We start from the raw sequence: 71,436 nt of genomic DNA on the forward strand, positions 1-71,436 counted from the left end.
TTTATAAGTTATATTTTAAAATTTTGACTTCAAAACTCAAAATTACTTAATTTATATGTATAATTTTTGAGCTATGTTGTATTTTTTAGTTTAATATTTAAAAGGAATGAACTCAAAAATTTTATATATATAGTAAGACTCATAATATTTAAAATAAAATTCAAAAAATTTATTTTAAAACTCAAAACTTTACACAATCAGAAGTATTACGAGTATAATCTATTAACTACGGAGTTCAATATTTATATCATGCGTAGAAAGTCTACATAACATATTAATAGGATCTTCTTTCCAACTACCTTTTACAAGTTTTTATCTAGGATATTTAAACTAACACCTTATTTTTAGGAATTTATCTACTCTCCTCCTTCATTTTCTTCAAAAAAAAAAACAAACAAAAGGAAATGACAAGACTAAAAGAGATTATATTCCTTGCCTATTCACGTCAAACATCATACAATATATATCAATACAATTACCTAAGTTAGCTATTCTAAATCCCACAAATCATGGGCAATTAGCTAGAATCAGGGGAGATCAATCCCATACAATAAGCAACTAAATAAGCTAAACTAGGAATACAAATAACAGAATATTTACTAGAATATTTACAAGAATAAGTCAATATTGGAAAGATAATATTGACATATTCTAATACGCCCCCGCAGTCGAAACGGGAGGTGAACCGACATTGAGACTGGCCCGGAAATCATAAAATAGTATTTTTGGCAGTCCTTTAGTAAATACGTCGGCGTACTGATATCTTGACGGAACATGGCGAACTTGTACTTCATTTATTGCGACTTTTTCCCGGACAAAATGGATATCTAATTCAATATGCTTTGTTCTTTGATGATTAACCGGATTGCCCGATAAATAAATAGCAGACACATTATCGCAATATACAATGGTGGCGCGTTGGATAGGACACTGAAGCTCAAGGAGTAGATTTCGGAGCCAGCATGACTCAGCTACGACATTTGCAACGCCACGATACTCGGCCTCCGAACTAGACCGTGAAACAGTAGGTTGTCGTTTTGACGACCAGGAAATTAAATTATGGCCAAGGTAGACACAATAACCGGAGGTTGAACGGCGGGAATCGGGACACCCTCCCCAATCAGCGTCCGTGTAAGCAACAAGGGAATCGGTGTTCGACCGACTAATATGTAAACCATAATGGAGCGTACCCTGGAGATATCGAATGATACGTTTAAGGGCTCCGTAATGCTCGTCACGCGGGTCATGCATAAATAGACAGATTTGTTGCACCGCGTAAGAGATGTCGGGACGAGTGAATGTTAAGTATTGTAATGCCCCAGCAAGGCTCCGGTACAAAGATGGGTCGGAAAAGGGTTGGCTGCCTGTAGCACTAAGTTTCGAATTAGTATCGACGGGTGTGAGTGCGGGTTTGCAGGAGGACATATTGGCTTTGGCAATTATCTCCTTAGCATATTTAGATTGATGCAAAAACAATCCCTTGGCGTGTCGTACAGCAGCAATGCCTAAGAAAAAGTTGAGAGGACCCAAGTCGGTCATGGAGAATTCGGACTGGAGCAGAGACATAATAGTAACCCGGAGAGAATCAGACGATGTGGCAAGAATTATGTCATCAACGTACAAAAGGAGATAGGCTAGCTGACCATCTTTATTGTATATGAATAGAGAGTTGTCTGATTTGCTATGAAGAAACCCAATTGTAGAGACATAACTTGCAAAACGTTGATACCACGCCCGTGGTGCCTGCTTAAGACCGTATAAAGATTTTTTTAAAAAACATACATGATCGGGTCGTGATTTATCTCGAAAACCGGGTGGCTGATGCATATAAACCGTCTCAGCAAGGTGGCCATGGAGGAAGGCATTTTTAACATCAAGTTGATGGATGGACCAATTCTTTGACACGGCCAGGCTAAGTACGGTCCGTATAGTAGCGGGTTTGACCACCGGACTAAAAGTCTCTTCACAATCAACTCCGACCTGCTGTGACCTGCCATTAACCACAAGACGAGCTTTGTATCGCTCCAAATCACCATTAGCCTTAAACTTATGTTTAAACAACCAAAGACAACGAGTAATATTGACATTCGAAGGTCGAGGCACAAGAACCCAAGTCTCATTCTTAATGAGGGCATCGAATTCGTCTTTCATGGCACGATTCCAATTCGGGTCTTGGAGGGCAGTGATGGGACATTTCGGTATGGGTGAAAGGGTCGTAGCACATAAATCGATGATAGTTTTGGGTTTAAATATGCCATGTTGAGCTCGAGTTGTCATTTGGGGTGATGGGGCTGGTGGTGTAGGTGGAGTCGGTGGGGAGGCGTGCGGTGGGGATGAGGCAGGAGACGCCATCGGAGAAGGAGCAGGTGACGTTACAGGGGTAGAGGCAGGGGAATTCCTAGGGGAATTTGGAGGAGTTGTATGTGGTACAGTGGGCTCGGGGTGATGAGGAAGGGAAGTTGAGTTTTGTAAGTGGTGGGCCACATATGGGGAAATATCATCAGTAAGAAAATTGTAGGAGGTAAGGTCCGTGGGTTTTGGGCTAGCAAAGGGAAAGACCGTCTCGTCAAAAGTCACATGTCGGGCAATAATAATTTTTCGAGTCTTAAGATCATAGCATTTGTAACCGCGATGAGAAGACGGGTAGCCTAAGAAGACGCACGGGGTCGCTCGAGGGGCGAGTTTATGGATGGTGGTAGATGGGATATGTGGAAAACAGAGACATCCAAAAGTGCGTAGATGGCTATAAGACGGGTTGCGAAGGTAAAGACTCGATGTAGGTGATTTGAACTTGTTGGCTTTGCTAGGGAGTATGTTATGGAGATAAGTGGCCATGGCAAGGGCATGGTGCCACATGGAAGGGGGTAAGTGAGCATGTATGAGAAGAGTCCGAACCATATTGTTAATAGTTCGTATTTTTCTCTCGGCCTTACCATTTTGTGAAGAAGTGTGTGGGCAAGAGAAGCGAAATAACATCCCGTGAGACTTGCAGAAATTATGAAACAAGGAGTTGTCGTACTCGCGACCATTGTCGCATTGTAGTGTCTTAATGGGGGTTTGAAATTGGGTTTTTACCATGTTATGAAAAGTTGTAAAAATAGCATATACCTGAGATTTTTGAGCAATAGGAAACGTCCACAAAAAATTCGTGTAATCATCAATAAATAAAATATAATAACGATGGTGAGTCGAACTGACGACCGGAGAGGTCCACAAGTCCGTGTGGACAATATCAAAAGGCTGCAAAGTTTCAGATAATGACGTACTAAAGGGGAGTCTAACATGTTTACCCAATTGGCATGAATAACAAAGAGACAAAGACCTACGAGGACGACATGTGATGTCGGATTTATTACAGACAGAATTTAAAATACTAGGGCCTGGATGACCTAAACGTCCGTGCCAAACATCGGACGAAACAGCGGTAAGGGCTTGAGTTGGTGCAGTAGCGGTGTGGTGTGTGGGAAGAAGAGGATAGAGATCCCCCGTGCTATTACTTCTCAGAAGCGGCGTCCCCGTCTTGAGATCCTTCACGGTAAAACCAAACGGGTCAAATTCCACAGAAACACAATTATCAACCGTAAATTTGCGGACTGAAACCAAATTCTTAATAAGACGAGGCACATGTAGCACGTTATTCAATTTAAGGGAATTATGAGGGAAAGGTAAGACAGTGTGACCAATGCCACGAATTGGAATCAAGTTACCATTACCGACGACAATAGCACGATTACCACTCAAAGGAGAATAAGAAACGAGATTACCGTTGTTTGAGTTCATGTGAGACGACGCCCCGGTGTCCATATAATAATTGTCGTCGGACTGTTGCAGGTTGAGAGATTGCATTACAGCGGCCAAGTCCGTGGGAACCAGTGCTCCTGGTGGCATGCCAAGGACGCCAGGTTGAGCGAGGAAGGCCTGTTGAGGGCGTGGGCCGAGAATGCCTGGCCCATTGTTGGCGGCTGGTGGTGTCCAACCGGAGGTTGGGTAAGGACATGGCGGCGCAGTCCATCCCTGTTGAGAGGAGGCAGGCCACTGCGCAAGTGGGACCCACGCCCAGTTAGAAGCAGGGGTCGTGGATGATGTCTGTTGTCGGCCTGTTTGTTTAGAGGAGCCACCAGAATTATTGCCATAATTACCACCTCCGTGATTCTTACCCCGATAATTATTTTTGTGATGACGATTCCCCTTTCCCTTGTAATTATTATTCGAGTGGGAGGAATGGCCACCATCTTTGGAAGTGTTTGGGGGCTTGGAATCAGACGAGGCAGCCATGAGTGCATTGTCAGAGGACATACCAGAGTTTTTAGCTTTCCGAGCTTCTTCCATGGTGAGCATTGAGCGAGCTTTGTAAAACGACGGGAGCGGATCACTTTGTTGAATGATAGTGGCCACGCTATCATAACCCTCAGACAAGTGGGTCACGAGTTGGAGCACCAATCGAGTCTCGGACACCGGAGAACCGACATTAGATAACTGATCAGCGAGCATTTTCAAAGCCTGACAGTAAGCAGAAACATTAGGGTAGTTATCCATGTGTATGTTGCTGAACTGTTGCTCCAAAGTGACGGCACGAGAGTTTTGATTGTCGTTAAATATATCCTTGAGACGGTCCCAAGTTTTCTGGGCCGATGCACCAGGTTCAAGGATAGTATGCAATAGGTCGATAGAGATGGTGCTAAAAATCCATTGTTTAACAATGGCATCAAGACGATCCCAGCCGTCATCCTTCTTGAGAACCGCACCTGTGGGAGGAGCGATATGGTCAAGAACGTCAAAAGCACGAGCAGTGTTCAGAAAAAGCTCGGCCCATGACGCGTAGTGCACATTCTCGATTTCAAGTGTGATGGGGACAAAATTCTTAATGTTTGAAACTGAGTATGCAGGGGAGAAGGATGGCTTGGATGGTTGAGCGTCGTTAGTCATGGTGAGAGAAGAAGGAGAAGAAATTTTTGTGAAGGAATTATTGGAGCGGAAGCAGAGAGATCGAGATAGGATGATACCATAAAAGAGATTATATTCCTTGCCTATTCACGTCAAACATCATACAATATATATCAATACAATTACCTAAGTTAGCTATTCTAAATCCCACAAATCATGGGCAATTAGCTAGAATCAGGGGAGATCAATCCCATACAATAAGCAACTAAATAAGCTAAACTAGGAATACAAATAACAGAATATTTACTAGAATATTTACAAGAATAAGTCAATATTGGAAAGATAATATTGACATATTCTAATAAAGACCACAATTCGTATTGTTTGGATCGTCGATCGTACAGCTTAGCTTCGGTAATGGAGGTTGGGGTGCTAATCTTACTGATCTTTATGCTCGCAAGGTTACTTTTTCTTATTATTTCTCTTTCTTTTGCATTTACGGCTTCATACTTTGTCAGTCTGTCCTTCATTTTTCGTTCAAAAACTTCTTTTGTAAGATTGTTTTACGATTAACTTATTGTAAAACCGCCATTTGTTTATCCAAATAGGTACTTAAAACAATCTTTACGAGGATAACTAAAAAGACGGTTTTACAATAAAGTGATCGTCAATATGTGGTTTGTTGAGATATGTGTCGATATGTTAAGATATCGACATATCATAATTTGGGAATACGGTATATTGAAATATATCGCAAAGAATGATATCGTGATTTTCAAGAATAAATAAAAGAGGTTTTACAATCGGGTTTTTTCTAACGGGCACACGTTAAGAAACCATAAAAGGAAATATTCTCAGGATAATTTCATGATAAATTTAGAGATGAACTCATTGTTGCTATTTTTAATGAAATTATCCTGAGAATCTTTCTTTTTATGGCTTCTTAATGTTAGAAAAACCCTTTACAATAAACGGATCGTCAATATGTGGTTTGTTGAGATATGTGTCGATATGTTAAGATATATACATATCATAATTTGGTAATACAATATATTGAAATATATCATAGATTCAAAGGGAAAGATATTGTGATTTTCAAGAATAAGATATATTTAGTAACCGATATGGCGATATATATACACCGTAATTGTAATACGAGTAGTTAGAGATACGAACAATTATAAATAATACGACGATTCTCTTTATGAATTACTCCTCTCTCAAATTCTAATATGGTTTTTAAGCATTTTATGTTTTTTCTTAATTCCTAAAACAGCTACATAATACTCCGTATATATTTTAACTATTAAATATCTCTCTTATAGGTTATGTTTGTATTCATTTTGATAGTAGTTCATATATAAAAACAATTTTATTTAATTTATTAAATATATAAATAGTTATTGAAAAAAGGAAATTATATTAGGTACTTTTTTGAACAAAATTGATGGTAATCTATAGTAATAAACAACACCTCTTTTGAACGAGTAGTTGTATGTAATTTTCAATATTCTTTTATTGTCAAGTGTGACATTAGTTGAAAGTTGTTACAAAATGTGTAGTTATTTGGACTTATTTCATTGGAGTTATTATTATGAAGGCTTCTGGTTTTTCTACTTGTGTCTAAATATTAGACATGCATATTATCTGGCTGGTTTACATTTGCAGTGTGTTTAGCTGAAAATGTCTCGTTTTTTATTCGATTATCGTGTACATGCAATTTGCAAATAGGTACCTCATAATCCATTCACCTTTTTCTGTTGCTTGGCATATATTCTTCTATATTGTCTTGTTACAGAATAAAATTGATCTTGGGACTCAGCTTAAACTTTTGATTTTGGTTGAGATGAAATAATCTTGATATGTCTATCTCTATTTTTCATTACTGTTTAGTTTTCATATATATATATATATATATATATATATATAGAGAGAGAGAGAGAGAGAGAAGAGATCATGTAAGGCCATGATATATATTGAGTCCATAAGGTCTTTTGTGAGCCATTGGATGGAGGGAGATGGAGGGATGAGATGAACCCACCAAAAGTCATTATACAAGCAAATTAACACACTTTACTAATCCACCCTAATTAACCACTAATTTACTATATATTTGTTTTCTACCCACCCATTTCTCTCTCATCTCACACATTTCACTCTTCTCTTCTCTCAAAACCTCAAAAAAAAAAACCCAAAAAATCCAAATAAATAAAAAACCCAAAAAATCCAAATAAATAAAAAAAAACCCAAAAAATCCAAATAAATAAAAAAACCCAAAAAATCCAAATAAATCAAAAAATCCAAATAAATCAAAAAACCAAATAAATCATTCATTTCTCTCTTCCTCATTCACCACCACCCACCACTATCCCAACCGCCACCACCCACCGCCCACATCCACCGCCACCTCCACCACCGCCGTCGGTAATTATATAAACTCTTTTTTTTTTTTTTTTTTTTTTTCCATTTTGCGTCTCGGTTTATTTCGTCACTTTTTTTTTTTTTTTTTTTTTTCGATTTTGTGTTAAATTAGTTGTTTGGGGTCGGTTTATTCTATTTCTTAATTTTTGTTAGTTTTTGTTGTTATTTATTCTTTTCAAATCTATTCTTATTATACGTTTTTTAAATAAAAATTTCGGGTTTTAAATATCGTTTTTTTTGGTGATGTACTTTTTTTCAACTAAGATCTACTAAAATATTGACTAAAGTTATACAAATAAGGACTAAAGTTATACAAAAATTGACTAAAGTTATACAAAAATGAACCAAAGTTATACAAAAATAGACCAAAGTTATACAAAAAAAGACTAAAGTTATACAAAAATTGGACTAAAGTTATACAAAAAATTGGACTAAAGTTATACAAAAAATGAACCAAAGTGATACAACAATGGACCAAAGTTATACAAAAATGGACCAGAGTTATACATAAATGTACCAGAGTTATACAAAAATGCACCAGAGTTATACAAAAATGCACCAAAGTTATACAAAAATGGACTAAAGTTATACAAAAATGAACCAAAGTTATACAAAAATGAACCAAAGTTATACAAAAATGAACCAAAGTTATACAAAAATAGACCAAAGTTATACAAAAAAAGATTAAAGTTATACAAAAAATTGGACTAAAGTTATACAAAAAATGAACCAAAGTTATACAAAAATGAACCAAAGTTATACAAAAATGAACCAAAGTTATACAAAAAATGAACCAAAGTTATACAAAAATCGACCAGAGTTATAAAAAAATGCACCAAAGTTATACAAAAAATGGACTAAAGTTATACAAAAATGAACCAAAGTTATACAAAAATGAACCAGAGTTATACAAAAATGAACCAAAGTTATACAAAAATGGACTAAAGTTATACAAAAATGGACTAACTTTTGTATAACTCTGGTGCATTTTTGTATAACTCTGGTCCATTTTTGTATAACTGTGGTTCATTTTTGTATAACTTTGATTCATTTTTTGTATAACTTTAGTCCAATTTTTTGTATAACTCTGGTGCATTTTTGTATAACTCTGGTGCATTTTTGTATAACTTTGGTTCATTTTTGTATAACTTTGATTCATTTTTGTATAACTTTAGTCCAATTTTTTGTATAACTTTAGTCCATTGTTGTATGACTTTAGTCCAATTTTTGTATACCTTTGGTGCATTTTTGTATAACTCTGGTCGATTTTTGAATAACTTTGGTTCATTTTTGTATAACTTTGGTTCATTTTTTGTATAACTTTAGTCCATATTTGTATAACTTTAGTCCATTTTTGTATAACTTTGGTCCATTTTTGTATAACTTTGGTTCATTTTTGTATAACTCTGGTTCATTTTTGTATAACTTTAGTCCAATTTTTTGTATAACTTTAGTCCATTTTTTCTATAACTTTAGTCTTTTTTTGTATAACTTTGGTCATAAAATGTATAACTTTAGTCATAAAATGTATAACTTTAGTCATAAAATGTATAACTTTAGTCGTAAATAGTAAAAAAATCAAACAATAAATATGAAAAATATGAAAAAAAATAATAATAACAAAAACCAAAAAAACTCATAATAACAAAAACAAAAAACCAAATAACAATAATAAAACCAAAAAACCAACAACCCAACCAAACCCGAAATCTAAAATAAACCAAATAACAATAAAAAAAACCAAATTTAAATATCGTGTGTATAACTCTAATGCACGCAGTGTATAACTTTAATAGACAAGATTTATAACTTTAGTCATAAAATGTATAACTTTAGTCATAAAATGTATAACTTTAATGTTTTAAGTGTATAACTTTAATCGTAAATAGTATAACTTTTATAAAAACCAAATAAATATGAAAAATCGTAATTAATCAACAAATATTAAATCTGAAAAAAAATTAAATAACAACCATCAATAACCAACAAAAAATTAATAACCAACAAAAATTTAAAAACCAAATAACAATAACCAACAAAAAATTAAAAATCAAATAACAAAATACAAAACACAAAAAACAAAGAACAAAAGAGAAACAGGCTAATAATTGTAAAGTTCAAAACAAAACAAAAACAAAGAACAAAAGAGAAAAAAAACGGAAGTGGTGGGTGTTTTGGCAACAAACTAACAGCACACACACAACAAACAAAAAATCAAATAAAAAAATCAAATAACAAAACCAAAACAGCCTAATAATTGTAGATCTGGGAAAAAAAAAATATAACAAAACCAAAACCAACACAAACTCAAAAATCAGAAAAAAAAAACCATCGAAAACAACGCAAAAACCAATCGAAAACGAAAAATCCCGAGGGTGGTGGTGGAGACCGCCGAGGGGAGAGGATGAGGGAGGTTGCAGAGGGTGTTGTGGAAACCACCGAGGGTAGTGGTGGAGGTTATGGGTGGTGGTGGCCAGATTTGGCGAAGGGGGTTAGTGGTGGCGTTGGGTGTGGTTGTCGGGGTAGTGGGTTGTCGGTTAAAGGACAGGGGTAGTGGGTTGTCGGGGTGTGGTTGTCGGCGGTGGTGGGGCTGGAAGTTGGCGGTGTGAGGAGGTGGAGGCAGTGATAGGAGGGTGGTGGGGTCGGGTAGTGGTGGGGTGGTGGTGGGTCGGGTGTGGTGGAGTGATTTTTGTGGTTTTTTTTTTTTGTTTTATTTTAGTTTGGGTTTTTTTTTATCAACTTGGTTTTTTTTTTTTTTTAGAGAGGGTGGGAGAAAATGAGAGAGAAAGAGTGAATGTGAGAAATGAGAGGGGATGAGTGAATGAGGAAGTGAGTTGGGAGATTAGAATGGTGGTAGAGTTATACACAATTAGGTAGAGTTATACACAATTAGGGAAGGAGATTAGGGAGGGAGAATTGTGACCCTTTAATGAGATGTAATCTCATCCCTCCATCCCTTCCATCCAAGGGCTCTTATAAGGACTTAGGGCCTTATATGGTATGAAGGCCTTATAAGAACCCTTCTCTCTCTCTCTCTCTCTCTCTCTCTCTCTCTCTCTCTCTCTCTATATATATATATATATATATATATATATATATATATATATATATATATATATATATATATATATATATATATATATATATATATATATAGAGTGAGCATCCCATGAGTCTAGCATCTTAGATGAGTCTAGCATATCAATAAGGACCATTGGATCAACAAGATCCAATGACCCTCGTTCAACCACGTCACCCCTAAACATTCAGCCAAATTATAAAACCTAAACATTGTTTATCGCAGTCTTATTATTTTCTTAAATTTTCTCTCTCTTCAGATATTTTCTCTGTTTCTCTCTCTCTAGTAACTGCAACCATCTCTCGTTGCCAAAAAATATTCCACAATCAAGTAAAATTATCACCACAATCAATCGAAGATCTTCAAAAAAGTATAGTCAAGATTCCGTTGCATCCGTTTCTCACATATTGGAGAGGTATAAATCGCGCTCTTTCCACAATTTTTTTTTAAAATTTTTGTTGTGATTGATCTTATCGAATGTTGTTCTTGATTGATATGAAGAATTTGTCAACTGATTTCTGTTCAATTTTGATTTTCGTTTTCAACAAAAAAAATTAGGGTTAGTGTTGTGCTTAAAGTGATTAATTGATTTTTAGTCCTAATTTGTATGTGTTCATATTGTTGTTGTCGATTGTTCATACTATTAACTTTGATTGTATTGTTCATAGTGTTTGTGCAAAAATTAGGGTTATGACCTGATGAAATTGTGCGTAGTTTTAATTTGTGGTTTTTAATTTACGGTTGAATTATGTATTAATGTGTGATTTTGTGGATTGTTAAATAGTTTTATAATATCATTTTTATATTCTTCATTTGTCGATTCTATGTATTCATAGTATTTGTCAAAAAGCTAGGGTTACGACATTATGAAATTCATAACTGGATTTATTTTCATGAAATTGAGCGGAAACTGTCGCGATTAAATTAGCTTTTGTAAAATTTTCAACACATGTTACTGTAATATTGTTACTGTAATATTGTTATTCTCAGAATAATATTATCTTTGCATCACATTATTGTATGGTGATTTTGCAAAAGTATAACTGGACTTGATTTCAAGAAAATTGGGGTAAATTTGAGGATTAAATTTTCATAAGATATTTGACGCATGTTACAGTATCATTGTTACTGTAACATTGTTACAGTAACATTGACACTGTAACATTGTTACTGTAACATTGATACTGTAACATTATTACTACACAAGATAATGCAGTTATTATTGAGCAAAGGTCAATATTTTTTTAATCGAACTTGCAATATTATTATAACTATATATATTGGATGTTGTAACATCATAAAATAATATTGTGTGCTTTTGTCCAATTAAATTTAATGGTATAGCATTGTTATAAACTCAAAAGAGTGATGTTGAACACTAATAATGCTCAAATGCTGTTTTAAATTTCAGGAAATTCGAAGAAGAAAGTTTGATTAAGCAACACAAAAATTCGAGTTGCGCAAAAAGATGGCACATACAAACAAAGAGTAAGACATCGACATGAAGATATACGTGAAGATGACAACGTTATTGAAGTTGAAATGCTAGTATAGACTTTTAACATTGTTGTGAGATTTTGGCGTGGGATTATGATGTAAACTTTAACATTGGTGTTTTGTGGTATTATGTAACAAAGTTAACCTTGCCTTTTGTCATTGAAATGAATTCAAGTTGAAACTTAAATATTGTTACAAATATTACTTTCATGAATCAATTATGTTACAATAATGAAATATTGTAGTAGCGTCACCGTAATGATGTTACAAAATACTAATACAATAATAATTAAAGACTAATCTCTACCTTCACATTTTTAAATTAATCTATACACTCTGTTATATAGTAAATGAACAAGATAATTATTACTCTATCGTTGTTCTCGTGTTATTCTTGTAATGATTTCTTACGATGAATCGTGTTCTTCGTAACATTGATCTCCCTTTGATGAAGTAAATTAAAAGATGTTACAGTAACATTATCACTTTAAAGTAGCATGATCAGGATTAGTTGTATAAGTGTTAATGTACCGAACTAAATAATATTTCTCTTAATATTGTCCAATGTTACCTTGATAAATAAATTATGCAACAACAAAAATGTTACGATAATAGTAATCAGCCTTGCTTATGAAAAATAAATACATGAATGAAAGTCGTTATTGTATTACAAACAAAACATTAAAAGCTCATAAACTCCATTATGTTGAACCTCTTTGTAGCGTCGATGTAAACTTTTGAATGGTCCGCAAAAATCTGCTTATGAAAAGAAGAAAAGATCACTCGAAAGTGTTCGGAGGTCTTGATCATTAACAGAGGATGACCGATGATTATGAGCCTCATCGAATTCACTAATATTACAGCCCCTTCTTCAAAGATAAATATGATATAGCAATCAATCCTTGGTAAATTGATTCACCTCTGAGCATGAAAAACATTGACAACGATTAATATAAGACTATATTGCTATTATTATGAAAGACTCAGACATAAAGAATAATGTTATTGTTATCAAATATTGAAAACAAGTTATGTTTTACTTGTTATGGAGACCTAGTATTACCGTAATAATGTAACAATAAAATATCAACATCGTATGACATTGATGAAATAAAAAGAAAATCACCAAACCAAAAAAAAAAAACTCAGATGCAAAGGAGTAACAAAATTATCTGTACACATATTCTTACGATCCATACAACTAATGAACATAAAATCCGATGAAAAAAAAAAACGAATCGTAAAAAATATAAGTTGAACATCAATTACGAAAATTAAAAATTCAATAACCAAATCGAGTTGCTGTAATTGAATAAAAATTTAAAAGCAACTATAAAGGTGTAGATCTAGAAAAAAAACCTAAAAATCAGGGGCTACTCTTTTTTATATGGCATAGATGCAAGCACTGAAACAACAAATCACTTTTCTAATGTTTATCGATAATAAATGATAACATTATAATGAAACAACTTCATCAGAAGAAGGTGCTAAATATAACATTATACAATTATAAAGATATTAGAACACAATTTCACTGTTACTGTAACACACTCACACAATAACACTGTATTACAATTATTTCAAGTTCAACTTTGTTTGTTCAATTTTAATGTTATAGTAACGTTTATTCTGATAACATGCGTCGATTATTTTACGAAACCTAATATAATTCCTACAGTTATCACAATTTTCATGAAAACAAATCCAGTTATAAATTTTACTATGTCATAATCCTAATTTTTTGACAAACATTAAAAACACATATAGTAGACCGTAAACAATGTGAAGATGGTGTTATAACACGAAACATCAATTAAAAGTCAACAAAAATGGAATTAGAATCATGCTCTAGTTAACCACGAGATCTAGAAAATTAAATATTCAATTTAATCAACCACAAAAATTCTATTATCAATCTTAAATTTCTTTTTTCGTTTGCATTCTAATTAAAGATCCAACACACATCAATTAAAAGTCAACAAATCTGGAATTAAAATCGAATCATAATAGTGGCGTAAAATACTATGTTCATGAACTCTAAAACACACGAAAATTAGGTTTTAACATCCAGGTGTTTACTTGAGATGAAAAATCGTTGAGAAAATAAAAAATACATAGGAAAATCAAGAGGAAACTAAACATGAAGAAATAGTGAAGATGATTCACCTGAAGGATAAGCTAAATGTTTGAGATCCGAAAATCAATTGATGAATGAAATCGAAATTAATGTCGTTGCTTGAATTAAATTAGTGATAATCGAAAATTTAAATAGGAGGAAAAAATCATCGTTAAAAATCGTAAATCGACATCAATTTAATCGAAAGATAAAGGATCAATGAAATTACTGCGCGCATGTTGATGTCTCGAGAATCGCATCTATAGTAGCAACGATAAATCGAAAAACACATGGAAAAAAGGAATCGAATAAGCGGAGGAAATTGGAAATCAAATTGAAAATCAAAATTAAGTTGAATAAATTGAATCGTATGACAGGAGTTGATTGAATTCTTGAATTAATTGATTCCAGAATTGAAAATTAAAATTAGGTTTGTATATTTGGGATATTTGTTTTACAGGAGAACGAAGATAGGGAAAAGAGGGGAATTCGTAGAGAGAGAATAAATAAAGAGAGAGAAAGTGATATTGAATTATGAGGATAGAAGCGTGAAACTGAGGTTTATGTAGGTTAGTTTTAATTTCTGAGATTTAATCTCAGCCGTTGATTAGGAGTAGATCTAATGGATGAGATTAAAATGCTAGACTCACCTAAGATACCTAGACTCACTTGATGCAATTTCTATATATATATATATATATATATATATATATTAGATTTAATGCCCGTGCGATGCACGGGCTACTTGTTAGAACCTTTTGTTATGGTTTTATTTATACTTTGAACGTTATTTGATTATCTAATTTATGAGATTGATTTATCCGTGCGACGTGCAATGGTAAGATCGTCCGTAGTAACCATACTTGCACTTTAACCGAAAAAAGTGAAAATTCACATAACTTTTTCCTAATAACTATGTGCGTGGAGAAATATAAAGAAAGGATACATACTTCGTCATGTATAATACATTATTATTGTAACTAAATTAAACTTAGAACTTGAACTAAACTAATAGAAGCTTAACTTTTCTGAACATAATTTATAGAAGCTGAATTGAACTAATAGAAGCTTAACTTTTCTATATTACACTTATAAAAGCTGAACTTAACTTAAAAAAGGGTGACTTTAAGTTTAAAACAACATAACCTAAGTAACTAAGCCAAATGACATTATTATAATATCAATATATAAACCCAATAAATTAAAATGATAAATTATTTTATTTTCTTAATAATTCGGAAGAGTGAAGTGTGCGTGCTCATGACCAATGCTAGATGAGAAGCATAAACTATCTGCTTTTGTTTTTTCTTTTTAATATATACATAAACTATCTCACACTTCTAATTAATTAAGCCTCTACATAGAAACAGATAATATTTTGATTAGGCTTCATTAGCTCCACAGTCCACACCATTAGTATTGTATTTGCATATGAATACAATGAGATAAAATATTATCTTACTCAATATACAATAAGTTTTACATATTCTTTTGTTATCTCTAAAAATATATTCCCATTAAAATTTCTTGTTTAAGACAATATTCTAATTAATTAAGCCTACACATAAAAATATACTGGAGTTAACCCCAAGACAAGGACCTGAACTTTGTTTTTTTTTTCCATTTAAGGATCTCTACTTTAAAATTTTCCAGTTAAGGACTTCATGTCCCACTTCCGTTATTTGCCATTTAAAACTAGAATCAAAAAAATAAAAGGCTTAATCTCCTCTTTCCTTCCTATCCAGACCTAGAGAATTCCAGAGAAAGCATAGCTAGCCATCTCTTTAATTTAACAATTAGTCTTGCTTCCCTCCCTCCTCTATTTGGGTCATTTGTGAGAGAAAATGGTATCCGTCACTTCAAAGTGACGGATACGTGCCGTCACAAATGAGATTTTGTGTTAATTTAATCGTCTAATAATTCTGCCACCATTATTTTCCAAGCAAGATTATCCCCAGATCAAAGATTTGGTATGTTAAAAGTAGATGAGAATTATGGATTGAAATTTGAAGCCCACAAATTGTACTATGGAGATACAATTTTACTGCTCGCACATCAAGTGTTCGGCGAATAGCACAAACTCATTCGGAGCTTTCATTCAAATCAATTAGCAATAAATTTAAGATCATACTTCGTAAAGAAATTTCAAAAACTATGTGAATTCCGTCATCGGATTTGTATACAAGTTCGGTCAATATTTCAATTTACTTATGTACATATTCAAATAAGAGTCAACTTCAAACACACTCTTGCCTTGAGAAATAGGAACATACATCGGATGTACTACCTCAGACCTCATTAGTTTTTGAGCTTATGTGTATTTTTTCTGAGCTTTTTAAAGTTTATAAGTTACATTTTAATTTTTTGCCATCAAAACTCAAATTTAACTGAGTTTATATGTAATGTTTTTGAGTTATATTGTAATTTTTTGAGCTTAATGTTTAATTGAATGAACTCGGAAACTTTATAGTAAAACTCAAAAATTTTAAAACAAAGCTCGAAAACTTTATTGTAATGCTCAAAAACTAAGCAATTGGTGGTAATACATCGGATGTATAATCCACTTACTGCTCTTGCCTTCCACCATTGATGAGCCCATTTTGTGCTTCATAATCCACCTGAGCATTGCTAGAGTAGTAGACGGTAAAGGAGATAATGAGATGGAGAGAAAGATGGGGAAGAAATGTGTATTTTGATTTTAGTATTTTACCTACCACAAACATTCGAACAAATTGGTTCAAAAATGTATATTCCAGCTTTTACGGTATTTGATTTTTTTGCTCAATGTTTAACGTTAACGGAAAATGTAACGGTGTATGTGCTGGAGTCCCTTATCTGTAAAATTTTAAAGTTCAGGTCTTTATCTGGAAAAAAACTGATAGTATAGGTCCTTGTCTTTGGGTTAACTCAAAATATACTCCCTCCTATTTACTATATTCTTCCCCTTTCCTTTTTGCATAAGAAATAAGAAAGTTATTTTGAACCACACAAAACACACTAGCCCACGTGTAATTTAATTTGGACCACACAAATCAACCCAAAAAAGGAAATAGGGAAGAAAACCCGAATAATCCGAATATGGAAATAGGGAAGAAAATGGTGAATAGGAGGGAGTAATATTTTGATTAGGCTTCTTTAGCTCTAATGGTTAGTATTGTATTTGCATATGACTGCGATGAGATACAATATTATCTTACTCAATATAAAATAAATATTATAATATCCATCTTAAACTTAAAATAGGTAAAGTATGGTAGATGACAAAAAAAAAAAGACATAGCCGAAGACTAATAAAAAATTTGTCCCACTCATTTACATCTCAAAACGAAGACTACCAATCTAAAAAAGGTTAACTATGGTACACAAAAACTTACAAATAGTGATTGTTCGTATTCGTATTTACTATGTACTGTATTTCATATGTACGTTGTACAACATAAACTTAAGCCTTTATATACGGACTATCTCGCATTAAATTATGAAATGTTCAACAAAAAGGGGGAGGATAGGTACAATATCGGCAATTACATTGGGGCACACATCAACTCGAATTCTAATCGTGTAGTTAGAGCCTAGAGGTACATAATGTGCCATACGGTGACCCGCTACTTCTCCATTCTAATTTACAAAATTGTAACTTATTCATTCGAAATTCGCTCCTAACTCAAGAATTTCCTTCACAAAATTCCTCATGTAATATCTCGGGGTATTTTGTGCTTTAAGGCTTTAAGCATTTAGATCAATTGTTTGGAGTCGGATTTTAGAATTACTGAACGATCCTTCATCCGCCTTGCTACTATCAACCCCCACAACGCCGCTTTCGCCTTCGTAACATGAACGCCCCATTAGTGTCTAACCTGCTTGACCAATGCGCGTCCCACGTATCCCAAATGATCTCGCACCACTACCTCTTTAATTATCGAGCCATTACATATTAATAATATTTTTTTTTTGATGTTGACCAGAAGTATCCCCTACCGACAGTTGGGCAATCTCCTTCGGGGTACTGAAGGCAATTTAATGGGTTGACCCCTCCCAAGTTTGGCTTTTTTCATTCGCAAGAGTCAGGAATCGAACCCCTGACCACTTGTTTAAGAGATGAAAGCCCTTACCACTCACACCAGCCAACTTTGGTACATATTAATAATATTGGTAAGCATTAAGGAATAGCCGTGCAATAAACATCACGTATAACTTTTAATAAAGATAAAACGACAATCTTCTAACTTTGGCATGTCGTTAGTTGATACCTTACGACGTGAACGTAAATGTGCGGCAAAAAAAAATAAGAAAATAAAGTGATCATGACCAATGTAATACTATGAGCAAACTTAAAAATACGTGGAAAACTAATTGAAAGAAATTGGATGGTGACAATGAATATGTATGTATCTATATATATATATATCTATATATATCTATATATATATATATATATATATATATCGGTATTACTCTTTCACATACGGCTTTTACTCTTTCATTTACATTTTTCCCATAATATTTCCAATCACTACCCTTCTCTCAACTAAAAAACCTTGATTTTATTCTCTCTTACTCCTAAAATCTAATCAAATTTCACTCAAATTCTTCAAATTATAGATCTTAATTATTGTATCGAACAAGTAGTCATCTCGATTGATTAAACAATTACATTAATTTGTTATTTATTACACGCAATTGCATTTTGCGTGAAAAATGAATTTGTCGAAGCTTTAGTGCGGCAATACACAAGTTGAATTTGTCGAAGCTTAGCAATACATCACGTTTCATTGTACATATTTCTTGTCAATATTATATATCAATCAAATTGTCATTTGTCATTCAAGACTTGATTGTCTTTTCCTTTATTTTTTTTCCAATTAATTATGAATTATTTCATTCATAGCCTCATAGGAGAACATGGATTGACTGGGGCTCACGGCTATAGTCGTTGGTTGGGGGGAAAACGGCTAAAGTATGTGGTCGGCCTCTGGTAGATGGGTCGCTGGTGGGTAGGTCGTTGGTGATAAGGGTGGTTGGCGGTGGTCAGGTTGGGGAATGAAGGTGGTGACAGTGGCGGAGAAGGGGCGATTGTTTTTTTTATTTATTACTCCGTATTATTGATGGATAGTATGGGAGACGATGGATGAGAGAAAATTGAAAATAAAAAGGGTAAAAGGGTAATTTCTTTATGTGAAAGAGTAAAATGCGTATGTGAAAGAGCAATAGAATTCTTTAACAAACTAAATATCCTACCATCAATTTTGCACATCTGTTACAAACTCTATCTTTGAATTTTGTTTAAAAAAAATTTATCTATTTTTGTACGGATACAAACTACAAACCTACGGTGATATGGCTTGTAAGTGTTTGCAAATTGTTGGACTCTGTATAATCGCTCGAAAAAAGCTTCATTTATTAATATAGATAGATAGATAAATAGATTCGTATAAAATAAAGATGGAAGATTATGATGGGAATTGGTTAGACTTAGAGGGAATAATTAACAACCACCATGAGGTCACAATTAAAGATGCAATCCGGATAGTTGTATACATGATCATAGGTTACATGTAGCATCGTATAAACATTGTAAATAACGATACGAAGATTTTGATCTTATTTGTTCGGTACTCAGTAGTATTTGCATCCATGTGCAAAACAAGTGTATGTATTAACAAGCATTGATATTCGCTCCGTCTTAGTCGATTATCTACGTACTCCCTCCGTTTTTTTTATACAAGTAGTTTTTACAGCATTTCTCTAGTATTAACTATTAACACTGTTTTGTATAAGCAATAGAAGCTTGCAGTTTTCCACTTATTGTGTGATTTTCTCGTCGAGCTTTGTCAGTAGAAAAAAAAACTGAAAGAAGTATCCCTTATGGTAACGCCTGGTTCACATTCAATTTATTGTACTTTCCTAGTTTTCTCTGCAACTGTAATTGTTATCAACATGCGCTGTATAGTTTTTAAATGTGTCGTGTAGAGTTTGCTCTCGTCATCCTGCGTGCTCTTATTCTATTTATTACCAGGAAATATGCTTTTCTGGCGCTGCTGTTCAATGACATCTCGCCTTCTGATATGCTCAGGCCGACATTGTTTTACGAGGATATAGTGGCTGGACCTCTCGCTGTGCATTGCAGGTCCTTGACAAAGTGTTTCCAAAGGTATGATAATGGTAACGTAGTTTATAAGTTAGAATGACCTAACATAAATTATCAAGGCACTTATCGATCTTAAAGTATCTTCTATTACAATGCATTACCCGATTTCAAATTGTTTTGTTGGTCCGAACTTGAGATGTGCTCTTTACGGAGTACATCCTTACAATAACGTAGAACCCCATTTCCTAATTAGTGTTCTGTTGGTTTTGTCTTCATTTTAGGATGCTGGAGTTCAGCCATCATTAGTCATAACATACTTTGGAGGGAACGATTCGATAGGGCCTCACCCTTCTGGCCTCAGCCCACATGTACCTCTTTCCGAATATGTGGACAACATGAGGAAGATTGCTACTCATCTCAAGGTGCTTTTTCATTATCTTCATTCTGCCACATGAACCTCGGGTTTGGGGAACATAAAGGAAGATTAAATCTCGTTAAACAAAAATAACTTGGATAAGCACATGCGAGTAGTCCAACCCGATATCCCTATAATCCATTGACTAAATGCAGAAGAATCGTTGTTAAGCTAGGTCCTATACCCCCCAGAATTTAATTTCAGTGAAAATCCTAACATAAACCTCCTAAATTTAGGGTCTTTCGGAAACTACACGGCTCATTTTCCTTGGCGCTCCTCCCGTAAATGAGACCCTTATTCAAGAATCAAAAAGGTTTTCTCCTTTAAACCCTTTTTCACTTCTTTTTTTATTTTCAGGAAAATCAAAATGCTAATTCTGCAATGTGTTTTTTTGCCAGATTGACATCTTGTACGTTTCTTAAGGACTTAGTTCGAACCAATGAACTGTGTGGCAAATACTCTAGAGCTCTTATTGAGCTATGCAGGGAAATGGATGTCAAAGTTATTGATCTTTGGACTGCGATCCAGAAGAAGAACGACTGGTTGACAACTTGTTTTACGTAAGTTTACTTGATTATTGAGTAGCTTCGAACTTTATTAATGATGGCTTTTATTTTCTTGTATAATCAATCATATGCAACTTATTTTTTGTATAACACACCCTTATCCGTCTCAATCATTTGTTTATATTGAAAGGCAAACATATAACATTAGTGCCTCAACGGGTTCTCCACATGGTAGGAAAAGGGGTTGGATGTAGGAAAGCCGCTACCTAACAATTTGTTATCAATGTAGAAAAAGTTGTTTTCAGATTACAAATAGTGAAAATTAAGTCGACATCAAATGACAGCTAGTTTTTTTAATGAAAGAATCATACTGATATGTTAGAAGTTACTTGTGGGCACTCAATGTAAAATGTTAAATTTAAGCTGAATTCTCAGGGACGGCATCCATTTAACCGCTGAAGGAAGCAATATAGTGACAGAAGAGATTCTAAAGGTGCTTAAAGAAGCAAACTGGGAGCCGAGTTTACACTGGGAATCCATGGAGGCCGAATTTTCAGAGATTAACCCTTTTGGCCCCGTCAATTCCGATGGTATTCTCGCACTTAATCCGTCTGAATGGGATTTCCATCGGAATGTGCAGTGGAAATGAGTGACTCGGAGATTTCTTAGGTTCCTTGCAGCTTGCAGTTGCAGGGGTGACCTGGTAGGTTGAATACTATTGAAGTACTGGTAGGCTTCTTCAAAATAAATTGGTTACTTGCTTCTGAAATGCTGTACACAATGTCGCCATCTGCTAGTTTGAGCTTGAGTTATTCAAGTTCCGTATCATTGTAAGACCAACTCAAATCCTTATGTATTCCTTGTTTAGTAACCGTGTTAATGGGCTATGAGCCTATGATCGATCACCTGTAAGTGGCATCCTATCTATCTATATATATATATATATAAAAGAGAGTTTTTTCGAGCGATTTGAGAGCGTCCACATCATCAAAAATAAATTTAGGAAAGTATAATTTTTGATGTAAAAATAAAGTGGAGAATCTTTTAATTATTATAATATGTATATTTCCTAAATAATATTCAAGTGATATTTCCAATTTTTATATCAAACTTTTACATTTCATTTGTCAAAAAAATATCGTTAAAAAAATTATGAAAATAATATAATTAGTTTTGTGGTAAAAAAAATGCTATCATTAGAGTATAAATTTCATATTATTTGAACATATTAAAGATGGTGTAGTTCTTAATATGTAAAATTGTGTACTTTTTAGTATGTTTTGTCCCACATTGGAAAATAAGTATGCGTGGTGAATATACTACATATAAATAGTAGAATTGTCCCACATCGAAAGATTAGTATAAGGTGAGTTATTCTATAATTATAAATAGGAGGCATACTTGGAACTTAGGCATCAACCCAAAATCTTTTGAGTCTCTTAAGTATTGTCTTGGAGAGCTCTTAAAAGTTTATATCATTATATTTTCTACCTATAGATTTTATATGTCCCACATTGAAAAATAATGTAGGTGTGGTAAATATACTACGTTTAAATAATATAATTAGAATTGTGTTAAAAAAAATTTATCATTAGAGTATAGGTTCATATCATTTGCACATATTTTAATTATGATAAAAAAAATAAAAAACAAACGTATGAATATTAATAGATAATATAATATTTACTTATTATTAAATCAGGTTGGATGTCGAATTAGGTTCAAAAAATATGGTGTACTTTTAAATATGTTATTCGTCTCACATTGAAAAATAATGTAGATGTGATAAATATACACGATGTATAAATAGTTGAATTGTCCCACATCATAAGATTATCATAAGGTGGGGTGATCTCATGATTATAAATAGGATTTATCCTTGGAACTTAGGTATCACCCCAAATATATTGAATCTCTCAAATGTTAAATTTTTAAAGTTGTAACATTTTTTTAGGTGTGAGAAAGATCGATAAAATGGTCAATATTATAACGAAAATTTTATATCATTATAATTTCTACCTATAGATTTTATATGTCCCACATTGAAAAATAATGTAGGTTGGTAAATATACTACGTTTAAATAATATAATTAGAATTGTATTAAAAAAATTCTATCATTAGAGTATAGGTTCATATCATTTGCACATATTTTAATTATGATAAAAAAAAAAAAAACGTATGAATATTAATAGATAATATAGTATTTGCTTATTATTAAATCGGGTTGGATGTCGAATTAGGTTCAAAAAATATGGTGTACTTTTAAATATGTTATTCGTCTTACATTGAAAAATAATGTAGATGTGATAAATATACACTATGTATAAATAGTTGAATTGTCCCACATCATAAGATTATCATAAGGTGGGGTGATCTCATGATTATAAATAGGATTTATCCTTGGAACTTAGGTATCACCCCAAATATATTGAATCTCTCAAAGCATACTTATTATATAAGAGACTTTAAACATAATCTTGAATTAAATGTTAAATTTTTAAAGTTGTAACATTTTTTTAGGTGTGAGAAAGATCGATAAAATGGTCAATATTATAACGAAAATTTTTCATGGTACCCTCGAATTTTGTTAGATTACACATAATACCCCTAATTTTATGTTTGTACATATAATACCCTTGTGTTCACTTTTTTCATAACGCTGTTACTCCTATGAGTAATTGAGCATGCCATGCTATTTGTGTTTTGTTATTTATGTATTAAATGTTAGTTTATTAAATAAAATATGGATTTAAGAATCGATGATGAAGTGTTTGTGTAATAGATAAAAAAAGAAAAAGACGTCAAAAGTCATAGGAGTAATGACGTTATGACGGAAGTTGTCAAATGGTATTCTGGAAAAAAAAAAAGGTGAACACAAGGGTACTATTTGTAGAAACTTAAAATTAGGGGTACCATGTGTAATCTATCAAAGTTCAAGGTTACCATGAGAAATTTCTAATATTATAATGATATAGTTAATTAAATTTTCATTTAGAAGAGAGAGATATCGGTACCAATAAAACAATAAAGGGGGTATTATTTTTTAATTGTTATTTTATTGTCACGCCATCAAACTTGGCGTCAATTTAACAGCCTTTACATTAGGGGGTATCGTGGGCAAAAAAATGGAACCTCAAAGATACCATAAGCAGATTCTTAAAAGTAGGGGTAACAAGGAAACTCTGACAAAATTAAGGGGTACCACGGGAAATTTCCGTATCTCAACTATGATAAAAAAAAATGAAGAAAAACGACAAATATTAATGGAGAGTACTTGATCATATTATTAAATTTAAATATAACTATTAGATATAATGAGTAGCAATTGTCCGTATTCGGTATTCGGGATCTGGTTGAATGTCGAACTAAGTGCAAAAAAGATGGTGTAATTCTGTGTATGTTATTTGTCCCACATTGAAAAACAAAGCAGGTTTGATGATATACTACGTATAAATAGTAGAATTGTCCCACATCAGAAAAATAACCCAAGTTTGGTGAATATATTACTTATAAATAGTAGAATTGTCCCACATAGAATTGTCCCACATCGAAAGATTAGTATAAGGTGGGTTGATTATATGATTATAAATAAGAGTTAACCCACGTATATATTAATCTTGGATTTTTTTAAAGAGATATTTTAATAATATGTAAACAAATCATTAGACATAGAATGTAAACATTAAACCCTTATAACATTTTTTTGCATTATAAATAAGTTAATTACCCCGTTGCAACGCACGGGCATTCAAACTAGTATATATATATATAACTGGGTTGAAACGCTGTGGATACGCCACGTGTCAACCCAGCATTAAATACAATATTAATTACAGCTAAACATTAAATATAAACATAATAAATGTTGTATAAATCTCAGCAAAATATTAATTATAGTTTAATAAATTTTATTATAAAATTACATTAGATAATTACGATAATTTGATACTAAATTTATTAAAAAATTATTTTGATAAAAATTCAAAAATGTGAATATTATGTTCATTGCGAAAAATGCTTTAAATTAAGTATAATTTTCAGTATATTTATTGAAATATTTTGATTTGTAGAGATGATTAAAGTGAGTGTCTCATAATATTTTATGTTTACATAAAAAGACATTTTGAGAAAGTTATAAAACTTAGACCATTAAATCCTAATAAAAATATATTTGGAAGAGTCATTGTATTTCTTAAAAACATAACTTAAAGAAACTACTAAGAGATAAGTTTTTATGTGGGAATGAAAAAAAATATATTGCGAAAAATTGAATACATGTGAGATTTTGATAGGTTTAAAATTTGAATAGTGTGATAACGAGTATGTGTACGAGTATGTATGTACGCAGTGATCGCGAGTGCATTTGAATAATCAAAATAAATGTAATGATTATTAAATAAAATAGTATTATAAACGAAATGAAAAAGTAGAAAAAACGTTACATTTTTCTTTAATATCTTCAATTAAAATATGTATACGTCAAATATAAATATTGATTATGACTAGCTAAATATTACTTTTAGTTAAATATTTTATATGTTATCTTTTAAATACTATGAAGTTAAACCTCAAAAAATATTATTCGAGAAAATTTAACCTATTTTATTTACAGGTAAACTCTTAAACATGATTTATATATAGTTGTTTAAAAATACAAAAGGTGCAATTCTTATAGATATGTTTGACACATAACACATCTAAGACAAAATCAAAACATTTGAATAAGTTGGGTTTAACTCTATATGTTTCATACATAAATATCGTACGGTACATAAAAAATTAAAAATTACATAAAATTATATTCACATCATTTTGAACAAATATTAATTGATTTGGAACATAACATATCGTGAAATGCTATAATTTGAGAACTTAATGTTGATTGTTGCATTATTTGAATAAATTTTAATTTAATTAATATGATATTTGATCGGTCACAAAATAATTTATAAAACGTTGATCATGCATAATTAATTATCACTTATTAGTTTTAATTAAAATTGTATGTATTTTATTATAAAACATTGAAGTTAAACCTACAAAAATTAAATTTGAGAAAAATTAATTTATTTTTATTTATAAGTAAGAATATTAAAGGTCATATATAAATTATGTTATTTTTATTCAATTTATAAAAATAAAATTTTAAAACAGGCCGCGCGAAGCGCGGGATACTACCTAGGTATGCTTCGCGCGGTCATAATAGGTAGTATCTGAATAATAATTATGTTATAACAAAAATTTTCTTCAATTATGTCACAATAGGAACTCTCGCGGCACAATAGGTAGTATCCGAATAATAATTACTACTTATTATAAATTGAAGAAAACTGGGTTGAAACGCTGTAGATGCGCCACGTGTCCTATACAACATTAATGACAAGTATTAATTACAGCTAATCATTTAATATGAGTATAATAAATGTTGTATAAATCTCAGCAAAATATTAATTATAGTTAAATAAATTTATTATAAAATTACATACAAAAATTACGGTAATTTGATTCTAAATTTAGTAAAAAATTATTTTGATAAAAATTCTAAAATGTAAATAATTACGTTCATTATGAAAAATGCTTTTAATTGAGTATAATTTTGATTATATTTATTAAAATATTTTGATATGTAGAGATGATTAAAGTAAGTGTCTCACAATATTTTACATTTACGTAAAAAAATATTTTGAGAAAGTTATAAAACCTAGACCATTAAATCTGGTAAGAAAAATATATTTGGGAGAGTCATTGTATTTTTTAAAAATGGAACTTAAGGAAAACTACTAAGAGATAAGTTTTTATAGTGTGAATGAAAAAAATTATATTGCGAGAAATTGAATACATATTAGATTTTGATAGGTTTAAATAGTGTGATAAGGAGTATGTGTACACAGTAACACATTGATCGCGAGTGCATTTAAATAATCAAACCTAATATACTATTACAAACGACATGAAAAAGTAGAAAACACGTTAAATTTTTCTTTAATATCTTCAATTAAATATGTATGCGTCAAATATAAAAGATTGATTATGACTAACTAAATATTACATTTAGTTAAATATTTTATATTTATCTTTAAAATACTTTGAAGTTAAACATCAAAAAACAATATTAGAGAAAGTTCAACCTGTTTTATTTACAGATAATCTATTAAACATCATTGTAGAAAAATAATATAATTGATAGTTGTTTAAAAAAACAAAAGGTGGAAATTTCTTATAGATATGTTTGACACATAGCACTTGCAACACACAATCAAAACAATTGAAAAAGTTGAGTTTGGACGCTATATATTTGATACATAAATATCAGAAGTTATACATAAAAAATATAAATTACATAAAATTATATTCACATCATTTTGAACAAATATTAACTAATTCGGGACATAATGTATCGTTAAAATAATATAGTTTGAGAACTCAATGTTGATCGTTGCGTTATTCGAATAAATTTTATTTTAATTAATATGATATTTGATAAGTCACAAATTTATTTATAAAACGTTGATCATGCTTAATTAATTATCATTTATTAGTTTAATAATTAAAAGGGTTATTTCATCCATCCTATTGGTTCGTTATTAGTAGGTATGGTATTTAGGTTGGATTTAATTGGTATTATTGATAGGATTGAGTGATTATTGTAGATCACCAATAGGATGGATTATTGTTATGAAATAACCCTAATTAAAATTGTACATACTTTATTTTAAAACATTGAAGTTAAACCTAAAAAAAATTAAATTTGAGAAAAATTAATTTATTTTTATTTATAAGTAAAAATGTTAAAAATCATATATGAATTTTATTATTTTTCTTCAATTATAATAATAAAATTTAAAAACAGGCTGCGCGAAGCGCGGGATACTACCTAGTTTGAGTTATTTCTGATCTCTTAAGAGTAATGTACTTAATTTGCTCATTATTGGCAGTACACATCAAATTGCTAGAAAATCCGAAAACATGATCATCAACTTTAGCAAACCGTAAAACTAGCTCAACTGAGAATATACAAATACCGTTTTCCAGGCAGAAAACGAGAAAGGAAAACAAATTCAGCACACAACTAAAACGATCAGCTAGGGGCAAAGCCAGAATTTTTTGTGGGAAACGACCGCGGGAAGGGGAGAGTATCCTTCCAAGTGTTCCACTAGCAAATTATGAAGCTCCTAAGAGCCGTTGCAAAGCAGCCAAAGAGCCAACGGCTCTTGCCTATCATCTCGATGCCCCTCTCATTTCAACCCTCTCAAATTCATTCAATTCCTCTCATCTCTTTATTCATCTTCTCCAACTCCCTCTTCCTTCTTTCCTCCAACCACCAATGCCTACCACCGCACCCACCACAACCAACGTCGCCACATCCGCCATACTCATTAGCCACCCTCGCCACGGTCGGTATAGCATCTATAAAATCTTATTAAAAGGCGTACCTAAAAAATGTGACATGGCAAGTTTAATTGTGACGTGACAACTTTTAATGTGAGATGGCAAAAAAAAAGTGACATGGATTACAAATTTAAGAAAATTAAAAAATATAAGTTAAAAAAAATTAAAAAAAAATTAAGGCATCAACACAAAAAAGAAAGAAAAAAATATTGTAAACTATTGATCTCCTCTCATAATTTTTGTTATTTATTTACCTTATTTATTTAACCATTATTTCCTTTATTTAATTAAATGACCTTTTAACTTTTCTTTCATCATTACTATATATACTCAGTAGTTATGTACCGTATTTTTTATTTTCCTTTCATTCTTAAAATTTGAGAGAATTAGTAATAGACTAGTTTGGATGCCCGTGCGTTGCAACAGGATAATTAACTTAGTAACAAAAAAATGGTTATAAGGTCTTAATATTTACATCTTATGTCTAATAATCATTTATTTAGATATAATCAAAAGTGATTCACCAAAAAAATATAATCAAAAGTCAAAACATCTTATTTAAGAGACGCAAAAAATATTGGGTTGATACCCAAGTTCAAAGGATGCCCCATATTTATAATCATAAGACCACCACATCTTATGTTAATCTTTCGATGTGGGACAATTCTATTATTTTTATATAATCCTACATTATTTTTCAATGTGAGACATGTAACATACTAAGAAGTACACAATTTTATATATGTACAAATTATATGAAATATATACGCTAATGATAGCATTTTTACCACGAATCAAATTATGTTATTTTCATAATTTTCTTAATGATATTTTTTTGCCAAATGAGATGTAAAAGTTTTTATATAAATATTAGAAACATCAATTGAATATAATATAGAAAATAAATATTATAATAATTAAAAGATTATCCACTTTATTTTTTACATCAAAAAATATTATTTATGATACTTTCCTAAATTAATTTTTAGGATCACCCCACCTTATGATAATTTTCTGATGTGGGACAATTCAACTATTTATATGTAGTATATTTACCACACCTACATTATTTTTCAATGTGGGACAAACAATATACTTAGAAATACACCATTTTTTTCGCACCTAATTCAACATCTAACCCAGTTTAATAATAATAAGCAAATACTATACTATTTATTAATATTCGTATAGTACATTTTTTTTTAACTTCTTATCATAATTAAAATATGTGCAATAATATGATACTATATTTTAATGCTAGCATTTATTTACCACGAATCTAATTATATAATTTTTCCAAAAAAAAATTATGTTACTTTTTTGCTAAATGAGATGTTTAAGTTTTTATATACAAATTATTAACATCACTTGGACATAATATAAAAAATATATATATCATACAGTGGAGATAATGATAGAAGCTCTTAAAAGCTATCCAAGACAATGCTTAAGAGACTCAGAAGGTTTTGGGTTGATATTTAGGTTCTAAGGATGCCTTCTATTTATAATCATATGATCACCCCACCTTATGCTAAACTTTCGATGTGGGACAATTCTATTATTAATACGTAATATATTCACCACACCAACATATTTTTCAATGTGGGACAAATAACATACTTAGAAATACACCATCTTTTTCTCACATAATTCGACATCTAACCCGGGTTAATAATAATGAGCAAATACTATACTCCCTCGATTCAAGACCAAATACAACATTCCTTTTTTTACACTATTCATGAACGAATAGAATCTTTACGATTCTTTGCAATATGTAAGACAAAATATGGTCATGTAAGATCTTATTTGATTACCCTATAAAGTACAATGAGAATATCAAATTTTTAAATTTTTTATAATGTAAACTTAAATATATTTACGTTGTAATTTGTGTCTTGGCAAGTGTGTAAATGAAAATATTGTATTTGGTCTTGAATGAAGGGAGTACTATTTATTAATATTCGTACGTTTGTTTTTAATTTTTTATCATAATTAAAAATATATGTAAATAATATGATACTGTATTCTAATGCTAGCATTTCTTTTACCAATAATCTATTATAATATAATTTTCATAATTTTTTTTATAATACTTTTTTGCAAATGAGATGTATAAGTTTTTATATAAATATTATAAACATCACTTGAATATAATACATAATATAGAAATATAGAAAATATATATATCATACTGTGAAGATAATGATATAAACTCTTAAGAGCTCTCCAAAACAATACTTAAGAAACTCAAAAGGTTTTTGATTGGTATATAGGTTCCAATGATAACTCTTATTTATAATCATATGATCATCCACCTTATGTTAATCTTTCGATGTGGGACAATTTTATAATTTATACGTATTATAATCACCACACTAACATTGTTTTTCAATGTGGGACATATAACATATTAAGAAGTACACCATCTTTAATATGTGCAAATTATATGAAATCTATACTATAATGATAGCATTTCTTACCACGAATATAATTATATTATTTTCATAATTTTTTTACCGACATTATTTTGCCAAATGAAATGTAAAAGTTTTTATATAAAATTAGAAACATCACTTGACTATAAAATAGGAAATATATATTATTATAGTAATTAAAAGATTTACCACTTTATTTTTTACATCAAAAATATTATTTATAAAACTTTCCTAAATTAATTTGTGATGATGTGGACAGCCTAGAATCGCTCGAAAAAACTCTTATATATATATATATACTAGATTTAATGCCCGTGCGATGCACGGGCCACCTAGTAAAGTCTTTTAAATAATATACACTTAGTAAGTTATATATTAAAGAATAAGGAACTTAAAGAAACACAAATGAACTTAAACGAATTTAAGTAATTGACTTTATTAAACTTAAATTTAACTTTTAAATTAATTGATTTAAATTTACTTCATTTTAGTAACTGGGCTATGTTGGTGTTAACTAAATTGAACTGAACTCAGTGAACCTGAATCAAACTTAACTTAATTTAACTCAGGTTAATGAAGTTAATTGGAGTAAACTGAACTCAAGAGTTGGATTGAACCTGATAGGACTATACTCAATTTAACTCAGTAGAGCTGAATTGAATTTAACTAAAAAGAACTGAACTAAATTTTATGAAGTTAAACAAAGTGATCATTTTTCTTTAATAAGAAACTAAGCGACTCACACTCTCCACTAAATCCTCGTCTTGAAATCTCAATAAAACCCAGTTACTAAAGCTCATGTTTTCTCTGATTTCTATTCTATGTCTATAAGATAACTTTTCTTATAATGTGTGTCTAAAAAACAAATATATATTAATATTAATCGTTTGACATATCGATTCATATGAATCTTCAATTTCTCTTTGTCAACGTTGAATTATTGTTTAATTTCTCTCTATTTTGCTTTTTATTCTTTCTAAATTTGATGTAAGTATCTTATCTAGACTACCACACTTATAAATGATCAAGTACATTTCAAAAACCAATTTATCGCTCTAATTTATTAAAAAATCATAACAAAAGAAAATAATCCAATTAAATTTGTGTAAGACGGTTAGACCTAATACGAATATAAAAGGATCCAAGCATCTACATATAATTGTTAAGTGCGTTTAAACAACCAATTCGCCGCTCCGATTTAATAAAAAATCATAACAAAAGAAAATAGTCCAATTAAGTTTGTGTAAGACGGTTATACCTAAAACTAATATAAACGGATTCAAGGGTAACCATATTAGTGTAAAAGATACATATTAAAACCTGTTTATAATAAATTTATGTAACATTTTGCACAATTATTTATGATATAAGGACACAATTAAAATAAAGAGAGTTCATAAATATTCTCAATTTCTCATCCATCCAAAATCAAACTATATGGATGAGACTGGTGTTTGCATTGCATGATACTGTATTAAGAGAGTATTGACTATTGAGTGAGTTAAAAGTCTTATCAATGCATGTAAAAAGCATTAATCGTTAAACAAACACCAATTACTTGCCTTTGTAAATCTATGAAAAACGACTAATAGAGGCGGCAAATTTATCAACCAAAATAAAGAATAATTGAGGTACACCAAATTAGAAAAGTTTGGACTTTATATAATAAAAATAAGGAGGCATCATCGATTATATAGGGTCTTTTACATAATTTTACTAATATATTTAACGGTTAATATGTCAATTACATACGCTTTTAATTTAAGTTAAAATAACTAAACTTGAATTAGCTGGAATGAATTCTAATTTTTATTATCAATAACAATATCTTATCGGGTATGCGAGTTTTAAACATCGACATAGTCGAACTTGTCAGTTAGTTAGCTGAATTTTTTAGGAATCGTATTCGTAACTAAAAACATATGTATTATACATCATAATTTCTACCGTCATTTATTTTCTGAAAAACTAACTAAAAACACATTAAGTACAAACACAAATTAATAATTACGGCATACATCCTCCAACCAACACCACCATAATCACAAAATTCAGAAGGACACCATAACCACAAATATCAGAAGGATGTTTGAATCAAAATACGAATAAAATCAAAGAATACTCACTTTTATTGTACTTTGTAGATATGATAATTGAAGCAATACTTTTCGAACAATAACGTAATTTTATTAAGTTGGTTACATTGATATCAATGAATAGACTATACCACCAGTTATATGATGTAGAAATTCGAGTTTTCTTTTAAAGAATCCGAGTCATACTTGTAAAATATCTGAATTCATCCACTTAAACATAAAAAAAATATAATAATGCTTATTATACCATTGGAGGTATAGTAGTATTTACCCATTGATATGGGGGGACACGTTCCATATTTGCAATTCATAGTTCTTAGCATCTCCATCCTGTCAACATAACAAAAAAAAATCCATTAGTAAAAGCATCTTAATTAATCACCATTAGTCCATTATATAAATTGTCATAAATAAAGTTAAATGAAAAGAAACAAATTTCACAATAAATAAAAAGGAATTCAAGCATAAATATACACACATAAAAACAACACAAAGGCTTTACTACGACAATGATTCTATAAACCATATGAACCATCTTATTATATAGTACGGAGTAGTAAGGATAGAGAGTTGACTTGGTGTAGCATTAGGATACCAATAGACATCGTCTCCTGCTAATCTTCTTGTGGAGTTTTCATGCTGTCACCAAATTCTTTTTGGATCAACTTTTAGAAAACTGTGATAATAATCAGATGGGAGGAATATGCGCAGATGCTTAAGAAAAGTGCAGATTACCAAGGTGCAAATTAAAGAAGGGTTTCCGTATTTTTTTCATTGTTAATTCAACGTCCTTATATCCTGCAATCAAATCAATAAGTTCTTTCCCGCCTTTCGTCATGATCTTCGCCGCGGATCGAAATTCACTTCTATGATTGTAAATAAAACCATAAAACTTTTTAAATAGATCATAATGATTCAATTCTTGCACACTTTCAACAAAAGTATATAGAAATAGAATATATAAAAAACAATTAACAAATATGATGCAATGGATGATAAAAACAAAAGTTTCAAAGCATCAAACCTGTAAGACTACTGCAAGAGATAAATCCGAAAATCAATGGGGAAATAAAGTCATATCATCGGCCTGCAAAACCAAATCAAAGGGGACGCAATTAATTAGAGGACAAAAAAATAAGAATAAGAATAGAATGAACAACAAACGTATAAAGTGTAGAGTAATTATGTTTTGGTAAACGATAAGGTAATAAGATTCATGTTTGGTAAACGATGCGACAATAATAGGGATTATATATTCACTACATTTAGGTAATTGGGTTTACCTAGTGTTGTTATTCTCATACAATTGTAGTTTGCAAACAAATCTAATCTAATATAATATATGTAATTGAGTAGTAATCAACTTAATGTCATACGTGATATTTTTTGATATGGTTATTATTATTTAACATTATCTATTTTGTTGAGGTATTTTGCTAATGTTGGAGACTCTGTAATCGCTCGAAAAAAGCTTCCTTTAATAATATAGATGTAACACCCCCATTTACTCGGGAGCCTTTAGCTAGACATTCCCAAATAAATAGGACCGTTACCATCTCGGTTTCCCGAGGTAGTAGATAACAAAGTCCAACTCACCAAAGTACTTTAATTAAAACTTTAATGATTACATAAGTTTTACAATTTTAATCAACTAAAACTTAATATAAAAATAAATACAACTCGCAGCGGAAAATAAATAAGTGATATAACTATATATGTGATCTAGACTTCATCTATGGTTCCAAGTTTGGCTCTCATCCCGATGCTCCCAAGTCAGCTAATCTTTGGTACCTGTCAAATCTGCTCCCCATAAAACGGTTCACCGCAGGTGTTCACGAATACACAGTCAACCGCGAGGTTGAGTAGGAATAAACTAAACAACATAATTAACGGCATGATAGAGCCCACAGTGCTAACACAATATTAATAAATCCACCCCGTCAATATAATCACAGGTTATGGTAACACCCATAACATTCAAATAAATCCACAATATACTCCAATCACCCCCACTCCTCTAAACTCCATCTTAACGCTTCCTCAGCTCCGAATGTGCACATCTCCCTAGTAGTGAGCCTACTAGAGAAGAGACTCGAGGGGCGGCCAGTGATCAACTGACGCCACAAGGACTAGCGGTTGCTCAGACCGGTCCCTTCAAAATAATAACCAAGGACTAGCGGTATATCGGTCCCTTCAACAAATAACTCACAAGGACTAGCGGTATATCGGTCCCTTCAAAATAATATCACCATCACCCACTCCTCAGCATCCAAATTCTCATCATACTCGTTACAACTCCATCATAATCTCACCTCCATATAATCGAAACCACAATTTTCCAAGAACAATATATTCACAAACAATTACAATTGCACAATTAAATAGTTGAGTAGGATAATCCCTACCTGGCAAGCAAGCACTCCAATTACGCAATCCAAATAAATAAAGCAAATCCAACCCGACTATAATTCTTCACAATTTCCGTCACCTATATAATAATAACAATCACAACAATCATAATTACTAACTTTATTTATTTACTCCTTTTATTTAATTATTCAAATTAATTATTAAGATTTACGATAACTAAAACACGATTTCAATTATAACCCGAATCTCCCAAAAAAATAATTAATTAAAACCCGTCACCAAAAACAACACACATCACCCCCATACACGGTTTATAAACCGTGACCAACACCCCTCCTAAAAACCACCAAACCCGACACCACACGCCGCCACAGCCACCACCCAGCCTCGACACCCCTAGCCTGCAACCCCACGCATCCAACTCACCCTTAACCACCAGCTAAACCACCACCAACAACCTATAACCCACGCCCTTAAACCACCCGACACCAACCAAACCCCTCTGACACACCCACAAAACCCGTCCCAAAACACCCCCTAACACCACTTATGCCGCCACCTACAACCACTACCCAACTCACCAGACCACCCTCGACAAAGGCCACCAGACACAACCCCAATCCAGACCTCCCACAACCACCAAAACGCCCCCGAAAACCTCCTGCCCAGAACACGGGTTATCCCCTGTTTTCCGTCACCACCGCACAAACCACCATCCATGACCACCCCAACACCACCAGTACAACCGCCCCCTGCCGCCAACATCAACCACCCAAACCCTAGGTCAAGCCGTGTCCAATTAGTGGGTCAAATAACCATCCCAATCACACGAAATCTAACCCAAAATCCCTTCTGCCCAGCCGTCTTTCAACCGCCCCAAAAGCCACCGTAACAAGGTCAACGACGGTCAATTATGGTCAAGTCAGAAACTTTGCAGTGCAAGGTTGCTCTAGGTCCAAATCTCGAGTCCTATGGTGGTCTATACAAGTCACACGGTTGTCTTAAAGATGCTCACATGAAAAGAATATAAATCGATTTAGGATGAATAATTACCTCGAGTTGATTAATTGGTTTATGTTAATTCCTTCTTCTTCCGTCTCTTAAAGCTCTTCTTTTAATTTGTGAATTATTTCTCAGATTTGAGGTGGTATTTATAGTGTAAGATTTAGAGAATACGAGGCCAATTAGGAAACTATATAACTTTCCTTATTCTAATTAGTATAGAAATTGTCATTATAATTATATCATTATTATTTATCATATACTATTAATCCTACCATAACTATGGTTTACTCATATAATATTTACTAATTTATTATTGCCATAACTTTATTATTATTATTATAACTATAATTACCTTTATATAATATTATTTCCTTGTTATATTATTATTAATTCCCGATATAAATCCCGATTATACTAACACCAATTTAATAATTTCGGCCCATATAATAACAACACACGGTCCAACACTCGATCACCAACTAAGCCCAAAGCACAAATATTAGCCAAACCCAATTCCCGACTTGAATTATTAATTTATTATTTAATTAACGTCTCACTTGTATTTATTATTAGAAATGTCATTTAATTACCCCTTAAATTACATAAATTATTCTTATAAATTATTATTAAAAGACGGAGTATTACAATATATATATATATATATATATATATATATATATATATATATATATATATATATATATATATATATATATATATATATATATATATATATATATATACTAGTTTGAATGCCCGTGCGTTGCAACGGGGTAATTAACTTATTTATAATGCAAAAAAAAAATGTTATAAGGGTTTAATGTTTACATTCTATGTCTAATAATTTGTTTACATATTATTAAAATATCTCTTTTAAAAAAAAATAAAAGACTAATATATACGTGGGTTAACTCTTATTTATAATCATATAATCACCCCACCTTATACTAATCTTTCGATGTGGGACAATTCTACTATTTATACGTAGTATATATTCATCAAACCTGCATTGTTTTTCAATGTGGGACAAATAACATACTCAGAATTACACCAACTTTTTTGCACTTTGTTCGACATCCAACCAGATCCCGAGTACCGAATACGGACAATTGCTACTCATTATATCTAATAATTATATTTAAATTTAATAATATGATCAAGTACTCTCCATTAATATTTGTACGTTGTTTTTCTTCAATTTTTTTATCATAATTGAGATACGGAAATTTCCCGTGGTACCCCTTAATTTTGTCAGATTTTTCATTTAACCCCTACTTTTAAGAATCTGCCTATGGTACCCTTGAGGTTCCATTTTTTTGCCCATGGTAACCCCTAATGTAAAGGCTGTTAAATGGACGTTAAGTTTGATGGCGTGACAATAAAATAACAACTAAAAAATAATACCCTCTTTATTGTTTTATTGGTACGGATATCTCTCTCTTTTAAATGAAAATTTAATTAACTATATCATTGTAATATTGTAAATTTCTCATGGTAACCTTGAACTTTGATAGATTACACATGGTACTCCTAATTTTAAGTTTCTACAAATGGTACCCCTATGTTCACCTTTTTCTTTCCCAGAATACCATATGACAACTTCCGTCATAACGCCATTACTCCTATTACATGACACCCCTAATTTTAATTTGTTTTCTATTTTTTTATCATAATTAAAATATGTGCAAATGATATGAACCTATACTCTAATGATAGAATTTTTTTAAACACAATTCTAATTATACTATTTAAATGTGGTATATTTACCACACCTACATTATTTTTCAATGTAGGACATATAAAATCTATAGGTAGAAAATATAATGATATAAACTTTCAAGAGCTCTCCAATACAATACTTAATTAAGAGACTCAAAAGATTTTGTGTTGATGCCTAAGTTCCAAGGATGCCTCCTATTTATAATCATAGAATCACCCATCTTATGCTAAATTTCGATGTGAGAAAATTCTATTTTTATATGTAGTATATTTGTCACACCTATATTATTTTTCAATGTTGAACATATAACATACTATGAAATACACTATCTTTAATATGTGCAAATTATATGAAATCTATATATACTCTAATGATAGCATTTCTTACCATGTATCTAATAATATTATTTTCATAATTTTTTTACCGACATTATTTTGCCAAATGAAATGTAAAAGTTTTTATATAAAAATTAGAAACATCACTTGAATATAAAATAAGAAATACAGAGTATATATTATAATAACTAAAAGATTTTCCAAAGATTAACTTAGGTTAGAAATCATTATTGTAGAGACAGTAATACAAACTCTTTTAAGAGCTCTCTCTGACAATACTTAAGAGAATCAAAAGATTTTGGATTATGACTTCTATTTATAATCATAAGATCACCCTGCCTTATGGTAATCTTCCGATGTGGGACAATTCTAATATTTATACATAGCATATTCACCACACTTACATTACTTTTCAATGTAGGACAAATAACATACTAAGTACACCATTTTTTTTCGCAACTACTTTGACATCAACCCGATTTAATAATAAGAAAATACAATACAACCTACACTCTAATGATAGCATTTTTTTGTCACAATCTAATTATATAATTTTCATACGATACTTTTTTGTCAAATGAAATATAAAGTTTTTATATCAAAATTATAAACATCACTTTAATATAATATAGAAAATGTATATATATGGGACAGTTCTATTATTTATACATAATATATTCACCACACCTACATTATTTTTCAATGTGGGACATATAACATACTAAAAAGTACATATTTTTTATATCAAAAATTTTGGGTAATACCTAAGTTTCAAGGATGCCCCCTATTTATATTTATAGAATCACCATACCGTATACTATTCTTTCGATGTGAGATACATAATTTAATTATTTAGTCGTAGAATCATCATGCCTACATTATTTTTCAATGTGAAAGATATAACATACCAAGAAGTACATGTCTCTTCTTAAAATAACCACTATTGTATACATATTATTTTTCTTTGAAGATAAAACCACTTAATCTCGATCATTAGATATGGATCTCTAAATCGTACATATAACGACTCATTAACGCTCTACTACTGCATTCAGAAGAAAACCATTAGTAAAATCTTTAGTTTTGTATTGTGTCAGGAGACTACCATTAGTAAAACCTTTAGTTTTGTATTTTTTTATTTTATTGTTCATGTTCTTAACTCTTTCCCGGATAGTTCCCAACGATTTCCACTTTATTTTTTATATCATATCGTAGATAATGATAGAAAATCTTAAGAGCTCTTTAAAACAATATTTATGAGACTCAAAAAATATTGGGTGGATACATAAGTTCCAAATATGCCTCCTATTTATAATCATAGGATCACATCACCTTATACTAATATTTCGATGTGGGACAATTCTACTATTTATATGTAGTATATTCACCACACCTACGTTATTTTCCAATTAATGTGGGACAAAACATACTAAAAATTACGCAATTTTACATACTAAGAAGTTTTAATATGTGCAAATAATATGAAATTTATACTCTAATGATAGCATTTTTTTACCACGAATCTAATTATATTATTTTAATATTTTTTTTAACGATATTTTTTTGCCAAAATGAAATGTAAAAGTTTGATATAAAAATTGGAAATATCACTTGAATATTGATCCGGTCGAGGTCGTCACTCATCCAATCAAACACATTTATAATACTCAACAAACTACTAGTTAGCGGTAAGTCGAGGTCGATCCATGGGACGGTGTGCTTTGGGTTCTAAGTCTTTCTATCTCAATTTATGCTGGTGTCACGATTGATTGGGTTTGTAGTTGTGTCTAGATTAATGCAAGCAATAAAGTAAAACAAGCAATAAAAAGGGGGAATGTAAATAAATGATTAAAAGTGCTAGGATGTCATGGGGTCATAGGGGATTCATGGTGTTGATCATACAAACATGTTTACAAAGTTGCAAGCAATTAATGTTGTGGAGAAACCGAGTTGGGTTATATCTTACGGTTCATAGGAAGGGTTGGGTCCCGGAGCCGAATCGATTAGATTGTACAACACCTACAAGTCGACTTACTTTCCTCCTATTCAACTTCTATGCATGGTCTAACAAGACTCGAGTTGGGTTATATCTTACAAGTCAAGTTGAGTAGATAAGAGATGGTTGTAAATGCAAGGATTCATAGGCTTAGCATTTCATCAAACATAACATGTGCATAAAGTTGACATCACAACAAGCAAGCAATTTAATCATGTGAACATATTAGATTAAGCATGAATCAATCCCATGTTGGTTTCCCCTAATTACCCACTAATCCTAGCTAAAGAAACTACTCACTCATTATCATGGGAAACATGTCATTAATGGTGTCAATCATCACAACAAGTATAAACATGATAATAGAATGAGGAAATAAACAATAAAGAGTAAAGAGTAAAGGATTTATACCAAACTTGAGATGATCCAAATAATAAAGCAAAGAATAATAGAAGAAACTTGATGATTGATGGAAGGTTGTCAATCTCCCAATAATAACCCAATAATCTTCAATTACCCAATAATAAACTTGAATGATAAACTTGAACAACAATTAAGAAGAGATTAATGTGTAATTTGTGGAATGATTAAAGAGTAATCTATTCTAATCTACTCCTAATCTAATCTAAAGAAGGATTTTTCTAGCTAAAAAGATGTGTCAAAGGATTATTACAAATGGGGTATTTATAGTGGATGCATTAGGGTTAACTAAGGGCTAAACTAGTAATTACACTTTTGAGATTTGAGCAGGGAGACTCCGGTATTTTTCGAAGGAAGGGCGTCTTTCTTTGAGGCTTGAAGAAGACGAAAATGCGCTGGGCTGGAATCCGGGGCGGATTAAGGTGAATCCGGCGGATTAAAAATGCAATCCGGGCGGATTTGGGAGAAGACGGGCGGATTCGGGAGATGCAATCCGGGCGGATTTGGGAGAAGACGCTCGGATTGTGGTTCACGTAGCAAGGAAAGTTTCTGTCCAAGAATACGCCCGTCCCGAGCGAAATATGGGCGTCCTGGGCTTCAACCCGAGCGGGTTGAGCTGTATCTTGAGCTCGGATTGTAAAACGGACGTCATTTTCTCATCCGGACTCCTATTGGAGTGATTCAAAAGCCTAGATCACTTGTTTTTTCGACGCCGTTCCATCTAGCATATTTTCAGAGCCAAAGGAGCAGCCCTTGGTTCTGTTTTCGAGCGATTTCTTCTTGTAATGTCTTCCCTCTCGTCATTCTTACTTTTAACCCTTTGATCCTTCTATATACACTTTATTCCTACGTCTTTGGTCATCATTCTTGCCTCCTCTTCATACTAGTCCATCTAATATCATCAAAAAGCTTCCAAATATGCACGAAAGACGGGAATTTCCGCCTTATTATCTCCTTTTCTACAAAACATATGAAATGCGATAGAAAAGCAAATAGGAAGGTTTTGACGGATAAAATGGCCATGAAATGTTATAATAGTATGCAAAATAGGCTCAATTAGGGGACTAAATGTGCGCAAATAATGTTCACATCAAATATCCCCAAACCGAACCTTTACTCGTCCCGAGTAAAGAGGTGACAAAAACTAGACCTTTATTTAAACTAACCTAATAACATAGCCGATATGAGACAATTAGCGGGTCTCACTCCGCCCCTTCAACTCACAACAAGACAAACATGAGGTAGGATGCCTTCTTGCAAGGCAAGGTGGGGCTTGCCAAAATGGCGATACATCCAAACATTAAAGCACACAAAACAAGTAATGGATGCATCTACAAAAGAATAGCCACTTTCCTCATCTAAGTGGCGGAAATTATCTACAAGGGAAGCAATTCAAGAGTACACACTCCTTCATAGATGCAATTTGTTCAAACTACTAAGCCTAGAAGGATACTAATAAATCACCTCCAAAATGTGTCAAGCTAGGGTACCTTTGTCCTCAATCGTTAAATGCTTTTGTCAAGAGTAGACTCCCTATGGTGTTAGAAACACTGGAGGATCGCGGAATTCCCCCTCTTGCCTAGACAAGAAGAAGGGTCGTCCCCTCTCTACCATGCACAAAAATGGATACGGTGGATAAAGGGACCGATAGAATTTGAGTTTCATTTGGGAGTTTGCTTTTGTTTTTGTTCTTTTTCCCCCCCAATTTCTTGTGGCATATAACATTTGAGAACACTTTCTTTGCCATTTCTTTTTGATTTTTGGCAATTTCAACACTTGACAACTTTCAACTTTTCTTTTGAACATTTTCAAAGTCACCCCATATGTAGTGAGGGTGGCTTATATTTGAAGCTTTAGGAGTTCTATTTTTGCTCCTCTTTTCATTTGATGCATTTTTTTTTTTTTTTTTTGCAAACTTTCTTTCACTTTTCATTTCATTGAACTCAAATTGATTTCTTTTTGTGCCCATTCCCTTTGATGACAAAAATGTGGTAGAACATGGATGATGGATGGATGGATGCATGGTTTCAAGGGTCACCTTGGAATAAACGGTAGCCAAGGAGTTATCACACCACAAGGTACTCTTGACTAGGCCTTAATCCATGGGTCAAGGGATACTAGCATGACACATCCTAGGGTGTTTTACAAGTATTCTAACAAGCAAAGTCTTAAGAAGAAAAAGTATCTACTAGGGCCTATATACACTAGTCAAGCTTCCCAAGTAGACGGTTTCGCAAAATTTTTTCTATCATGCAAACTACATGCCATGATGCAACTAGCATATAAACATCCTAATGCAAATGATTCTACCAACTAATATGACATATAAACTAAATGCAAGTCCTAAGTTCACATTGTTATACCGCATCAATCAAAATAAAGCCACATAGTCATTAACATAAAGAGGAAAAAGGAGATTGGAAAGATCATACCATGCGGTCTTCAATATCCTCATGCCTCGGATGTGGCGTAGTCAATCAATGTGAATAAGGATGAATAAACACAATATATACAAAGCAATATATACAAGTCTACACTACAAAGGAAATGAACTTGTTTTTGGATTTTTCAATTTTTCAAATTTTTTATGGTTTTGTTTTTATGAAATTAAAAGACATATTTTTGTGATTTTTCGAAATTTTTCAATTTTTATGCATTTTTGGAATATAAATTCCCATCCCCCACTTTATTTTGGACATTGTCCTCAATGTACATGTAGGAGTAGGAATGAAAAAGAAATACATGTTTTTGGATTTTTGATTTTTTGAAATAAAGTGCAAATGCAATGATATGATATGAATGAATGCATGCTCTAACTAAATGCAATTCTATATGACATATATAACAAATGAATGCAATCTAAACTATATTATATGATGCATGATTTAAATTATGGTCACTTATGATCAAACCTCCCCAAACCGATTTAAACATTATTTCTAGTGTAGAAATGAATAGGTTTGGCCATTAGTGACTATGCATGAATTCTAGTCTATATGCAACTATCTACATGAATCATGTGAGATATATTACAATGCGACTATACTATATGAACTAACTAATGTAAATGCAATATGAAATATAATACAAATGCAAGCTAAATGTATATGTAAATAACTAAATGCAAGTGTAAATGTAATGCAAAGATAAAGGATAGGATATCTTACAAATGGTGGTTTGAGGGAGGACTCCACCAAACTCATTCCTTGTTGCCATTATTATTGATGTTGTCCATGTTGCTTAATGCTCTCAACAACCGGTCAAAGGCTTTTGAATGGGCTTCATGTAGGCATAAATAGGAGATTGGTGATGTCAAAACGTAGTTTACCCATCTTTGCTTGGAATAGAACTTGCCAAACACTCTCCCATTTGTTTTGCCCTTGGCACTTGGCTTCTTCCAATGCTTCAAACCAACAAGCCCATGATTCTTGTCAATACAAGGTATGAAATATTGCCCATATTCATCCGGAGGCTTCCACTCTTTACCATCTCTTTCAAATTCTATGATGATAGAGCATTGATTCATCAATCCTTCAATAGTAGAAGGAGAGTTCTCATTTCTTTGATGAGGGGATAGTTGAAGAATAAGATGTGGAGGAGTCAACTTCTCACCATTGAGGTCATTCATGCTTTCATTGTCTTCACTTTCTTCTTGACCCTCCTTAGAACTTGAACCATTTCCAAAGAAAAGAGCTTCAATTTCTTCCAAACTATGATCAAAGATGCCAACATCATAGTTTTCCTCTTGGCCTCTCAATTCTCCAAAGATAGCAAGTTCAAATTCATCAACCTCTTCTTTCCAAGTTTTACCTTCACTCCCATAAGTGCCAAGGGAGCACACTTCCTCTACATGGGTCATAGAGGGAAATTGTGGTGGGAGGTCTTCCTCATCATCATCATCATAGGTATCCCAAATTGGAGAAGCAAGGCTAGTGTGTGAGCTAGATTCATTAGACAATTTAGACAAAGTGCTTGTCTCATAATTGGCCTTCAACTCACATTCATCATTGCTCTCCACCCCAACTTCATCATGCTTCAATTCATCATCCACTCTTGGTCTATAATCAATCAAGCACTCCCCTTCCTCAAAAGTAACATCTTCATATTCACATCTATCATGAATGTTTGTAAAGTTGGGTACAAGTTGGAATATGGGGTGTTCAATACTTATGAATTTAGGAGGTGGTGGGGGATTCACAAGAGTAGCTTCATAATGCCATCCAAATTCTTCTTCACCCTCATTATTTTCCCCTTCTTCTTCATTTAGCATTTGGGTGGCTTCCATTTGGGCAATTTGATTTGCCAACTTCTCACCATTAGTAACAATGTTTTTGAGAACATTGTCCATAGCTTGGCTCTCTTCTAGTATTTTCATGAAGAGATTTTGTTGGTCCCTTAGCATTTGGAGAACCACACTTTGCATGTCAAGATTATGCTCATTCTCTTGTTGTGGGTACATGGGAATTTGGTGGTATGGGTGTTCATTGTAGGATGACATTTGGCATTGATTGTAAAGTGGGTTTTGGGAGGGTGGTTGTTGTGGATGTTGGATGTGGGGGCTTTGGTAAGAAAAGTTGGGGTAGTGGTTAGGACTTTCATTGTATGAGTTGTAAGGTAGGTTTGTTTCAACTTGCTCCAAAAACTCCCCATACCCATGGTAGTCATACTCAAAAGATTCACCACATACTCCATGTGCCAAGCCTTCGGTCATCATCATAACTAGGACAAAGATATAACTACAAACAAGGAAACTACAAGAAAACGGTAAAAACAATCCTTGAGGAACAATTTCCTCAAGGTAAAAGCACAATCAAAATAGACAAACAAGTAAGAACTTAATCACATAACACCATCCCCGGCAACGGCGCCATTTTGATGGGTGATGTCGTCGGGTCACATCCAATCAAACACATTTATAATACTCAACAAACTACTAGTTAGCGGTAAGTCGAGGTCGATCCATGGGACGGTGTGCTTTGGGTTCTAAGTCTTTCTATCTCAATTTATGCTGGTGTCACGATTGATGGGGTTTGTAGTTGTGTCTAGATTAATGCAAGCAATAAAGTAAAACAAGCAATAAAAAGGGGGAATGTAAATAAATGATTAAAAGTGCTAGGATGTCATGGGGTCATAGGGGATTCATGGTGTTGATCATACAAATATGTTTACAAAGTTGCAAGCAATTAATGTTGTGGAGAAACCGAGTTGGGTTATATCTTACGGTTCATAGGAAGGGTTGGGTCCCGGAGCCGAATCGATTAGATTGTACAACACCTACAAGTCGACTTACTTTCCTCCTATTCAACTTCTATGCATGGTCTAACAAGACTCGAGTTGGGTTATATCTTACAAGTCAAGTTGAGTAGATAAGAGATGGTTGTAAATGCAAGGATTCATAGGCTTAGCATTTCATCAAACATAACATGTGCATAAAGTTGACATCACAACAAGCAAGCAATTTAATCATGTGAACATATTAGATTAAGCATGAATCAATCCCATGTTGGTTTCCCCTAATTACCCACTAATCCTAGCTAAAGAAACTACTCACTCATTATCATGGGAAACATGTCATTAATGGTGTCAATCATCACAACAAGTATAAACATGATAATAGAATGAGGAAATAAACAATAAAGAGTAAAGAGTAAAGGATTTATACCAAACTTGAGATGATCCAAATAATAAAGCAAAAAATAATAGAAGAAACTTGATGATTGATGGAAGGTTGTCAATCTCCCAATAATAACCCAATAATCTTCAATTACCCAATAATAAACTTGAATGATAAACTTGAACAACAATTAAGAAGAGATTAATGTGTAATTTGTGGAATGATTAAAGAGTAATCTATTCTAATCTACTCCTAATCTAATCTAAAGAAGGATTTTTCTAGCTAAAAAGATGTGTCAAAGGATTATTACAAATGGGGTATTTATAGTGGATGCATTAGGGTTAACTAAGGGCTAAACTAGTAATTACACTTTTGAGATTTGAGCAGGGAGACTCCGGTATTTTTCGAAGGAAGGGCGTCTTTCTTTGAGGCTTGAAGAAGACGAAAATGCGTTGGCCGGAATCCGGGCGGATTAAGGTGAATCCGGGCGGATTACAAAATGCAATCCGGGCGGATTTGGGAGAAGACGGGCGGATTCGGGAGATGCAATCCGGGCGGATTTGGGAGAAGACGCTCGGATTGTGGTTCACGTAGCAAGGGAAAGTTTCCTGTCCAAGAATACGCCCGTCCCGAGCGAAATATGGGCGTCCTGGGCTTCAACCCGAGCGGGTTGAGCTGTATCTTGAGCTCGGATTGTAAAACGGACGTCATTTTCTCATCCGGACTCCTATTGGAGTGATTCAAAAGCCTAGATCACTTGTTTTTTCGACGCCGTTCCATCTAGCATACTTTCAGAGCCAAAGGAGCAGCCCTTGGTACTGTTTTCGAGCGATTTCTTCTTGTAATGCCTTCCCTCTCGTCATTCTTACTTTTAACCCTTTGATCCTTCTATATACACTTTATTCCTACGTCTTTGGTCATCATTCTTGCCTCCTCTTCATACTAGTCCATCTAATATCATCAAAAAGCTTCCAAATATGCACGAAAGACGGGAATTTCCGCCTTATTATCTCCTTTTCTACAAAACATATGAAATGCGATAGAAAAGCAAATAGGAAGGTTTTGACGGATAAAATGGCCATGAAATGTTATAATAGTATGCAAAATAGGCTCAATTAGGGGACTAAATGTGCGCAAATAATGTTCACATCAAATATAATTTAGGAAATATATATATTATAATAATTAAAAGATTCTCCACTTTATTTTTTACATCAAAAATTATTATTTATGATAATTTCCTAAATTAATTTTTGATGATGTGGACGCTCTCAGATCGCTCGAAAAAACTCTCTTATATATATATATATATATATATATATATATATATATATATATATATATATATATATATATATATATATATATATATATATATATATAGATAGAGAGAGAGAGAGAGAGAGAGAGAGAGAGTTGAGATCCGGTGAGAACGATCACTCGGTGAGAACGGTGAGAACATACTAAATTAATATCCCTTATTAACATGGATAACACCCCAGCTACTCCTCTTTTTCGTACAGTCGTACCCATCCACTACCCCTCCTCTGTACTTTGTTTTCTAATTTCCCATTCGCACACATTAAATGACGCCGGCGCCGGAGCTTCCGCCATCATCGCCGTCAGCAGCAAACTACTAATTTGCGATCGCCGGAGTTGTGGTGACCCATCAAAAATTTGCCACCATAAATCTTCATAAACCAACCAACAACATCTCCGTTAACCATCTCGGAAGCGCTTCTCGTCACTCGACCCCAGTTTTGCACCTAGCATAACCATCAGCGTTAATTTATTCAATCGGCGGCCTACGAAGCAACGCCGTAACCGAGCATGCTCCACCACACGCACCACCACCATTATTTTCTCTTGGTTCAATATCAAGAAGCAATCTCTACAAAATTCACTACAAATTCAACTTGAGCTATACGAAATTGATGTATCTGATTACTGTACTGATGTATCTTAAACCAATTTTAATGTACCTAGTGATTAATTTTGAGTATCTATGGTAAGATACATTAAATTAGTGATTAGATACATCAGAAATTAGTGTAGGTACATTAAAATTGACAGAAAACCAACGAAGGGGATGATTTGAGTTAGTTGTCGCCGGCGACTTGTCATCAGCTATGCACCAGTTCGAACAAAGGCTCCCATTAACAACCATTAGTGGTGGATCAAACGGAGCTCCGGTGTCGGTAACAGAGCGCCTATTTCTCATGATTTGCCGGCCCCATCTGAATTGTCGGCGAAATAGGAGCACCATCGACGGAGAGCACTTAAAGTAGCCCGTGGTTGGCTTGCGTTATCTCGATTGTCGGCAGAGATGGAGCATTATTGCTGGCAGATGGTTGGTGAATATTGGATATGGATATTGATGGAAAGCCCTTAATTATAGGTGTTTGACTTTTGGATAATGTTTTGGGCCATTAATTAAGGGTATCAAGTAATAAGACCCTCCAGCCCAGCGAACTATCTAGTCTGATATTAAGCTCAAGGTAGACTATACAAGCGTTCTCACCGAGTGATCGTTCTCACCGGATCCTAACTCTATATATATATATATATATATATATATATATATATATAATCAGGATCCCGTACGAACTGAATTAAGTTACGAACCGTACGAACCAAATAAAAACCCTCATATCAAAGGTATCACCTACCCCACGTGACACCTTTGTCTCTCACAAACCCCAAATAAAATACAAACTCCCTGTCAATTCCAACATTAACACAAATAAACAAATTGCCTGTCATTTACATCATCAACCTGACGCCATCACCTTCGCCGGCGACGGTGGCTTATGTTCGGCCACCACATACCGCCACCTCCATTATCGCTCTCGCGTTGGTTCCACGAGCATTTCACCGGCGTATCGTCTGTTCTCCTTTGGCACCTTCGCCGGCGACGAAAAACGTTTCAAATAGCATTTTCCGGCTGCAAATATACACCGATGAAGTCACTGTCTTTATTAATTTCTGAAATTTGGTCAAATTTTTGTAATTCTTCTTCATTTTTTTATAGATCTATGAATTAGAGCACACCATTCTTCTCCCATTTCCGTCCATACTTCCTCTTCTTTTTTTCCTCACCCTTGCGCATGACCGGAGCTCAGGCCTTGGATTTCAAAAAAATAATCAGATTCACGTTCGATTTGGAATATAGAGTCATTAAATGGGTTAATTGTGCTAAATCGTGATTTTTAGCCGCCCTTTCATCTTGTTGGAGTTGATCGGGTGAAATTTACTGTTTGCTACATTTTATGTTGCACTTCAGAACGTAAGAATTACTGCTGAATTGAGCGTTAATGAGTCTGGGACAGAAAGTTCTCTGCTTTGTAGTGGATTTTATTGATTCCAAATCCCTGGTTGTTTAGTTATGCACCAAAGGTTATCTGTTAGTACTCCCTCAATCCAATTTATTGTCACTATTTGATTTTGGTGGTCAAAGCATGTCGACTACAACCTTTATTTTCTCCCAAATATTCAAGAGTTACAACTTTTCTAAAATGATGAAATTGAGTGAGTCAATTGGATCTGATGTGGTATTGGAGGATAAACTCAGGCGGTGGCTTGGTGGTGGTGATTAGATCGAATTGATTGTTAGGTGTATTGAGTCAATTGGATCTGATGTGGTTTTACGGGATTGACGGGTTTGAGGTAGCTGGCTGTAAAAGGGAATTTGATTTTGGGTGGTACGGGTAAGTAAACACCGAGCATCGAATGTGTTGAGTGTGGTGGTCATGGATGCGTCAGGTCTCCAGCGACGGGATTGCGTTTGCGGCACCAACAGGGAGAGTATGGGAGGCCGGTGATTTTGCCGACGTGGGTAGTGCGGGTTAGTGCAGGTGTGCTGCCGTTGATGTGAGGGTCATCGGGGTTATAGGCGCGGTGGGGTGTAGTGATAGCGATGACGGTGGTGGTGGTGGCGGTGGCGGTGTGGTTGTGGCGGCGGTAGGGTAGTAGTGGTGGCAGTCGGTGGTGTTGGTGGTTGGTGGTGGTGGTGGGAAGTAGTGTTTGGGGGTGGATACGTGTATGAATACTGCTAGATACGTATATGAATACTACTGGATACACATATAATATGTGTATCTGAAAGTATGGATACACATACAATATGTGTATCTAGAAGTATTGACATGTGTATCTGGCAATATTGTTATGCGTATCTGGGATTATTGACATGTGTATCTGGGAGTATTGACATGTGTATCTGGGAGTATTGACATGTGTATCTGACAAAATTGATATGTGTATCCGCAAATAGTATAAAATGTATCTCGGAATTAATCTTAAAACTCCCAAAAAAATTAGTATAAAAAAAGTGTAAAAGTGCATCTAGAATTTTAGTGTGGAAAAAGTGTATGTGTTAAAAGCTCTTAGATACATTTTATACAATTTACACAAAGTGTATCTGAAAAAAAAAAAAAAAAAATAAAAAAAATAAAGCTAGTTCGTACGGTTCGCCTCGTAACTCAGTTCGTACTGAACCCGCCCCTATATATATATATATATATATATATATATATATATATATATATATATATATATATATATATATATATATATATATATATATTCACTTTAATTTTCAATTTTATTCAAACAAATAGCACCTAAAGTTTACATAGAAAAGTAAATTAATTATTTCGATTTTTATTTTTCTTATGTTTTGTATTAATTTGTTATTATTTTTTGTGTTTGTATTAATATTGCAGAAGAATGAATTTCCAACTTTATTAAAAAATTAAGGTATAAACACAAAAAAAAAAAAAAAAAAAAAAAAATTGTAAACTATTGATCTCCTCTCATAATTTTTGTATTTATTTACCTTATTTATTTACCCATTATTTCCTTTATTTAGTAAAATGACCTTTTAACTTTCCTTTCATCATTACTATATATACTCAGTAGTTATGTACCATATTTTTTATTTTCCTTTCATTCATAAAATTTGAGAGAATTAGTAATAGAATTTTTCATATATATAACTATTATATTCACCCTAATTTTCAATTTTATTCAAAAAAATTGCACATAAAGTATACATAGAAAAGTAAATTAATTATTTCATTTTTTATTATTCTTGTGTTTTGTATTAATTTGTTATTATTTTTTGTATTTGTATTAATATTACTGGAGAATGAATTTCCAACTTTATTCAAAAAATTGGCAGGTAAGGTATAGTTAAAGAACTAAATTAATTATTTCGCTTTTTATTTTTATTATGTTTTGAATTAATTAGAATCTTACTAGTTTTTTAACCCGTGCGTTGCACGGATATTAAAATAATGTGTGATAAATTTTACAATAAAATGGAATATATAGACATATAGTACATCATTCATGTCTAAGATTTTATATATGTCGCATGACCAACAAATAATTCCCGTTAACATAATATTGACATAAGAATAAAAGAGTGTTTGATTAATAAAATACTTTTTTTTAGAAAAATAAAACCAATATGAAGTTTATATATATGATATTTGGACTGATAGTTTTTAGAATTTGTTCATTAATACCTGTTTGTTTTTCAATTGGTCAAGGAAAACAATAATATCTACTCTACATAATCAACTTAATGATGCAACAAATCTCCTTCTTTCGAATAACAACCATAATTTAATCATTGCTGGATCAAATTGTAATTATGTAAAAACATTTAGAGGTAATTAGAATGTTATATCTCCCGGTCAAACTATAGAAGTACGTTTGAATGCGAACCAAATTCCGACGCAATACTACATGGCTAGGGCTGCTTATGAGTTATGACCCCCCCCCCCCCTTCTATAGAAATAGTCTTGGCCCCCATCTTCTCATTTGAAACAAAATCTTTTACGCAGACCACTATTTTTCTTCCCTATTCACACACCTGATCTAAAATAATCTCATCCCTTGAAAGATCGATCCTTGTCTCCGAAACTTATCTCAATTTTATCCAACCAAGTGAAAAACTAAACCCCTACTTTTAGAAAAATCCGCCATCCAATGGAAACTCACTCTTGCTCTCGACAATGTTGTTTTTTTAGGAAAATAAAACCAATGTTGTTTTTATATTTTGTTCATTAATACCTGTTTGTTTTTTCAATTGGTCAAGGAAAACAATAATATCTACTTTGCATAATCAACTCAATGAAGGAACAAATCTTCTTCTTTAGAATAACAACCATAATTTAATCATTGTTGGGTCAAATGGTAGTTACAAAAAAACATTTACAGGTAGCTAAATGTTATATATCCCGATCAAACTATTGACGTACCTTTGAATATGAACCAAATTCCAACGCAATACTACATGGCTGGGGCTGCTTATGACACCCTCTATAACAATAGTCTTGCCCCCCATCTTCTCATTTGAAACAAAATCTTTCACGCAGACTCCTATTTTTCTTCTCTATTCACATACATGAGCTAAAACAATCTCATCCCTTGAAAGATCGATCCTTGTTTTCGAAACTTCTCTCAAATCCCCACTTCTAGAAAAATCCACAATCCAATGGAAACTAACCCTTGCTCTCGGCAATGTTGTTAGAATTAAGATTTTACTTTAATTTGAATTGATGGGGTTAAGATCAAGTTTATCAGTATGATCTTATGAGGTTTCTTGTTATTATTCATGTTACCTATATGTTTTAATGCAAGCGATATTTTGCTGATAAATAACCTTATTTATTATCACTATCCTCGTTAAACTCACCACCCTCCAAAAATGCACCCTCCCTCCACCCCACTAATTTAACCGCAAAATAAAACATTAGTCACTATGATTAGTTCTTACTACGTGAAACAACCTCCAATCCATTACCACTATCACTACTTTTCTGCCACGTTTTTCATCTAAGAAGTCATAAATCACATTCACCTCCATGAAACACCAATCTTTACTCTAGATGATATGGATTCTCGTCTCCCTTATCGAAGACAATTTATTTCTCCTTCAACAAAGAAAAGTTTAAGAAGCAATCTTCCCTCTTATCTCTCTCCCTTTCCCTTTCTAGTCTTTTTCTCGTCCCCTCCCCTACCTCCATTCCAGATACTCAAACAAAGTGTTTGGGTACTATGTTTGTAAACTGAATAAGTTTGAATATTATATATATACACGAACTTTGCTATTTATTTCATTTTGCATAAATAAATCTTACTACCGACCTCCATCTCATTTTTATTGTCCTTTTTTCTTCATATTTTATTATCTCATAATTATTATCCCCTTTCTAGATCTAGTAAAGAAAAACTTTAGTCAACCAACTCGCCGCAATCAACCTCATTCCCACTCGAAACAACCTTTAGTCCACTATTCAATCCCTTCGGTTCACACATAAAACGGTCTAAAATGCAAAGCTTTCATCTCTCTCTTGAAAAGTTCATCTAACTAACAGAAAACTAACCGCTACTTTCTGAACTTCATCATTTTTACATCCCATAAAGATTAAGTTGAACATGACAAAAAAAATGCAGAAACTTAGGGTTTGTTTGATAATGACATATTGAACATTTTTTTTTTAGCATTTTGAGAGTTTTAACACTATTTAAATAAAAAATGTGCTATTTTGAGTGTTGATCATCGACATATTAAAATAGTAGATTGTGGTGTAATTTCTTGTTTTACATTATGACCTTTAATTAGTATATTATAAGAAAATAAAAATTGAGTTTTTTTTTATCTCTGAGAAAATTAAAGATCAAACTTTATCTTTATCATATTTATAATTAATGTTCTTCACTTAAAATATATAAATTTAAGCAAGTTCAAATAAGTTAACTAAAAGTTATAAATCACAAATTGAACGAAGCAGTATAATCATTTTTTTCATTAATATGAAATAAATGTCATAAACTTCATGAGAATATTAATGCGGTAGAGAACTATATAAGAGTTGGCAAGTACGTGACCCCCTTTTAGGTTTAAATTTTTTTCATTTATTTTTATATTTTTGCCTAAAGGTGGATAAAACATCGTATTATGCATGACGAATATGTCTCACCCTTCCCCAATTCGTATCTCTCCCTAAATTATAGTGATGATGTGCTCAATTTACACAAAAAGAAATATATATAGCATCAACAATAATTAGTTTTCTCCACATAATTGAATAGTACCGTTTTTTATGCATGTAAATTTGTCAGAAGAAAAGCTTGAGAGAGACGGACTTCACTATGTTAGGGAAAGACTACTCTTACCCTTTTATGTGTTTTTCATGACTTTTTTTTTAATGTTGATCGTTGCTTGAATTGAATATTAACCTTATGCATATTTCTATAATAAGTGTATCTGATTTATCTTTAAGCCTCATTCAAATCTATTTTATTACTCGTGTTACCATTTTTACTTTAAATTGTAAAACAATCGCACAATAAAGTTTTTCAAAACATTTACTCATTTGTCATAATATGATATTTCGATTCGCATATTATCAACTTTCTTTACCTTTTAATACTCCTTGAAAAATAGATATCAAATTTTGTACTTATCAATAATTTGTGAATATCTTATTTAAATTTTGATTAATATACTTTTATATAATGACCAATGAATGTAAATAATATATAATAAATTATCAATAGAAGTTGAAGTGTATTATGAGGGAAATAACTTTAAAATTGGTAGGAGAAATACATATGATATTTGAAAGATAAACTTCGTATTATGTATAATTAAATATGACATTAGTAATAACAAAAGACATAGGGGCATATTTCAGCGTTCATTTTACTCTTTACATGAGTAAATTCCATGTAGTACGTATTATGCATGCACATTTGCCACAACCTAGTTCGGCTCAGGGCCTTTTAGCCTCATAATACCTCATTTTTTTAATCGAAAGTTGTTATAAAACTGGATATTATAAATATATCAAAGGTTTTTTCCCTTATAATTTAATAAAAAGTGAACAAATACTAATGAATATTTTTTTAATATTAATAAATTGTAGATAATTAATTTATTTTCTGTTTCTAATAATAAAATTGTAAATTAATTAATTAATTCTCATTTCTAATAGGAAAATTATATTCCTAATTATAATAGAAAAATTTAAATAATTATTATCTCCTAATTCTAATAGTATAATTAGGAAAAAAATGTCTTAATAAATTGTTAATTTATTTCCTATTTCTAATAGAAAAATTGTAAAATAATTAATTAATTCTCATTTCTAATAGGAAATTTATATTCCTAATTATAATAAAAAAAATTGTAAATAATTAATTATCTACTAATTCTAATGCTAATAGTATATTTCCTATTTCTAATAGAAAAATTGTAAAATAATTAATTAATTCTCATTTCTAATAGGAAAATTATATTCCTAATTATAATATAAAAAAATTGTAAATAATTAATTATCTCCTAATTCTAATGCTAATAGTATAATTACAACAAAAAAAAGCCTCCTTTAGTTATATTTATTGATTAGTTATTTTTTTGTGTTTATATTAATATTGCAGGAGAATGAATTTTCAACTTTATTCAAGAAATTGGTAGGTAAAGTATACATAGAGAACTAAATTAATTGTTTCACTTTTTATTTTTATTATATTTTGAATTAATTAGAATTTTATTAGTTATTTTTTTTTTGTGTTTTTGTATTAATATTATAGGAGGATGACATATTCACATATCAATAACAATGCACGAGATTGGAAATAATGGTTATGGATCTTCTTTATATATTTTTTCTTTGTTTCGATGACTCTTTCACTTTTGTCGGTTTTTCTTTTTTCTATAATGGTGTATTTGAAATATCGAATGGTAACTAAAATCTTTAATAAGTTGTTGACATGTTGTTACATTATTGTCCTTCACTCTTTCCTACACTTTAGTCTCCTTTGTAACACTTATGTTCTATTTTTGTTTTGTCAAACAGGTTACAAATCAAATTGCTTAGCCAAACTGTTAAAGTACGATGCACATACGTCAATTTGATCTTATCATAGTGTTATAATATGCATAATAATTATTATGCATAATTAGTAATTAGTTAGAAACCGATTCTTATTCTCCAATTCATTGTTCCAATTCCAATGCTTCCAAGCCTTTAAATCATTTTTTTTTTTTGTTTTCCACCAAATATACTATTCTGTAACTCACAATATTTTTTGGATAAATATATTTTTTGAATGACTTGTTTATATTTTATTTTCTCATGAATTAGGAAAGGCTAATATTTCGTATGAAGTATAATAGTATTGTTTTTATTATAATTTTTGATGAATGATCGAATATGAAGAAGCTATGTTTGGAATCGTATATGCATAAATCTCTATTTATTGCGTGATTCCGAGAAATGTGTAATTAGTTTTGCTCATATTATACTAATAATAATAATTATTAGAGTTCACCTATAATGTTTTGATCCTTACTTTACTCTCTTAATTTTTGTCCCAAATCTAATCTTATATATACTACGGAGTATATTATTAGAACACAAAATGTGATATTTTAAATATATGTAGCCTTTCCTTGAAATTATTCGGAATAGTTGTTAAAGTTGCTCACACATAAAAGTTCACGACCGTTTCTTTGCAAGATAAACATAGGGCCAAGTACTTAAAATGCATCAAAACGACGATAAAAATAAAATTTCCATTCAAGCAATAAAGAGGCAAATTGCAATGTTTGTTGGTAAAGAAAACCATTCATATTCTATAATCTTTAAGCCGATCAAAGCAATGTTCAAATAATAAAGAGACAATTGAAGAATCATTAATTAAAGAGGCAATTGAAGAATCATTAGCAATTCAAACGAGAAAATTGAGAGTCATTGATTTTCTTTCTATAAAATCTCATCCAAATACCAATTCATATTGTCTTATTTGATACCGGGTTGTCCAAACCAACATTACCCGTCCTTACAAAAGTCAGTTTTTTTGTTCTCTCTGTAATTTAGAGTATTTTATTGGAATTTTATGTCTCCTTTTTCCTTTTTTTGTTCATGTATTTATATTTAATAGTCTTAATTGGAGGTGTCAATTCAATTAATTAAATTGATAATTTAATTAATGATGTTATTGTAGGAGGTATGTATATGTTAATGCAATCCTAACATGGATGTGCTTTCAACTTCGCGTAATTATTTTGCATACCCAATAAGAAATATTTTTTACGAGACTAGCATAATTATCCATATTGTACGAGTTTTAGGATTTTGACGGGAGTATTTATTTAAATTAGATATCTGTATGTGTACTTATTACTATAAGTGAAGTAATAAGAAGGTTATATTTTTGAAGAGAAAAAAAGGATAATGAATGAAAAGTAATCACGCTATATATTTCGAAGTTATGAGGTTTTTAACCGCATATAGAGTAGAAAATAAATTTCAATGCAATTTGTTCATATATGGAAGGGTGACTTCTTTTAATGTTTTGTTTTATTGGTAGCAACTTGTACTCGTATTTTTAAATCCTTTGAAAATAAGGTGACAACAATGGAGCGCAAATTCATGTTTCAATACTTCTATGGCGTCAAGATTGTCCATAAGACCACAAGTACCCCGAAAGTTCAATTTGACGGACTGTGTCCTCGCTTCAAAACAATGAAGCTATTCACATTTTGGTTTGCCTATTATCCCGAATAAAAAAATTTGAGTGTATTAAACTTTGGTTTTAAAATACCGCTCCCTTAGTCGTGTTCGTTTATTTACATTTTTTTAAAATTATTTGTGAGTGGTTTTTTAATTAAAATTAAACAAATGATTGAGAGAGAGGGACTACACCATATAAGTTATTCACAAATTAAACACTTAAACACAGTCAATTATTAACGATCCCGTGATTTTCACGGGCTGCAAAACTAGTCAAAATATTTTAAAAGAAAAATAAGAGCTTCGGTTAAATAAACTGTACTGCATAAACAATTTTGGGGAAAAAAAAAAAGAACATCAAAATGATAAGATCGAACACAACAAACAGATAGCGAATGGTAAGAAAAGTAAACATCAAAATAAAAGTCGATGATTGTAAGCTATGTCATCATCTTATTTCCTAATTGAATGCATAGTAACACGATGAAAGTTGATGATTGTAATTAAGCTATGTCCTCCACGATATTGAATGAAAGAATCCATGGCATAGTGCGGCAATATACCACAAAAATGACAATAAAAAAAGATTAACTTGGTGGCAAATAAGCCCCATACGTTTGACACTATGTGCAAATTAGCCTCATAACTTTTAACAGGTGCAAATTCACCCCATACGTTATACAAGATGTGCAATTAAGCCCACTTTTAGAAATTCAGGCCATTTACTCACCGGAAAATATTGACATGGCATCGGAATGATGACTAGGACTATGACTAAAACTGAATTACCCTCTACTTCTTCGTTTTTTGGCTGCAACTCCAATGAAGTCTAATCACTGTTCTGAATTAGCAATAAACTAATCCTCAATTAAATAGCAAAGCTTCTCTATAATCACCATTTCATCAATCATCATTATACATTTCGTCCAATTCACCATAATCATAGCTCCACCTTCACTCAAACGAACCCGACTTGGCTGCAAAAACAAATCGATCGAGCTCCATAAATTCAAACCAGGCCACCACTCGACTACCTGGCTCCGCTACTCAATTCGAGCACCCGGCCCCAGAAACGAGCCCAAGTCCAGATTGGCGCACCAACCCAAATGGCATCACTTGAACTACTTCATCTCAGCGTGAAACCCGATCCCGAATCAAGAAGAGTTTGAGCCACCATAGATGGAGTTCTTCGAGGCCGCTGAATTTCAATAACAAAAGCTTGAATGATACCAGTATATGAGAACGATGTTTTTAGACTAAGCAAAAAAACTGGATGTGAAAAATGGAGCAAATGGATGGATTTGAGGGAGGAGCTTAAATGTGAGAGGAAGAGAGATAAGAAGTGGCGACGTGAGTAACAAGAAGTCAGTATTAGGCAAATTAGGTAGTGGTGAAGTGAGTTTTTCTTTTTCTTTTTTTTTTTAATTATATAATTTAGTCTTAGTCATAGTCCTAGTCATCATTCCGATGCCATGTCAATATTTTCCGGTGAGCAAATGGCCTGAATTTCTAAAAGTGGGCTTAATTGCACATCTTGTATAACGTATGGGGTGAATTTGCACGTGTTGAAAGTTGTGGGGCTAATTTGCACATAGTGTCAAACGTATGGGGCTTATTTGCCACTTCCCCGGATCCATAAATGATAATTTATAAATTAAATAAATATACTCCAAATACATTATGATCTATAATTCAAGAAGTTTGATGTTTTTTTGATAGATTTGAGAGGTTACCGAGTTCTATTTTGAGAGAATTAGGTTTTTTGTTGTCAAACCCAAGGGTATGCAAATGAAAATTATTGCGTAAAATGTACTGGATTTGATAAGTAGCATTTTAGTCGTATTTTCTCCCGCATTTATACCTTATTTCGACTCGATTTTGTGTGCTTAAATGTCTAAAAAGCTAATTTAATTACTAATTTATAATAATTAGTCGTATTAGTTTATAATTAATAATTAATTGTATTTATGTATAATATTAGTATTATTATTATTATATTAATTTAATGTGCAGGCAAGACGGGAAAGTGAGGCGGAAGAGCAAGACGGGATTATGAGAAGAAATGGCGGAGGTGAAAATAGGCTAAATCATGGAAAAATAAACTAAGGAGCAGCGGCTAATTTCAGACGGTCTTTGCTGAGCTTTTACTACCACCTCCGGCCACCGTGGCAGCCACCACTCACCACCACTCACCACCCTCCATTTCCAACATCACATCCCAACCATCCAGGACCACCACAACAGCCACCACGAACCCTTCTTCCACCCCTAGCCACAAACATACAATTACAACCATTTCATGCGACCATCTTTCAACCACCACCAAAGCCACCTCCAGCCACCGTGGGAGCCACCCATCAACACCAATAACATCCTCCAACTTCCAAATTTACAACCCAACCTCCCATCACCATCATTGACCACCATAAAAGCCACCACGATCTCCCCTATACCCCCTGTCCATCGACATCAACAAACAACAACCATAATTTAACCCATCTTCAACTCCACCTTCTAACCACCTCCGGCCACCGTGGATCTCACCTACGACCACCACATCAGCCCATAATCACGACAGCCCAGAACTCCGCCACCTCCGACCACCACAGCAGCGGCCAAAGCCATCACGACCTCCCCTTCATCTGTCCGCAAACAATCAACAAACAACCCTTTGTACTCCATGCCGGTTCACCGGCATCCGACTACCCCTACCGGCAGCCACACACCATATTTTGCTCCTTTTTTTCAATGTCTCGCTACCGGTGCCATCACCGACAGCCGGCACACCGGCACGCACCACCACATCTTAATCTCGCATGTCACTTTTGCTACTCTATGCCGGTTGCCCTTCTGCCGGTGAACCGGCTCCCACACACGCCTCCTTTAATTCTCCCTTTGCTCCATGGTCTCGCTACCGGTGACCTCGACGGCGGCCGGCGTACCGGCAGGGCCCCCCTGCTTCCTCAATTGCCCTGTTTCAATCGTTGATATTGTGGTTTTTGTTTTTCACGTTAACCTTGGGTGATTAGCATTAGGATTAGTTTTTTTTTTTTTTTGAAATCAGCATTAGGATTAGTTATTAGGAGTATTAGTTACTAGTTTGGATGCCCGTGCGTTGCAACGGGTTAATTAACTTAATAAAAAAAGGATTATAAGGTCTTAATATTTACATCTTATGTCTAATCATTTATTTCGATATAATCAAAAGTCAAAACATCTTATTTAAGAGACACAAAAGATGTTGGGTTGATACCTAAGTTCCAAAGATGCCTCATATTTATAGTCATAAGACCACCACATCTTATGTTAATCTTTCGATGTGAGACAATTCTATTCGTTCTATTATTTTTATATAATCCTACATTATTTTTCAAGTGTGGGACATATAACATACTAAGAAGTACACAATTTTATATATGTACAAATTATATGAAATCTATACGCTAATGATAGCATTTTTACCACGAATCAAATTATGTTATTTTCATAATTTTCTTAACGATATTTTTTTTGCCAAATGAAATTTTTATATAAAAATTAGAAACATCACTTGAATATAATATAGGAAATAAATATTATAATAATTAAAAGATTCTCCACTTTAACTTTTACATCAAAAAATATTATTTATGATACTTTCCTAAATTAATTTTTAGGATCACCCCACCTTATGATAATTTTCTGATGTGGGACAATTCAACTATTTATATTTACCACACCTACATTATTTTTCATTGTGGGACAAATAACACACGAAAAAGTACACCATCTTTTTTACACCTACTTCGATATCCAACCCGATTTAATAATGAAAAAATACTATATTATCTATTTATATTCGTACGTTTTTTTTTCCATTTTGTGTCATAATTAAAATATGTACAAATGATATGATTTAAATTACATTTTTTTTTTACCTAACACGACTTTTAAGATGTAATTGAGGGAGCAATAAAATGTAACACCCGCGAATTTTCCATTTTGACATTTTAAATTTATTAAACTGTTCGATTACTTTATTTCATATTTTTGAATTATTCAATTTAATTAATTTTATGTCAAACACGATTTTTATAAACGTATTATATAAAAGCTCGTTTATATAAAAATACGTACGATTAAATTATATCTTTAAGGCATGATTTATATAATAATATATATATACGTATTTTTGGTCGGATAATAATAGTGACGATAATAATGACCGTAATAATAATAATTCCCGTCTCAATTTCCGTCTAACTATTGACCGTCACATTTTCATATATGAGGCTAATTTATTCGGACCCGGGAAAAAGTCATCGAGTTAACCATTTTGAATTTATTTTGCTAAATGAACAAATTTCGTTAAAATCCGCTAATTTAGTAAAATCGCTAATAATTCCGTTTCAAGCCGATTTCTTATTATTTCCGTTAACTATCTGAGTTTATTTTATTTTTCATTCTTTAAACTTATTTATTATTGATTCCGTTTCATTTAAGAGACTCTTTCTTAAACCGGTTAAATTTAACTCGAAACGGTTTTAATAACTATCGAAGTTTCTTAACGACGAAGAAACGTACGTATAATAAATAGCTAGCTAGCTAGCTGCTCCCTCATTTCTCACGTATCATTTCTTCTTCTCCCTTCCTTTTTCTTCTTTTCGTTCTGTTTTAATTTTTATCAGATTTTAAATTGATCCTGCCACTCCGTTTGTCATCCGTTATCAATGATTTTCGTTCCATGTTGCTGCTCCCATCGTTCCTGTCAATCCATTGTAAGTAAAATTCATTTTCATTACGAATTTTTACAAACCCAAGTTATATTTTCAGCTTTATTTATTATAAGACGGTTGTAGATGCTAAGATAGACGGTCTTGTAGAAGATTTGTTAGTCATAAATGATTGGTTCAATCGGAAAAAGGTAACAATTATAGGTTACTCGATTTTACTTGTAAAAATATGTTTATTTCGAATGCTGGTTAGTCAGTTGTATAGTTGAGACGGTGTATACTGATATGTGGAGATGATTGAGACGGTGTATACTGACCTCTAGGGATCATTTGGGATGCTAGCTAGTAAGTGGTATATTTAAGACGGTGTATGCTGACATGTATGGATTGTTTTGGGTGATAATTGGTGTGTTTTATAGTTGAGACGGTGTATACTGACATGTAGGGATTGTTTTGGACTGATTTGGACTCTGTGTTGGGGCGATTTTTGTAGTCTTTAGGGACTGTTTTTGAGTTGCTTTATACTTGTGGATTTCCGCTCTAAAACCGTTTTAAATGCTTGACTTAGTTGGCTCGGCTAGGACTTTTTTTTAGGCGCGAGAATGGAGTCTTAAGGGGACGATTGGTACTGTTTTGGGCGGGGGCGAGAGCCGTCATCGTGGGTTTTCACTTTGCATTTGAGGACTGGAGTTGGGGTCGAACTTAGGCATCTTTTGGGTTCTGTTTTGGACTGATTTTTGGGTCAGGTTATGAAGTAGGGTGAAGGGTGGCTATGGGTAGTCGGGTGGTGGTCGTGTCGGACTCCTAGTGGCCTGGCTGTAGCTTAGCTGTGGCCTGGCAGTGGCCTAGCTGTGGCCTGGCCGTGGCCTAGGCAGTGGCCTAGCTAAGTCACGAGTTTGAGTCCATGTGTAGTTGGTGGTTAGGCCGAGTTTGAGGTTGTCATAATATCTTGTGGGCCGTGTCTATAAATTGTTTTGACGCTAGTTTGGTTTATTTAAAATATAATTAAATAACCGTCTCGTATTTTATATCACGTAACTCGTTAAATATCATTCATTTACATATTAATTTAATTGGACTTATTAAGTTAATAGGACTTCTCATATTTAGCTGTTTGAACTCGTCTGGCTAATCTAATTGAAATTGCCTCGTTAATTTAATTGGACTTGTCTAGTTTACTTATTGGGGGTATGAATGAGTCACTTGAGCTTTGTCACATTTTATTCCGTAATTTCATATAACGTAAATTATTCATCGTCACTCATAATATTTTATTTAACCGGCATGTTAAATTATATAATGGAATATTTATTATTATAAGACAAGTTTGAGTTATTCGAGTTATTTAAATCCCGTCTCATATTTTATATAACGATAATTCGTTAATATCGTCCTTTCACATAATTATTTTAGGTGACTCATATGTGGTTGAAGATGAAGAGTAATTTTGGGTTTTAGAAACTTTCTCAAGTTATTATTTGCCTTTTTCTAGCTTAAGGTAACTATTCCGAGTTACTCGACGATTTAATGTCACATTAGTAGTTGATGTTGTGCTTGTTGTTTGTTAAGTGTTTAGGTGATTGATAATGTGTTACTTTCGTTTTTCACATGATAGAAATTGGAAATAGCATGAGAATGACATTGTGATACATTTTGTAATTTGGGCCAAAGTAGGCCAAGACTCTGAGCTGGGCCAGATTGACCGAACGAGTTTGGTCAAACTAGGTTTAAACCGGTCAGCCTCGATTTGACCGATGACCCGTCGCGGGACTCGGGTCGAGGGTTTGTCTTTGAGGTGAGATTGGTTGTTATTGGATGTTTTACGTTGATGCCTTAATATTTGTAATTATCATTTCACATGTTGGTTGTTGGATGAATTGGTTGCCTTATACTTGAGTCTTCTTGCCTTAGCTTGTTGCCATTTTAGCTTGTTCTCATGAATTATGAGATTAATGGTTAGCTGGAATTTGGATTATTATTGATATTGTAGATATTGTTGGATTGTCTGCTGAATAGACATTTATATAGCTTTTCACATGATAGAATGTTAGCATTTATGTTGGTAAGTTGGACTCTTTGCCCCTCTTATGGTTAAGTGGGTGTCCTACTTGTCTTGTGTGGTGTGGGCTAAAGTATTCAAGCTGGGACTAGCTGGGACTAGGTCCTAGGTGAGTATTTCGGCCTTCATCATAGATAGGTCTTTATAGTCTTTGACGAGTGTATGTTCACTGCTCAATAGCCTTTGTGTTCCTGACTTGGTGGGTTTATATCCAAGCTGGGGCATGACCTTTCTGCCTATTTTGTGAGGAGATGGTCAGCTTAAGTACTAGCCAACCCTTTGGTGGACTCCTTAGGGTACTCATGTGGTTTTATCATGAGTCTTGGGTGCGGTGGTTTTATCCGCATTTCTCTAGGTCTCTTGTGATCTAGGATTAGGGTTGAGTCGTATCTTGGCCATGTTTTAAATGTAACCTCTGAGCCAAGATACTAGGTGTTTTGGCCATGTTTTATTCATATTAACCTCTGAGCCAAAATACTAGCTTCCCTACCTCGTGGTATAGACTCGAGTTACAAAGTGACTATTGACCGTGCTAAGAACTTATGCCTGTCTCTAGATATATTGCCCTTTCTTGTTTGATGATTCTATGAATCATAGAAGGTGAGATGCAAGCCGGCTATGGTTGATAGAGTTTGGATTCCCGTGTGTTATTTGACTCACATGATAGTGTAGCTTGAGTCGGTCTAGTATTCACATGCTAGGACTATGTGTTGTTATATTGTTGTTCACATGATAAGCACGATTGTCTAGCATCTATATGCTAAGGCTATGTGTGATTCGTATTCATATTCTTATGTTTACATGTTATATTAATTATGACATTTCGTGGCTGGGAGAGCTCGGAGTTACTCCCCACTGACTGTGGCTTTCGTATTTGTATAAAATGCGATTGACAGGTAGGTGATGCATATATGGGGTACATGGACGAGCTAGCGAGCAAAGTAACCTTGGAACCTAGATTGGCTTTATTTTATTGTGACCCTTAAACACTTTTTATGTCACATACATTTTAGGGACATATGTCTCCCTCTTTACATTGGTTGTATAATTTGCTATTCGCGACTTTAGCGAGGGTTATGTTATGAAACTTCTAGTTAGACCTTGTATGTTTGACACCTTCCAATTTGGATATCTTTATAACAGGTTCAGGTTTTAAAAATTACAGGTTTTTACCCAAATGAACCTATTACAAACATATCCATGCAGTTTTATTCTAGAATTACGTGTTTACTTTTCCGCAATAATTGAGGGTGTCACATAAAATGTATTAACAAATGCAAAATATTTTATTTTTTTGGTGCGATTTTGATTAATGGTTAAAAATTATGATGTGTTTTAGTTACTCAAATGTAATGAGGCATAATAATTAACTATATTTGAAAGTTAAAAAGATTTAATTCTACTATTTATCAAAGTAAAAAAAGCTCATTATTGATTTATTTGTGGATTGAAGATCTTTTTATGCAACACTTGATTGTATTATAATTCATAAATTTTCTATTTTAGTGTAGAGATTGTCATTATATATGACACATTAATAACCAATTTATGTACATTTAGCACCCATTTTATTTTTTAATTATGATTTTATCTTAAATAAAGTTATCATACTATCGATTGTCTTAAAATAAATATTATAATATCACTAATATAGTAATATATAATCGCTTTTATAAATATCTACGTGATTAATATTTGATCTTTTTATGCAACACTTGATTGTATTATAATTCATAAATTTTCTATTTTAGTGTAGAGATTGTCATTATATATGACACATTAATAACCAATTTATGTACATTTAGCACCCATTTTATTTTTTAATTATGATTTTATCTTAAATAAAGTTATCATACTATCGATTGTCTTAAAATAAACATTATAATATCACTAATATAGTAATATATAATCGCTTTTATAAATATCTACGTGATTAATATTTGATCTTTTTATGCAACACTTGATTGTATTATAATTCATAAATTTTCTATTTTAGTGTAGAGATTGTCATTATATATGACACATTAATAACCAATTTATGTACATTTAGCACCCATTTTATTTTTTAATTATGATTTTATCTTAAATAAAGTTATCATACTATCGATTGTCTTAAAATAAACATTATAATATCACTAATATAGTAATATATAGTGGCTTTTATAAATATCTACGTGATTAATATTTGTATGGTATTGTTGTAACTAAGGTTTGTCATTAATACAAACTCTTATAAAAACTCTCTAAGATAATATTTAAGCGATTCAAAAGATTTTGGGTTGATACCCCTAAGTTTCAAATATGACTTCTATTTATAATCTTATGATACCTCACCTCATGATAATTTTCTAATGTAGGACAATTCAACTATTTATATGTAGTATGTTTACCACCTCTATATTATTTTTCAATGTGGGACAAACAATATACTTAGAAAAACACCATCTTTTTCGCACCTAATTCGACATCTAACCCAGTTTAATAATAATAAGCAAATACTATACTATTTATTAATATTCGTATAATACATTTTTTTTACTTCTTATCATAATAAAAATATGTGCAAATAATATGATACTATATTCTAATGCTAGCAATTTGTTTACCACGAATCTAATTATATAATTTTTCAAAAAAAAATTTATGTTACTTTTTTGCTAAATGAGATGTGTAAGTTTTTACCAAAAAAAAAATTATGTTACTTTTTTGCTAAATGAGATGTATAAGTTTTTACCAAAAAAAAAAAAATTATGTTACTTTTTTGCTAAATGAGATGTATAAGTTTTTATATAAAAATTATAAACATCACTTGGACATAATATAAAAAATATATATATCATACCGTGAGATAATGATATAAACTTTTAAAAGCTCTCCAAGACAATGCTTAAGAGACCGAGAAGGTTTTGGGTTGGTATTTATGTTCTAAGGATGCCTTCTATTTATAATCATACTAGTTTAGGACCCGTGCAAAATTGCACGGGCATATGTAAATAACATATAGACCGATAAATATATAATGTGATTAACCTGAATATGAGATGAATTTTTCGAATATGCCATGTCTCTTATTACATTGGCTTGACATAAATTACGCATTATTAGAAATTGCGGTTTGCGTGACAGCCCATCTGTCCTCAAAATTTGAAGTCCTATACTCTGCCCATCATAATGTTGGCGATTCTTACACATTGACCCGTGTCAAATTTGTTGTAGATGAATGCTACTCAGTTTGCTCGTTTGTTTTTATTAATGGTTTTGCTGCAACCTTGTCTCCAACTTTCCTACGTAATCATTTGTGTGATCAACCTCAAGATTGAAAATATATATTCAAATGCAACTATAGCCAAATAAGAAGGAAAATATCATCCAATTGTGGTACTAATAAAAGATCAATAAAGAATCATAGCTAAACTACTCACTCTTACAGGTAAAGAAGAGCATCAACCCTATGGTAGCCTGAGCCTGATGGATTTATAGAATAAATCAGACATGCTAATAAACCTTGTCAATAGGAAGTTTGCAACTTTTTAGCGTCTTTAAACTACGTTCAAGACAAATTTCATTCAAAAGAAAGTTAATAAATGACTTGAAAATCCTTCCAGTTAAAAGTGAGTTACAATAGTTTAAAAAAAGGGAGAAACGAATTGAAAAACAATAACCGACCTTCAAATAACCTAACTGGCAAGACAGTCTACAACCTACTTGATTTTAGACCATTATTATCATAGAGCATAACCCAACTTGATTTCAACCCATTTAGATTAAATGGGTTATCGGGGTTTGTGTCGGAAGATCCTTACCATAACCTGGCCCATTTCACTTTCGTGTCATGTTCGTGTCGACCGGCTACCTAAATGGGTAAAATGTCTCAACCCGAACCCGTTTAACTTATTGTCGTCAAATTGAACATACAAAACACTCACAAAATTGAAATTTAGGGAGGGGTCGAAGTATAAACATATCTATGGAAAAATCAAAATCAACCCCATTACAAACTTCAAAGGGATCTCCTCCCTCGTGCCTCTATGTGATGCATCAATCTGGTGAAGAAGAAAAGATGATGGGGCAAAATCGTAATCAGCCATGCTCATCCAATTGAACTCGCTGACTTTTCCAAAAACAAAAAAAAAATCATGAGAAATTTATCTCATTATGTATATTTTATTTCTGAGTCAAAAATAAGATGAAAAGATAAAGGTGAAGAGAGTTAAGCCCGTAAGATTAGACAATGACGAAGTAAATGGGCAAAAGAGTGAGGACTGAGGATGCACCTTCAAATAATCGAAATCTAATAAACTTTTATACACTAACCTTGACAAATTTAGAATTGCCAAATACAAAACCATACATTCAGATATTGAGAGGCAACTATATAACCAATGAAAATAGTAGCAGCAAGATTGATAACAGACACATCATACTGTATCAACTCTTGCTAACGTAATCTATGAATCAAATTTAAATCAATAAATAGAGAAAAATTTGTAACCTCATAGAAACTCGATGTTGCTAATCTTATTTATTACTCCCCCGTCTCAATTATATGCTTTCCTTTTACTCCCTCCGTCTCAATTATATGCTTTCCTTCCATTAAAATACACCCACAAAAAATAAAAATAAAAATTAAACAAATGATTGATATACATGGAGTGTTCTTTAAAAGAGAGTAAATCTTTACCGACATAATTTACGTATACCTAAACATTTTAACAACATATCTTCCAATGCATTCAATTAAAACCCATTGAATAACTCGTGCATGGATTCAAACAGTTACTCCATTTGTCCCAATCCTTTGTTTGCCTTTTTTATTATTTATAAGGGGTATTTTAATCAAAGTCAAACAAATAATTGGGACGGGGAGAGTGTAATGATAAATCACTATAAAATAATTAGAAATAAAATTATATGCAGAACGAATTTATTAGGGTACATCAAACAAACCACTTCACCTTATTGTTTGGGAAGCCTTTGCTCAATGCATTGTAAATTGTAGATCACACATATGATCTGGAAGGCAGAATCAAAGAATGTAATTAGATTAGTTGATGATTTAATTTAAAATTGAATTAATCTATAAAACATTTCCGATTGTTCAAAAGAAGTGGAGAACTAAGAAAAAGTAAAGTAATCGAAATTTCAAATTACTTGGTAGGAGCATTGAAAGTATACCATCACAAAATACCTACAACAGCAAACACATAACAAATATGGATTACTGCATAGTCAAAATTTCAGAATTATCAATTAATACCGATATGCTATATGCCTACACCGATTCTACTACCAAATCTGCAAACGTATGCGAAAAGTAATTGATAAGACCTAAAATATACAGAATAAAACATACCTCTAATCATTATTAACATGATAAATCTCTTCTTAATTGCTTTCGTCGATCAATAAATATTATTAGGAGAGTTTGTAGGGGGTTTGAAGGTTGAGGAAGGCGCCGTATGAAGAGAAAGGAAAGTAACTATGTGAGAGAGGATAGAAAACAAATTTGATTAATTTAATTAATTAGGGTTTAGTCAAGTGACGGATGGGCGGGAATATTTTCACTGAGAAGCCGACACGTGTGCAGGTAAATCTTTAGTGGTTCTTCTATTATACTTTTATATAGAATATAGATGATCACCCACCTTATGCTAAACTTTCGATGTGGGACAATTTTATTATTTATACGTAATATATTTACCACACCAACATATTTTACACTATTCATGAACGAATAGAATCTAGTATCTAGTATATATATATAAAAGAGAGTTTTTTCGAGCGATTCTAGAGCGTCCACATCATCAAAAATTAATTTAGGAAAGTTTTATAAATAATATTTTCCACATAAAAAATAAAGTGGGAGAATCTTTTAATTATTATAATATCTATATTTCCTATTTTATATTCATGAGAAGTTTCTAATTTTTATATAAAAACTTTGACATTTCATTTGGCAAAAAAATATTGTTATAAAAATTATGAAGATAATATAATTAGATTCGTGGTAAAAAATACTTTCATAAGAGTATAGATTTCATATGATTTGCACATACGAGTAATAAAGATGGTGTACTTCTTTTAATATGTTATATGTCCCACATTGAAAAACAATGTTAGTATGGTGATTATAATACATATAAATTATAGAATTGTCCCATATCGAAAGATTAACATAAGGTGGACGATCCTATGATTATAAATAGGAGTCATCATTGGAACCTCTATAACAACCAAAAACTTTTTTGAGTCTCTCCAGTACTGTTTTGGAGAGCTCTTAAGAGTTTATATCGTTATCTTCACAGTATGATATATTAATATTTTTTCTATATTATGTATTATATTCAAATGATGTTTATAATCTTTATAAAAAAACTTATACATCTCATTTGCCAAAAAATTATTAGTAAAAAAACAAATATTAATAAATAGTACTCCCTCCATTCAAGACCAAATACAACATTTTCATTTACACACTTGCCAAGACACAAATTACAACGTAAATATCTTTAAGTTTACATTATAAAAAATTTAAAAATTTGATATTCTCATTGTACTTTATAGGTAAAGCAAATAAGATCCCACATGACCATATTCCGTCTTACGTATTGCAAGGAATCATAAAGATTCTATTCGTTCATGAATAGTGTAAAAAAAAGGAATGTTGTATTTGGTTTTGAATCGAGGGAGTTAGTATTTACTCATTATTATTAACCCGAGTTAGATGTCGAATTATGTGCG

At 32.3% G+C, this 71,436-nt stretch overlaps 1 protein-coding gene across 1 annotated transcript; it reads left to right on the forward strand.

The window, feature by feature from the left end:
• Positions 1–338: 338 nt before the first annotated feature.
• On the forward strand, positions 339–21,873 carry LOC141588862 (GDSL esterase/lipase WDL1-like). Its single transcript, XM_074410248.1, has 7 exons — positions 339–409; positions 5,249–5,345; positions 20,071–20,148; positions 20,367–20,507; positions 20,737–20,813; positions 20,899–21,060; positions 21,442–21,873. The coding sequence occupies exons 1-7, from the start codon at positions 405–407 to the stop codon at positions 21,653–21,655; spliced, it is 774 nt and encodes a 257-aa protein (XP_074266349.1). The 5' UTR covers positions 339–404; the 3' UTR covers positions 21,656–21,873.
• The last annotated feature ends 49,563 nt before the right edge of the window (positions 21,874–71,436 follow it).

The sequence above is a fragment of the Silene latifolia genome, chromosome 1, assembly GCF_048544455.1.
Source record: "Silene latifolia isolate original U9 population chromosome 1, ASM4854445v1, whole genome shotgun sequence".
Lineage (NCBI taxonomy): Eukaryota > Viridiplantae > Streptophyta > Magnoliopsida > Caryophyllales > Caryophyllaceae > Silene > Silene latifolia.

Coding starts and splice junctions, on each gene's coding strand:
- LOC141588862 (XM_074410248.1), top strand. Junction 20,149..20,366: donor TTGACAAAGTGTTTCCAAAG/GTATGATAATGG, acceptor TCTTCATTTTAG/GATGCTGGAGTTCAGCCATC. Junction 21,061..21,441: donor TGGTTGACAACTTGTTTTAC/GTAAGTTTACTT, acceptor CTGAATTCTCAG/GGACGGCATCCATTTAACCG.